The 55,666-nt window shown below is 45.0% G+C and overlaps 1 protein-coding gene across 1 annotated transcript; it reads right to left on the bottom strand.

Moving 5' to 3' along the window:
* Positions 1–2,930: 2,930 nt before the first annotated feature.
* LOC140482571 (L-gulonolactone oxidase) lies at positions 2,931–55,374 on the bottom strand. The gene is made up of 13 exons (XM_072580100.1): positions 55,337–55,374; positions 50,836–50,997; positions 45,073–45,174; positions 43,655–43,780; positions 42,800–42,894; positions 35,462–35,552; positions 33,747–33,932; positions 14,098–14,205; positions 9,837–9,913; positions 7,515–7,664; positions 5,185–5,349; positions 3,407–3,497; positions 2,931–3,116 (listed from the first exon to the last, which is right to left on the bottom strand). Exons 2-13 carry the CDS (start codon positions 50,836–50,838, stop codon positions 2,988–2,990), a joined length of 1,323 nt encoding a protein of 440 aa, XP_072436201.1. The 5' UTR covers positions 50,839–50,997; positions 55,337–55,374; the 3' UTR covers positions 2,931–2,987.
* Between the last annotated feature and the right edge of the window lie 292 nt (positions 55,375–55,666).

Genomic DNA, 55,666 nt, shown 5'->3' with positions numbered 1-55,666 from the left:
AATGTTGCTCTGTTGCAACATGAGGAATGGCAGTTTACACACCGCACATTTCCACATGCAGAAATGAAATAAATAAGGGCTGCTGGTTATGGACAAATATCCTGTCTTGGATGTACCTGAGCTTCTTGCCTGTTGGAAGAACAAATGTGTTTTCTAGCACTGTCCTGACCTAAGTGAGGAGGGTTTGAGTGGTGAGGGATTGAGGCACAGTGAAAGGTCTCTGCCTTATCCTGCAGCCAAAGTACAGATGTGTCTGACCCATTTAAACTTCTGGTAATCATGATGGTTAAAAAAAAAACAACCTTCCCTATAAGCTGTTTGAGGCTGTGACTGTGCACTAGAAAAACAAGACCTGGCATGCTCACTGCTAAGACCCAGTCTAGAGTCACATCTGATCCAGCACTGACAGTCTGTCGGTGAAGGGCCAGTCTTGAGTCAAACCTGAGCCAGCACTTACACCCTGTCAGCGAAGGGTGAATCTAGAGATAGACCTGCTATGTAATGTACTGACACCTGATGGTCATTTACAGACAACCAATGAACCCCAGGATCCTCTGTTCAGCACAACAAAGCCTTGGCCTCTGGAACCTCGTATCTACCTGACCACACAACTGCTCCAGCTCCAGCTCCTGGCAAATGTTGAAACCTTCTATTCATTGAAGCAGGCTCAGGGACATCACACCCGATCAGGGACTGGAGTTGACTGCTGTAGGAACAGTCCTCGGAGGCCTCTAGAGCTCACTGTCCTGTCAGCAGTGACCAGGAACATCTGACGTGAGGTCCAGGAAACAGGTATAGGTGGAAGGAAATGCCTGCTGCATCATTCAGTGTGATCACGACTAATCATCCAACTCAGACCCTGTTCCTGCTTTCTGCCCATACCCTTTGATCTCTTTCGCTGTAAGAACTATTATCTATCTATCTATCTCCATTCTGAAAACATTCAATGTTTTGGCCTCAACTACTTTCTATGGCAGAGAATTCCACAGCCTCCCCACTCTCTCGGTGAAGACATTTCGCCTCATCTCTGTCGTCAACGGCCCACCCTGTATTTTTAAAGTATGAGGATTCCTGCAGGAAATATCATGTGATGCCAGTGGCAAGTTACAGTTTCCTTTCATATCTTATAACTTTGTTTTTTTTTGATAAGTTTAAAATATGTCCAAAATGTGGATAAATGTATGGTTATCCACTTTGGTGGCAAGAACAGGAAGGCAGATTACTACCTAAATGGAATCAATTTAGGTAAAGGGGCAATACAAAGAGATCTGGGTGTTCTTGGACACCAGTCAATGAAGGTAAGCATGCAGGTACAGCAGGTAGTGAAGAAGGCTAATAGCATGCTGGCCTTCATAACAAGAGGGATTGAGTATAGAAGCAAAGAGGTTCTTCTGCAGCTGCACAGGGCCCTGGTGAGACTACACCTGGAGTATTGTGTGCAGTTCTGGTCTCCAAATTTGAGGAAAGACATTCTGGCTATTGAGGGAGTGCAGCGTAGGTTCACGAGGTCAATTACTGGAATGGCAGGATTACCTTACACTGAAAGACTGGAGCGACTGGGCTTGTATACCCTTGAGTTTAGAAGACTGAGAGGGGATCTGATTGAGCCATATAAGATTATTAAAGGATTGGACACTCTGGAGGCAGGAAACATGTTTCCGCTGATGGGTGAGTGCCGACCCAGAGGACACAGCTTAAAAATACGGGGTAGACCATTTAGGACAGAGATGAGGAGAAACTTCTTCACCCAGAGAGTGGTGGCTGTGTGGAATGCTCTGCCCCAGATGGCAGTGGAGGCCCAGTCTCTGGATTCATTTAAGAAAGAGTTGGATAGAACTCTCAAGGATTGTGGAATCAAGGGTTATGGAGATAAGGCAGGAACAGGATACTGATTAAGGATGATCAGCCATGATCATATTGAATGGTGGTGCAGGCTCGAAGGGCAGATTGGCCGACTCCTGCACTTATTGTCTATTGTCTAAAAATCCCAATGAGTATTCAAGCACCTTCAAGAAATCCTGAAAAAGTAGGGTTTTTTGAAGTCTTCATAACTGAAACACCATACAAGAGATTCCACTTAACATAAGAAAGAATTGGTGGAATTTCAACTTTAACTTGATTCATTAGCATCATGGGCCATTCAAATATTTTCTTTTTGTTCATTTATACAATGTGGGAATCACTGGCTGGGCTAGCATTATTACCCATCCCTAATTTCCCAGAGAACTGTTAAGCTTCACCCATGTTACTGAGAATCTGGAGTCTCACACAGGCCAGAAATTGATTTCCCTAAATCCCACGGTCATCAAACATTCTTTAATTCCAGATTTTTATTGAATTCTAATTCATCTTCTGAGTAGGATTTGAACCCAGTTCCCAGAACATCACCTGGGTCTCTAGATTAACTGTCTAGCGATGATACCTCTTGGCCATTGCCTTCATTATGAAGGAAGATTAGCACAAATTAGGAGGCTGCTGTTCAGCTCATTGTAACTGTTCTGTTCCTCAAACAGCTTCCTCTGTCACAGCCCTCTGCTTTCTCCCCATTTGAAGGGAATAAGGTTATGATGCAGCAAGCACTGACTCGATGGGTGAAAGGCAGTGAGACTGCTCCAGCCTATTGCCAGTGACTGAGGTATATCCTGTGTTTGATGAATTAACTGTTGCTATTCAGTGGGAGACTCATTGAAAAATATATACCAGATTGTTGAATTAAGTGTAAAAGGGAAGTCTGAGCTAGTTTATATAAAATAGTTTTGAGTGGTGATATTTAGACTCAGTGCGGTCATTCAGTTTCTCAGAGCTGTGTGTTTAGCGAGAGATAAATGGGAAATGATTTGGCAATGTCACTCAATCGCTTCCCTTAGATCCTTTGTAACAAGTTCTAATACGTGTGTGCACGTATCAGTGAGGCAAGAGACAGTCAGGGCACAAGTTCAGCAACAACTTTATTTACTGTTGGAGAAATGAGTGAAGCATCAACACTCTTAGAAGAAGGTCTTTTCCAAGTAATTGTTAAGGAACATCCCGGAAGGATCCAGTTCCTCACGGATTGAACAGAACTTGTGGAATGCTGGGTACATCTTCTCAAAGTCCTGCCTAAGACAGCTGTGTGCCTGTTTCAGGGAGAGAGAAGAGTTAGGAATACGGCCTGGCAGGAAGTGTGAAGTGAAATGTAATGCAACTCCACAGAGGCTTAGAAAAGTGTGAAGTGATTTCGGAAAGTAAACAATTTTTCCAGGATTTGACAAAGTAGCCACTGTGAAAGTTTCCGCAGGAAGCTGATGATGCTCAGTTATTGAGGGGAATGTAAGACAGATTGAGAGAGAGAGAGAGAGAAAGTCTAATGTCAGCACTTGGTCCCATAGCCAAGTCTCCATTAAAAAGGCCAATTGTTCTTCCTCACCTTCGCCCAGTGTGGTCTTCCACCATTCCTCTTCATTATCTCCTCGTACATTGCCCAATACCGCTCCCGGGGCACCTCCTTCCCATAGGGTCTGAGAGTAAATGTTCTGGTTAATCACAGCCTGATAAAGGGGAGCAGGGGTATAACAGAAGGCACAAGGGTGGCAAGAGGCACTGGACGCTTCAATCAGCATCAATAAACATCAGTACCTCTTTCATGACACATTCTTGTTTTTTTTAAGATTCCCTACAGTATGGAAACAGGCCTTTCGACCCAACAAGTCTACACTAACCCTCTGAAGAGTAACCCACCCAGACCCATTCCCCGACCCTATATTTACCCCTGACTAATGCACCTAATACTATGGGCAATTTAGCATGGCCAATTCACCTGACCTGCACATCTTTGGACTGTGAGAGGAAACTGGAACACCCGGAGGAAACCCACGCAGACTTGGGGAGAACATGCAAACTCCACACAGACAGTCGCCTGAGGCTGGAATCGAACCTGGGTCCCTGGCACTAGGAGACAGCAGTGCTAACCACTGAGCCTGGGTCCCTGGCACTAGGAGACAGCAGTGCTAACCACTGAGCCACCGTGCCGCCCTTCTTCCTTTTTGAGCGGTCTATTAATATCCGAGACTTCCCTGAATTATGGAGTAACTAGCAAAAGTCAGCCAATCTCTAATATCCACTGTCAGTAACAGACCATTATGGGGAGACAGTAGCAAAGTAAACCAGAACCTTGTATTAATATTCCAAGGGCCATGGGTTCAAATCCTGTCATGGGTGAGGGGGGGGGAATGTTTAAATTTCATTTAAAAATCTGCAATAGAAATAAATTGTTGGAAAAGCTCAGCTGCTCTGGAACCAATTGTGGAGTGAAATCAGAGTTAATGTTGTTTCCGGTTAAGTGACCCTTCTTCAGAACTCAAAAATCTGGATTTAGTTTAACGGTTTGTGGGCGGCACGGTGGCACAGTGGTTAGCACTGCTGCCTCACAGCGCCAGAGACCCGGGTTCAATTCCCGCCTCAGGAGACTGACTGTGTGGAGTTTGCACGTTCTCCCCGTGTCTGCGTGGGTTTCCTCCGGGTGCTCCGGTTTCCCCCCACAGTCCAAAGATGTGCAGGTCAGGTGAATTGGCCATGCTAAATTGCCCGTAGTGTTAGGTAAGGGGTAGATGTAGGGGTATGGGTGGGTTATGCTTCGGCGGGGCGGTGTGGACTTGTTGGCCCGAAGGGCCTGTTTCCACACTGTAAGTAATCTAATCTAATCTACCAGTGTCAATTGTTGTGAAAACCCATTTGGTTCACTGATGCTCTTTAGGGAGGGAAATCTGTTGTTCTTACCTAATTGGTCACGAGGTCCACAGTGGAGCTTGTGATTGGTTCTTCAGTGCCGTCTGAATAATCAGGATTGGGTTGTCAATGTCGATGATCCCCACAATCCCATTTACAAATTTAAGATAAAAACTTACACTGTCAACGTCCAGGGGGTGACACTGAGTCACAAACAAGCTGAGCAATACGAGCTGAGAGTGAATCTTTGGGGCAGAGGAATAGAATTAATGTTTCTAACCTGAAATATTAGTCTTTCCCCCCCATTTCAACAAATGCTGCCTCATCTGCTCTGTAACTTTAGTATGTTCTGTATTTTTCTCTACATTTCAGTATTTGCAATAATCTGATTTTAGGGTATTTTAAATGATAGGACTGTGCTCTTTGGCCCCTCTTGCAGCTTTCCTGTTGTCAGTTACCCATGCCTTCACTCACTGTTACCTGTACATGATAATGTTTATGAAGCAGCTGTCTTGCTTGTAACAGGGACTGAGCAGGATGTCATCTGCTCGAGCAAACCGAACCTCGACAGGAAAATGAGCTTGCACATTTGGATTGCTGTCCAACCAGTTCTTCAGTTGCTCCAGAGCCGGCCTGATCTGCATGCTGTTTAGAGCAACAAAAGTCAAATCAGTCATGAAACAAGTTTTCTGACCCTGTTCTGTCAGTCCCCCACATTTCGCTTCATTGCAGCTACAGCTGTGTGTGTGTGGAGTCTCGATAAATTGGTTATCAAAGCTGAAGCAACCAGGCATGAAGGGAAAATTCATGCAGAAACGCAATTCATGACCAACTCCTCCTTGGAATTCACACAAGTACAAGAAGAGGACATTCAGTCCCCCAAGGCTGCTATACTATCCAATTAGCTTATCATTCATCTGTATCTTTGCTGCATTTAATCGGCCTCACAGATTAGCAGCACAAGACAGACACAAAGAGAAATATACGACCGAAATGGTGGGAAAGAAAGAGATGGACAATTGGCAGAGGCAGAGACTATGAACTTGGGAGTCTGAGAAATTAAAGAGACTGAGAGAATGATCGAGAGGAGATTTGCTTGCAAAGGAACGAAAAGGGAGGGAAGATTTTTTTAAAAAGAGGCTGAGAGGGAAGGAGGGAGTGTGTGAAATGCAGCCAGATACAAGTTATCTGTGGGTAGAGCTGGAGGTGATGGCCTCGTGGTAACACTAGACTGTTAATTCAGAGACCCAGGTAATGTTTGGGGGACGTAGGTCTGAATCTCACTGTAGCAGATCTGAAATTATGAGTCTAATGCTGACTATGAATCAATTGTCATATTAATCCAACTAATTCACTAGTGTCCTTTAGGGAAGGAAAATGCCATCCTTTCCTGGCCTGGCCTCAATGTGACTCCAGACCCCCAGCAATGTAGTTGATCCTAACTGTCAATAAATGCTGGCCTGGTCAGTGACGTCCCCATCCTGGTGGATGTTGCCACCAGCCCCCTTTCTGAGATTGGGTCTCACAGCCTGTTTGGGAAATGATAGGGAACAACCACTAGTGAGTCTTAACTAGAAGAGGCACTTGTCTGAACAGCCATTAGATACAAGTCACATTACCTGGTTAGACATCATAACTAGGAACGTTGGAAGGCATAGATGACACATGCTGGGGAGAGAGCGTCTGGAAGGAGCAGGCTGATGTTGGCACAGGGGTGGAGGAAGAGGGTCTACTGGGAAGGATAATGGCATGAGTCTGTAGGAGTAAGAGGAGGGATGGGTGAGGAAGCAGCCAGTTCACTGACTGAGTTGTGGGTGGGCAGAAAGGGGAAGGGAAGAATGAGGAGCATGGAAAGCCTGAAACCAAGGAATGCTGAACGAACCAGGATCCAAAATACTTGATTATACAGCTAATTAATTCCTTGCTATTAATATGCTCCTTAAGCAGTATTTGATTTGATTTGAGCTTTATTGTCATGTGTACTCAAGTACAGCAGTACAAGAGTACAATGAACAGTGCATGATGCCGCGACTCAGTGCTGTCTTCGGTGCAAAAGTACCTTAGATAACAAGTCGAGAGTGTGTAGCTGGAAAAGCACAGTGGGTCAGGCAGCATCCAAGGAGCAGTCCTCGGTAGCTGCCTGAACTCCTGCTCCTCGGGTGCTACCTGACCTGCTGTGCTTTTCCAGCACCACACTCTCGACTCTGATCTCCAGCATCTGCAGTCCGCACTTTCTCCTACCTTAGATACCAAACGTAGGAGAAGTAGCCACAGAGAAGCAAAGTTAAAAGTAAAGCATTACTGCTGTTCTTAGTATGACTAGAAAAATAAAGAAATCAAGATAAAAGTTAACATTACAGTTCTTGCTAGTTTTATGTGGAAAAAGGTAAAAGTTCAATAGTTTTTAAGTGTGCTCCCTGCAAGGGCTCAGTCTCCTCCACTTTGGCCTGCTCTACGGAGAACCTCAAATTTGTCAGTAATTGAAAAACAAAATCAGTTGCTAGCTTTGGCCTTGTTTTGAATTGCAGTGTGTGTTATCGGCTTTAGAGTGGTTTTCAGTTTAATGTTGGGTTGACAATTGTTGAAGATAGTGGTCAGTTCACATCCTGTTAGCCCAAATACCCTATAACACAGCAACGCAAATACACAAGGTGGTGTCACCACATGAATGCATCTCACCAGATGAAGGAGTCAGTGAGGATGAAGAAATAGCAATCAACAAGCAGCCCTCGAATGAAGACTGGTTTGAGCCCTGGTTGGAAGGCAGTGCTCAGCCCTGACAGCACAGAGTGTAAGGAGGTGCTACTTACATGGGGATAGACCAATCTGACACATGTTGCTTGAAGAGACAGTCAAAGTTGAAAGCCTTGTCACTGCGTTTGACCTGCTCGATCTTTGCTGAGTAAACCAGCCAAAAGTAGAAACGATTAATCCAGGGCACCAGGCAAGGGAAGAAGGTGCTGCAAGGATATTAGAGGGTTAATGGTTAGGAAGTTCACTCAGGAATGACACTGACAATTAGTTTGGCTTCGTTCAAGCCCAAATCCATAATCCATGAGGCATTCTTGATTCCTCATTGCACTCAAGGGGCCAGAAGTGAAGGAGTGCAGATTTGTCTGAGAATGGAGAGGCTGGAGAACATTACAGAGACAGGGAGGTGTGAGAGTGGAAGTTGAATAGTTGACATTGTGGTAATGTCACCGGACTCATCATCCAGAGTCCCAAGCTAATGTTATCAGGTTATAGTTTCAATTCTCATCTGATTTAAATTCCATAGCTAACCACTGCTGTAACAATCCCATCTGGTTCACTAATGCCCTTTAGGGAAGGCAAATGCAGTCCTATCCAGGTCTGGTCTACACATGACTCTAGACTCACAGCAATGTGATTGACTCTGAATTGGACAATAAAGGCTGGTCTAGTCAATGATGCGCACATCCTCTAAAATACAATGCCTGGCTGTCTCTGGAAAAGGAGCACACGGTATCCACCGACACTCTGGTGTTGTTCAGGGAGAGGTGGGCGCTGCAGGGAGTGGAGTGCATTATTTGCCCGTCCAACTCTATTTTGATTTAATCCCTGCCCCCCCCCCACCCTTCACTGTCTGATCACACAGCATTGCCCTTTGATATGAAGGGCACTGCTTGTCACTGGCCACTCGGGTGTTTCTTTTCTTCCTGGTGGTAGAAATTTGAATAAAGATTTGTGCACCTTTTGAGAAAAGAAGAAGAAAAAAAAGAGAAAGGAAAAAAAAAAATTAAAAAAAAGAGAAATAAAAGAAAAAAGAAAAAAATACAATAAATGTGGATGGATTGGAGTAGAGAGGGGTGTGATTCTCTGGATAGACCAGTGATTTTGTGCATAAGTAGATGTTGAGAATGACCCTCAGCTTGATCTGATCAACAGAGGACACAAAATTCAAAATTAAAGGAAACAGACAAAAATACAGAGTTGCTGAAGGACCCAGGGTTTGTTCCAGATCAGACTGAGGTCAGAAGCTCATCTGTGTGTGTGCATGAGTGAGCCTTAGAGTCAGGGTGGGTGAGTGTGTAAGGTTGGGGAATATTTGCGCATTGCTGTAAGAACAAGAGTGCGGAGGGAATGTTTCAGAGGGACAGAGTGTATGGATGTTGGATTAGATGGGTGTGATAGTCCACTCTGTCTCCAATCCAGATTTGTCAAAGCAGCTGCTATTTCATAGGAGTTTGGAACATTACTGATGGAAATGCAGTATAACAGTCCAGCAAAGAGTAGTGTGGTACCAGTATCAATGTCCTTACCCCAATATCGACTTTTCAGAAATTCTCACTGTGATGGCACAGTGTCGCTTCATAAACTATTTACAGCGTATGTGGACTCCTCTCAGCAGAAAGCAGCTTGGGAAGCTGTAAAACATGCCTTTCGCCCCAACGTTCATTTTGTTCCCAATCAACAATAATTTAACATTACATACAACTTGTAACATAAAGCATCCCAAGCTGTTTCACTGCAACAATTTCTATTTATCTAGCGCCTTTCAATAAACCACCCTAAAGTGTTTCTCACAAATGTAAATCAGAGTGAATGTTACACCAAGCTACTTAATGAGATATTTGGGCAGATAGCCTCATGTTTGGCTAAAGAGGAGCATCTTAAAACAGGAAAGTGAGGGGCAGATGTTTAGTGAGAGATTTGCAGAGCTTGGGGCCTCTGCAATTGGTGGCAGAGCGGCTAATGGTGGAGCCATTAGCAAACGAGCAGAAATAGCGATGCACATTTTGGAGAGTTCTGCAGGGATTCCAGAGACAAGGAGCAATGTGGTCTTGGAATCTGATGAAAACATGGATTTGGATTTTAAATCTGGGCCATTGCCAGGCTGGGAGTCTGAAAGCACAGCACTGATAGGTGAACTGGATTTTGGTGTAGTTTAGGAAATAAGCCATAGAGATTTGAATGGAGTCACATTCATGGAGGTTGGAATGGACGGTGTTGACCAGATTAATCAAGTCTCATTAACAAAGGCACCTCCTGTATAGGTTTTACATCGGCATGATTAACTCCTTGTTTCAGTTTACAGGTGCTGCCACGACTGTGATAGTTTTGGTGGGATGGATCAGTGACCTGGGATGTGGGATTGAGGGTTTGGCACTGACCTGATCCACAACAGGAACTCCAGCAGGTAATAGCCAATGGCATAGTTCCACAGCCAACTGGAAGTGGTTTTAACTGGCTGGAATAAAGCAAACAGTACAATCAAACCTACTCAAAAACAGGGATTTAAACACAATCCCTATCCCAACAAACATAGGATCGGCTGAGGGATCACACTCTGTCCTGGTCCCACTAATACTGTCTGGGCTGGCAGGTTCCTGAAACGGCACAGCAGTTCAGGCAGCATCCGAGGAGCAGTAAAATCGACGTTTCGGGCAAAAGCCCTTCATCAGGAATAAAGGCAGAGAGCCTGAAGCGTGGAAAGGTAAGCTAGAGGAGGGTGGGGCTGGGGAGAAAGTAGCATAGAGTACAATGGGTGAGTGGGGGAGGGGATGAAGGTGATAGGTCTGGGGCGAGGGTGGAGTGGAGGTGTGGGAGGGACCAGGTGGGGAGGGACATTAATGGAGATGGAGAGGTCCAGGAAGGTGAGGGTTTAACCCTACTGCGAATCCTTTTGCAAGGATGCCTGTCTTGAAGAAGTTTTCCTCCTCTCTCTACAAGAATCTCAGGGAGTCCCTCTCACACTGCAACTCCCAGGTCATTTCCTCTGCCCTGAAGCTCTTCAACCATGTCCTGAAACAAACTCGCTACCACAGCCACATTTGCTTCCTCACTGCCTGCCTCCATTACCAACTCATCCCACACCGACTCTGGACCACCTTTAAACCAGCAGAGTTCGGACCCGAACAGGACAAACTGTACAGACTACAGATTCAAAACACCAGCAACCGTTCTCTTTCAAGATCCTCCGCTCCACGCTTGCAGCAATGCGCCGTCACCTAACCTCTCTCCAGTCAGCCCTGCCTCAGCTGAGGGCCACACTCTCTCAGAATTGCAAAGGGCCCACTCTGTACTACATCCTCAGGAGAATTCATACTCTCAACAAACAATATTTCAACTCCATCTCAAACATCAAAAACTGTAAGTACAACAAACCTTTATCTACCTACCTCCATAACCAGCGCTCCTCAAACATTCCAGAAGATTCCCCCGGCCTCTGGGACTGCTTGGACACCATTAGCCATGTGGCTGGTGCAGCTGCCACCCCCCACGCTGATTGACGACGTCACTTCCGCCCCCATAATGGCCACTCCCACAACCACTTCCGCTCCTCACAATTCCTCATGCATCACATGTGACATCACTTCCGCCCCTCACATCATCGCTGATGTCACACGCTCAGTGACTTCCGCCACCCCTACTGCCGTGTCTGCCACCACTTCCGCCCCCACCAACGCTACTCACCTGCATTCTGCTGACACGCCCCCCACATATCCCACTGTCACCATTTCCGGCCGACAGAACCCTGAGGGGAACACCATCCCTGCTCTTGACTCCACTCCCATTCCCCCCACCATCACACCCACGCCAGTTACTGGCTCCGCCCCCACTCCCAGCTCCACACCCACACCAGATCCCAGCTCCCAGCCCTGCTGAGTTTTCACCATCCCCCCAGACCTCCCACTCACTGAGGACAAACGATCAGTCCTCAGCAAAGGACTCACCTTCATCCCCCTCCGTCCACGCATCAATGAATTTAATACACGCCGTGACGTCGAACACTTCCGTCGCTTCCGCCTCCGAGCTTACTTTCACAATCAGGACTCCCGCCCACCTTCCGAGGACCCCTTCGCCCACCTCCAACACACAGCATCCACCTGGACACCCCGCGCTGGCCAATTACCTGCCCTCGACCTCTTCATTTCCAACTGCCGCCGGGACATTAACCGCCTCAACCTGTCGTCCCCCCTCCCCCACTCCAACCTCTCACCCTCACAACGCGCAGCCCTCCAATCCCTCTGCTCCAATCCCAACCTCACCATATAGCTAGCAGATAAAGGGGGTGCAGTGGTAGTCTGGCACACTGACCTCTACACTGCTGAAGCCAAACGCCAACTCGAGGACACCTCTTCCTACCGCGCCCTCGACCTTGACCCCACCCCCCCATCACCAAACCATCATCTCCCAGACCATACAGAACCTCATCACCTCAGAAGATCTTCCACCCACAGCTTCCAACCTCATAGTCTGGGAACCCCACACTGCCCGGTTCTACCTCCTTCCCAAGATCCACAAGCCTGACCACCCTGGCCGACCCATTGTCTCAGCATGCTCCTGCCCCACTGAACTCACCTCTACCTACCTCAACACTGTCCTATTCCCCCTAGTCCAGGAACTCCCCACATACATTGGAGACACCACCCACGCCCTCCACCTCCTCCAAGACTTCCGTTTCCCCGGCCCCCAACGCCTCATCTTCACCATGGATATCTAATCCCTCTACACCTCCATCCGCCATGACCAGGGTCTCCAAGCCCTCCGTTTTTTTCCTCTCCCGATGTCCCCAACAATACCCTTCCACTGACACTCATTCGTTTGGCCGAACTGGTCCTCACCCTTAACAATTTCTCCTTTGAATCCTCCCACTTCCTCCAGTCTAAAGGGATAGCCATGGGCACATGTATGGGCCCCAGCTATGCCTGTCTGTTTGTTGGCTATGTAGAACAGTCGATCTTCCGGCACCACTCCCCACCTCTTCCTCCACTACATTGATGACTGCATTGGCACCACCTCATGCTCCTGCGATGAGGTTGAGCAACTCATCAATTTCACCAACACATTCCACCCTGTCCTAAAATTTACCTGGATCATCTCTGACACCTCCCTCCCCTTCCTGGACCTCTCCATCTCCATTAATGACAACTGACTTGACACTGACATTTATTACAAACCCATCGACTCCCACAGCTACCTGGATTACACCTCTTCCCATCCTACCTCTTGCAAAAATGCCATCCCGTATTCCCAAATCCTCCGCCTCCGCCGTATCTGCTCCCAGGAGGACCAGTACCACCATAGAACACACCAGATGGCCTCCTTCTTTGGAGACCGCAATTCCCCTTCCCACGTGGTTAAAGATGCCCTCCAACGCATCTCGTCCACATCCCGCACCTACGCCGTCAGACCTCACCCCTCCAACCGTAACAAGGACAGAACGCCCCTGGTGCTCACCGTCTACCCTACCAACCTTCGCATTAACCAAATCATCCGCTGACATTTCCGCCACCTCCAAAAAGACCTCACCACCAGGGATATATTTCCCTCCCCACCCCTTTCCGCCTTCCGCAAAGACCGTTCCCTCCGTGACTACCTGGTCAGGTCCATGCCCCCCTACGACCCACCCTCCCATTCTGGCACTTTCCCCTGCCACTGCAGGAACTCTAAAACCTGCGCCCACACCTCCTCCCTCACCTCTATCCAAGGCCCTAAAGGAGCCTTCCACATCCATCAAAGTTTTACTTGCACATCCACTAATATAATTTGTTGTATCCGTTGCTCCCAATGTGGTCTCCTCTACATTGGGGAGACTGGGCGCCTCCTAGCAGAGCGCTTTAGGGAACATCTCCGGGACACCTGCACCGCCCTGTGGCCCAACATTTCAACTCCCCCTCCCACTCTGCCGAGGACATGGAGGTCCTGGGCCTCCTTCACCGCCTCTCCCTCACCACCAGGCGCCTGGAGGAAGAACGCCTCAACTTCCGCCTCGGAACACTTCAACCCCAGGGCATCAATGTGGACTTCAACAGTTTCCTCATTTCCCCTCCCCCCACCTCACCCTAGTTCCAAACTTCCAGCTCAGCACTGTCCCCATGACTTGTCCTACCTGCCTATCTTCTTTTCCATCCATCCACTCCACCCTCCCCCGCCCCCGACCTATCACCTTCATCTCTTCCCCCACTCAACTATTGTACTCTGTGCTACTTTCTCCCCAACCCCACCCTTCTCTAGCTTATCTCTCCATGCTTCAGGCTCTCTGCCTTTATTCCTGATGAAGGGCTTTTGCCCAAAATGTCGATTTCGAAGCTCCTTGGATGCTGCCTGAACTGCTGTGCTCTTCCAGCACCACTAATCCAGAATCTGGTTTCCAGCATCTGCAGTCATTGTTTTTACCTAGGTTCCTGAAACAGATGTACCCTCTCTGTTTCTTCCACACAGCCGACATGAGCACATGAGACTATTTGGCTTGACCAGATATCACCCAAGTGTCTCTCCATATATAGCCTAGTCTCCAGTGTAGGGAGATGGCCAGGAGTGTTGCTGACTCTAAAGTAGGAGCACTGGTGGATTTGCACGGCTCAAACTCCTCACTTTGTATTCCCTCTGCCTCTATTCTAAGTAAATATGAATAAGCCATGACTTCACCTTGTCTGTAGGGTCTGCATAGCTAACTGTGACCTTATCAGTGTGAGGGAACCAAAACAGACGGAAATACTCCGACTGCTTCAGGTGAGTGTCGAGATCGTTCAGAACCTGCAGGAGAAAGGAGCAGAAATTCAGTTATGTTACTTCACTCGGTGCTTCATTATGTTACAGCACACAATTAAAATACAGCACTCTGTGCTCAGTTATATTCCCTGGCTGTTCAGGGAATTCCTAGAGGCATGGCATTCATCCATAGGTTCAATCAATAAGCACATTGACCTGGACCCAATATACCGACCACTGCAGCAGACAGCTGGAACTGACAACCGGAAGAGGCAGATACAAATCACTATAAATGCCGGAGGAAACATCACAGAAGCGCTTCACAGGAGGCTCCCAAGCACTGAGGATGTTACCTAGACGGGGGACGAAACGTCTGCAACACAAATTCTCAGCTCGGCGAACAGAACCACAACAACGAGCACCCAAGCTACAAATCTTCTCACAAACATTGAATTATTGGTCAGAGTATTGAGGGCAGGACTTGGGAGGTCATGTTGTGACTGTACAGGACATTGATTAGGCCAGTTTTGGAAATATTGCGTGCAATTTCTGTCTCCTTCCTATCGGAAAGATGTTGTGAAACTTGAAAGGGTTCAGAAAAGATTTACAAGGATGTTGCCAGGGTTGGAGGATTTGAGCTAAAGGGAGAGGTTGAATAGGCTGGGTCTGTTTTCCCTAGAATGTTGGAGGCTGAGGGGTGACCTTATAGAAGTTTATAAAATCATGAGGGGCATGGATAGGATAAATAGACAAAGTATCTTCCCTGACATGGGGTGTCCAGAACTAGACGGCATAGGGTTAGGGTGAGAGGGGAAAAATATAAAAGAGACTTGAGGGGCAACTTTTTCACGCAGAGTGTGGTATGTGTATGGAATTAGCTGCCAGAAGAAATGGAGGAGGCTACTACGATTGCAACATTTAAGAGGCATCTGGATGGGTATATGAATAGGAAGGGTTTGGAGGGATATGGGCCGGGTGCCGGCAGGTGGGAGTTGACTGGGTTGGGATATCTGACTGTGGGAAAAGATCTGCCACCCTGCCAACCCATAGTAGGCCCACACAGAACAGAGAAAAGCAAACTTGGCCAAACTATATCAAAAACACCCAGAATGCCTCAGCAGGGACCAAGCAGGCTGACAAGTGAAATCAGACAGCACTCGCAGACAAGGGAATGCACTTCCCGGCACCCACTAACAATGTCAGATCAACACAGCTCTCCCGAAGCTCTGAGGGCAGTCTCATAACCCAGCAATACCAAACCCACACAAAGAACAGGTCAGACAGTGAGGCACCACCAACAGCATTGCTCCCAGGACAGGACAATAGAAGCACCTTACTGTTTCAGAGGAGACATTAGCACCTGCCTGTGAAGAGGAATGGGAGCCCCGCACCCATTGATACTGTCAGCATGTTGCATTGTATCGAGAATCAGGACGTTCATCCAATAACTGTTTTCCGAGTAGATTACTCCATTTCCAGACACATTGTATTTTCTCCATTTTTGATTTGCCCTATTGTACAATATTGTTATAAAAACTGGCCTCTTCCTCAGCTCAAGGAATAGAATTCTCAGCTACCTGGACAGACTCTCTGTGCTGTTTCAGCATAGTCAATTCCTCTTCCACGATATCGCTGTACTAATAGACTGTTTGTCAATTTCACTTCGAGCTGTGCTTTGTGATCTCTAATTTATTGGGCTAATTTCTCCGATACTGGTCGCATGGACGGGTTGGACTGAAGGGTCTGTTTCCATGCTGCACATCTCTATGACTATGACTCTATTACAGCATACACTCAATCATATTACTGGTCACAATTAAATTACAACACAGAATCCTCGGTTATATTACAGCACATATAGAAATTGCAACATTCAGTGTACAGTATTAGCCAAGGACTTTTCCTATGCGTAGAGGAGACCAAAATTAGAGGGCATAGGTTTAAGGTGAGGGGGAAGACACAAAAGGGACCTGGGGGAACCTTTTCACACAGAGTGTGGTGCATGAATGGAATGAGCTGACAGAGGAAGTGGTGGAGGCTGGTCTGAATACAACACATTTGAAAGGGATCTTGATTGGTATTTGAATAGGAGGGGTGTAAGAGGGATATGGGCCAAATGCTGGCACATGGCGCTGGATTTATTTAGGATATCTGATTGGCATGGATGAGTTGGACTGAAGGGACTGTCTCTGTGCTGTACAGCTCTGTGACTCTATATTATTTCAAAGGGTTTTTGTGACAAGGCCAGGGGAGATAAGTTTGGACTGTTCTCTTGCAGTAAAGGAGATAGTGAGTAGGTTAGACCACGGTGGACAAGGTTATCACAGCTTCGGATAAGGTCAACCAGGGAAAGCTGTTTCAATTAACTGCTGGTATCAAGCCAAAGTTAAAAATCACACAACACTAGGGTTATAGACAGACACAGAAACAGACACAGACTATAACCTGGTGTTGTGTGATTTTTAACTTTGTACACCCCAATCCAACACCAGCATCTCCAAATCATGATGGTATCAAAACAGGGAGAGCCAGATTGGCCAAAAGATGCTCTCGGAATGTGAAGAAACGCTCCTTCACCCAGTTAACGTCTGAAACTGACTGAAAGGGTTGGGGGCTGTGAAAGTGAAGATGATGGATAATTATAAAGGAACCAGATGGAAATTTGAAAGAAATAAAGATAGAGCCCAGGGGTGGGACTAATCAGATCGCTATACTGAGAGCCTGCATGGAATTGATGGGCCAAGTGGCCATTTTGTGTGCTGTAATAACCCTTTATGAGGCAGGATACAGAGCACAAAAAACTAGGAAGTCAAGAAGAGTTTGCAGAAGCTGGCCGCTAATATTTTCCACAAAGCTCACAGACAATTAGAGCGGAAGGAATTTGATGGAAAATAATGGAAAGCTGTTCCAGCAGAATGTCGTCTCAAACTGAGCCCGGGGAACGCTGAGCTTCAACAGGTTTATATGGGTCACTATCCTCAGGGCAAACACAAAAATAGTGCAGACACTTAGACAATTAAATTAACAGAGCATGACTAATAGGGAGACAACAGCAGAATACAGCATCATTGAGCAGCGGTGAGTTAGAGACTGACACAATGTTTATTTCTGTTTCTCAGCACTGAGCTCAGGCACTGTGTTCATCATGGGAGATGTTCCTCGAAAGACAGGAATGCAGCTTGCAACTTTAACTCCTTTGCTCCTGATAAAACTCAGTTGGAAGGAATGGAGGTCCCACATGTATCATTACAGACACTGTCACCGTCTGTTCACAGGAATGATGTAGTTAATTAAACACAGACACCATACAGAAAATCACCAGTGAGTCTTAATTGAGCAGGGAGTCACAGAGTGACTGATGAGAGGAGAGAAGGACAGAGAGAGAGGGGGGGGGAGAGAGAGAGAGAGAATTAAATTACTCATGTGTCTTAATTTCAACTCTCGTACATGTTCAGAACACAGTGTGTAAGAGAGATGGTTTATCATTGACTGAAGGTATCAATGATTGATTGACAAGGTTTTTTTAAAAAAAATTCATTCACAGGTTGTCACTGGGTGGGCCAGCACTTATTGCCCATTCCTATTTATGCAGGGGGACAAATGAGTCAACCACATTGCTGTGGGTCTGGAGTTACAAGTAGGCCAGACCAGATAAGGATGGCAGCTTCCTTCCCTAAAGGACATGAGTGAACCAGGTGGGCTTTTCTGACAATGATTCACAGTCATTATTGGAGTCTTAATTCCAGATTTTTATAATTGAATTCTCATTCCACCATGGTGGGATTCAAACCCAGGTGCCCAGAACATAACCTGGGTCTCTGGATTAACAGTCCAGTGATAATACCACTAGGCTATTGCCTCCCCCTTAATGATTCGATGTAATCGATGATTGATGAGGGTATCAGTCATTGATCAATCGATTGATTGAAAGTAGTTATCCCCTTTCTGAAAAACACTGACCGAAGATGCAAAAAAGTTAATGTCACTTCTCAGGATGAGCTTGGCTGAGACCCCAGTCCAATCTCATTAGGCAGCAACCCTCTCCTACCAAAAAAAAGAGTCTGGGGGTGGGGGTGGAGGAGATAATCCAAGCAGTACAACCGAGGTAAGACCTGGGCAGGTATGGGATTGCCTTTGGAACTGGGGCTATTATCTTGGTTTGATCGCTGGGGTACAGGAAGGAGTGTCAGCTGCAGCTGTGTGCTGTTTGGAGAGAGGGACATGCTCAGTTCTCCCAGGAAACTTCCTGAAACGACCCAGGTAATTAGACCATCCCATTAATCAGTGACAATGAGGCAGCAGACAGCTCATTTAACATCATTCATCATTCAGACAAATTCCTGCACTAATTATGAGTCCTTCTCACTGCTGCACTTGGCATTGTCCCACTTGGCAAAAGGAGGTTAATGTAAAATGATGACGTGGGTAGCTCTATCACTCTGAGTCTGTGGGAGATGGGCTCAGCACATCAAGGGCATTTCATTTGCTTTTTCAGCACTCCTTTCAAGTTTGTTTAACTTGACTGGCAATGTTAGAACAGAAAATACTGGAAATTGCTGAAAAAATGCCCTGTTACTGAGGATTTTCATCTTGCACACATCAGGACAGTTTGCAAGAACAATAAAACTAATTGATATTGTATGACAGGATTGGTTGGCAAGTGGAGTAATTATCCTGAAGAAAGCAAGATGAAAACCTTCAGTGAAATATATCTTTTTCAGCAATACTCAGGTGCAGTAAGACTAAAGGATTAAACAAGAATTAGAGTTCAGAAACAGCAATTGCCTGAAAAGCTCAGCAGGTCTGGGAGCATCTGTGGAGAGAAATCAGAGTTAACATAATCAGATTAACATAATCAGAGTTAACATTTCAGTCGAATGACCCTTCCTCAGAACCTGACCTGAAAAGATAACTGATTTCTCTCCAAGGATGCTGCCAGATCTGCTGAGCTCTAGGTGTTTTTGTTTCTGATTTTATTGGTTTTTATTCAGAAACAAGGTTAAACATGGATGTGAAACACTGCTTGGGCCTGAGCAGTTTTGCATCCAATCCTGGGTGTCACACTCTAGGAAGGATGCAAAGCCATTAGAGAGAGTGCAGAAAAGATTCATGACAGTGTTCCCAGGGTTGAGGAGACGTGGATAGATTTGAGAAGTTGGAACACGTGAATCATTTTGCGATGTTTACTTCTACTGATTTGAGGAGTAATTTCTTTTTTAAAAAAGAAAACTTTGCTATCAATAGGATCCACAGCATAGGAGATCAAGGAGGAGGACACAGCAGGATCCACAGGTTACAGACAGTATCAAACATGGAGGTTTGGTGATGCAGATCAACAATCATTTGTAATGAAAGTAAATCTGAAGTTTGGATTGATTTCATCATCACTGGTCTGAGAGTCAAATTGTTTCTGGGTTCAGTAGAATGAAGAGGGAGTGAGGGAATGAATGGGAGGGAGGGAGGAATATTTTATCACCTTCCTGTTTTCAGGTCAGGACGCTAATGGCCTTGTCATTTCACAAAGCTGAAAGCCAGATTTTAGTTCCTTCCAGCCCAATAGAAATCTGCTCAGAACTGGGCAGATTTTAAAAATCATTCATTATTCAAAATACTCTTAATAAGTAGTGAGGTTCTACCATCTGTAAAACAGAAATTGAAAACTGCCCAAGGCAAACACTGCATGGGTTGTTATGGAGATGTGTGATATAAAGCCCTGTTCATCTTGCACTATGGGAATCTCAGAGAGTGACACTTCTAACATCTCTAACCTACTGTCAATGAAGGTCACCTCTTGTTTCCTCTTTGATTGTCTTTTCCGCAAGAACACATTCACCTTCTCAAGTCTCTCCTCAATAACTCAGTACATAGCTGTATCTTATACCATGTCCTTGCCTTTTAATGTCAGTCCATTTGTGCTTTTATTGACTCTTCAGTTTGTGAGTGAGAAACATGAGTTGGAAACAACTGTTAAACTTAAATAAGAGTAATTACCACGGAATGAGGGCTGAATTGACTGGAGTGGACTGGGAAGGGCAGAAAAAGACTGTTGGTGAACACAGTCAATGTAGATTTCCTTGAAAAGGGAAAGTACATCAAAAAATTCCAGATTACAGAGGAGGAAGTGCTGGAAGTTTTGACACGGTTAAAGGTGGATAAATCCCCAGGACCTGATCAGGTGTACCCGAGAACTCTGTGGGAAGCCAGGGAAGTGATTGCTGGGCCTCTTGCTGAGATATTTGTATCATCGATAGTCACAGGTGAGGTGCTGGAAGACTGGAGGTTGGCAAACGTGGTGCCACTGTTTAAGAAGGATGGTAAAAACAAGCCAGGGAACTATAGACCGGTGAGCCTGACCTCGATGGTGGGCACGTTGTTGGAGGGAATCCTGAGGGACAGGATCCCGCCGTACCAACCAGTACCCTTCCACTGACACCCTCCTTCGACTGACTGAACTGGTCCTCACTCTGCACAACTTCTCTTTCCAATCCTCCCACTTCCTCCAAACCAAAGGATTAGCCATGGGCACCCACATGGGCCCCAGCTATGCCTGTCTCTTCATCGGATATGTGGAACAGTCCATCTTCCGCAGCTACACTGGCACCACCCCCCACCTTTTCCTTCGCTACATCAATGACTGTATCGGCACTGCCTCGTGCTCCCACGAGGAGGTTGAACAGTCCATCCACTTTACCGACACCTTCCACCCCGACCTCAAATTTACCTGGACTGTCTCATCTTGGGCGACCGAATCAACATGGACATTTACAATAAACCGACCGACTCCCACAGCGACCTAGACTACACCTCCTCCCTCCCTGCCCCCTGTAAAAATGCCATCCCATATTCCCAATTCCTTCGTCTCCGCTGCATCTGCTCCCAGGAGGACCAGTTCCAATACTGTACCACCCAGATGGCCTCCTTCTTCAAAGACCGTAATTTCCCCTCAGACGTGATCGACGATGCTCTCCACCGCATCTCCTCGACTTCCCACTTCCCGCACCTCCGCCCTTGAGCCCCGCCCCTCCAATTGCCACCAGGACAGAACCCCACTGGTCCTCACCTACCACCCCACCACCAACCTCCATATACATCGTATCATCAGTCATTTCCGCCACCTCCAAACGGACCCCACCACCAGGGATATATTTCCCTCCCCTCCCCTATCAGCATTCCGAAAAGACCACTCCCTCCGTGACTCCCTCGTCAGGTCCACACCCCTCACCAACCCAACCTCCACTCCCGGCACCTTCCCCTGCAACCGCAAGAAATGCAAAACTTGCGCCCACACCTCCCTCCCTCACTTCCCTCCAAGGCCCCAAGGGGTCCTTCCATATCCGCCACAAATTCACCTGCACCTTCACACACATCATTTACTGCATCCGCTGCACAAGATGTGGCCTCCTCTATATTGGGGAGACAGGCCGCCTACTTGCGGAACATTTCAGAGAACACCTCTGGGACACCCGGACCAACCAACCCAACCACCCCGTGGCTCAACACTTCAACTCCCCCTCCCACTGCACCAAGGACATGCAGGTCCTTGGACTCCTTCATCGCCAGACCATAGCAACACAACGGCTGGAGGAAGAGCACCTCATCTTCTGCCTAGGAACCCTCCAACCACAAGCGATGAACTCAGATTTTTCCAGTTTCCTCATTTCCCCTCCCCCCACCTTGCCTCAGTCCCAACCCTCGGACTCAGCACCACCTTCCTAACCTGCAATCTTCTTCCTGACCTCTCCGCCCCCACCCCCACTCCGTCCTCTCACCCTCACCTTGACCTCTTTCCACCTATTGCATTTCCAACGCCCCTCCCCCAAGTCCCTCCTCCCTACCTTTTATCTTAGCCTGCTGGACACACTCTCCTCATTCCTGAAGAAGGGCTCATGCCCGAAATGTCGATTCTCCTGTTCCTTGGATGCTGCCTGACCTGCGCTTTTCCAGCAACACATTTTCAGCTCTGATCTCCAGCATCTGCAGTCCTCACTTTCTCCTATGTATTTGGAAAGACAAGGACTGATTTGGGATAGTCAACATGGCTTTGTGTGTGGGAGATCATGTCTCACAAACTTGATTGAGTTTTTTGAAGAAGTAACAAAGAAGATTGATGAGGGCAGAGCAATAGATGTGATCTATATGTGGACTTCAGTAAGGCGTTCAACAAGGTTTCCCATGGGAGACTGATTCGCAAGGTTCGATCTCACGGAATACAGCGAGAACTAGCCATTTGGATACAGAACTGGCTCAAAGGTAGAAGACAGAGAGAGGTGGTGAAGGATTGTTTTTCAGACTGGAGGCCTGTGACCAGTGGAGTGCCACAAGGATCAGTGCTGGGTCCTCTACTTTTTGACATTTACGTAAATGATTCGGATGCGAGCATAAGAGGTACAGTTAGTAAGTTTGCAGATGACACCAAAATTGGAGGTGTAGTGGACAGTGAAGAGGGTTACCTCAGATTACAACAGGATCTGGGCCAGATGGGCCAATGGACTGAGAAGTGGCAGATGGAGTTTAATTCAGATAAATGCGAGGTGCTGCATTATGGGAAAGCAAATCTAAGCAGGACCTATCCACTTAATGGTAAGGTCCTAGGGAGTGTTGCTGAACAAAGAGACCTTGGAGTGCAGGTTCATAGCTCCTTGAAAGTGGAGTCGCAGTTAGATAGGATAGTGAAGAAGGGGTTTGGTATGCTTTCCTTTATTGGTCAGAGTATTGAGTACAGGAGTTGGGAGGCCATGTTGCAACATGGTTAGGCCACTGTTGGAATATTGCATGCAATTCTGGTCTCCTTCCTATTGGAAAGAAGTCGTGAAACTTGCAAGGGTTCAGAAAAGATTTTGAAGGATGTTGCCAGGGTTTGGAGGATCTGAGCTACAGGGAGAGGCTGAATAGGCTGGGGCTGTTTTCCCTGGAGCGTTGGAGGCTGAGAGGTGACATTATAGAAATTTACAAAATTATGAGGGGCATGGATAGGATTAATAGACAAAATCTTTTCCCTGGAGTCAGGGAGTCCAGAACTAGAGGGCATAGGTTTAGGGTGAGAGGGGAAAGATATATAAGAGACCTAAGAGGCAAATTTTTCATGCAGAATGTGGTATGTGTGTGGAATGAGCTGCCAGAGGATGTGGTGGAGGCTGGTACAATTGCAACATTTAAGAGGCATTTGGATGGGTATATGAATAGGAAGGGTTTGGAGGGATATGGGCCGGGTACTGGCAGGTGGGACTAGATTGGGTTGGGATATCTGGTCGGCATGGACGGGTTGGACCGAAGAGTCTGTTTCCATGCTGTACATCTCTATGACTCTACGATGCTAACTCCCCGGATGAGAAAAGAAGCAGATGTGATAAAGAAGAAAAAGTGTTTCACAATGTCATGGTGTAGAATATAATTAAGAACCAAGCTGAATCTAAACAAGTGCAGAGAAGTGATGAGTGAGCAAATAAGAGAAGCAGAGAGAGGTTGGAAAAAGACTGGCAGCTCATATGAAAAGAAATTCCAAAGCCGTCTGTAGGCAATAAGTAAAAGGGCATTGTAAGGTGAGTGGGGCTGATTAAGGACTATAAATGAGATTAACATATGGAGGCAGAGGGCACAATTGAGATATTACATCTTTTTTTCCTTTATTCATTCATGGAATGAGGGTGTTGCTGACCAGGCCTATCCCTAGTTACAAGAGCCAATAGACAATAGGTGCAGGAGTAGGCCATTCTGCCCTTCGAGCCTGCACCACCATTCAATATGATCATGGCTGATCATCCTTAATCAGTATCCTGTCCCTGCCTTATATCCATAACCCTTGATTCCACTATTGTTGAGAGCTCTATCCAACTGTTTCTGAAATGAATCCAGAGACTGGGCCTCCACTGCCCTCTGGGGCAGAGCATTCCACACAGCCACCACTCTCTGGGTGAAGACGTTTCTCCTCATCTCTGTCCTAAATGGTCTACCCCGTATTTTTAAGCTGTGTCCTCTGGTTCGGCACTCACCCATCAGTGGAAACATGTTTCCTGCCTCTAGAGTGTCCAATCTTTAATAATCTTTTCTGTCTCAATCAGTCTTTTAAACTCAAGGGTATACAAGCCCAGTTGCTCCAGTCTTTCAGCGTAAGGTAGTCCCGCCATTCCAGGGATTGACCTTGTGAACCTACGCTACACTCCCTCAATAGCCAGAATATCTTTCCTCAAATTTGGAGACAAGAACTGCATATAATACTCCAGGTGTGGTCTCATCAGGGCCCTGTACAGCTGCAGAAGAACCTCTTTGCTTCTATACTCAATCTCTCTTGTTATGAAGGCCAGCATGCTATTAGCCTTCTTCACTACCTGCTGTACCTGCATGCTTACCTTCATTGACTGGTGTACAAGAATACCAAGATCTCTTTGTACTGCCCCTTTTCCTAAATTGATTCCATTTAGGTAGTAACCTGCCTTCCTGTTCTTGCCACCAAAGTGGATAACCATACATTTATCCACATTAAACTGCATCTGCCATGCATCTGACCACTCACCTAACCTGTCCAGGTCACCCTGTAATCTCCTAACATCCTCATCACATTTCACTCTGCCACCCAACTTATTATCATCAGCAAATTTGCTAATGTTATTACTAATACCATCTTCTATATCATTAACATATATTGTAAAAAGCTGCGGTCCCAGCACTGATCCCTGAGGTACCCCACTGGTCACTGCCTGCCATTCCAAAATGGAGCTGTTTATCACTACTCTTTGTTTCCTGTCAGCCAACCAACTTTCAATCCAAGTTAGTACTTTGCCCCCAATACCATGCACCCTAATTTTGCTCACTAACCTCTTATGTGGGACTTTATCAAAAGCTTTCTGAAAGTCCAGGTACACTACATCTACTGGATCTCCCTCATCCATTTTCAGAGTTACATCCTCAAAAAATTCCTGAAGGTTAGTCAAGCATGATTTCCCCTTCATAAATCCATGCTGACTCTGACCTATTCTGTTACTACTATCCAGATGTGTCGTAATTTCATCCTTTATAACAGACTCCAGCATCTTTCCCACCACTGAGGTCAGACTAACTGGTCTATAATTGCCTGCTTTCTTTCTCCCACCTTTCTTAAAAAGTGGTACAACATTAGCCACCCTCCAATCCGCAGGAACTGATCCCGAATCTACTGAACTCTGGAAAATAATCACCAATGCATCCATGATTTCTCAAGCCACCTCCTTCTTTACCCTGAGATGTAGACCATCAGGCCCCGGGGACTTATCAACCTTCTGACCTAACAGTCTCTCCAACACCAATTCCTGGCAAATATAAATTCCATTAAGTTCAGGTCCTTCAGCTACTGTTACCTCAGGGAGATTGCTTGTGTATTCCCCAGTGAACACAGATCTGAAGTACCAATTCAATTCTTCTGCCATTTCTTTGTTCCTCATAATATATTCCCCTGTTTCTGTCTTCAAGGGCCCAATTTTAGTCTTAAACATTTTTTTGCCTTTCACATAACTAAAAAAGCTTTTACTATCCTCCTTTATATTTTTGGCCAGTTTACCTTCATACCTCATTTTTTCTCTGCGTATTTCCTTCTTGGTAATCCTCTGTTGTTCTTTAAAAGCTTCCCAGTCCTCCATTTTCCCACTTATCTTTGCTATGTTATACTTTTTCTCTTTTAACTTTATATGTTTCTTAACTTCCCTCATCAGCCACGGCCATCCATGCCTCCTCCTGGGATCTTTCTTCCTTTTTGGAATGAACTGATCCTACAACTTCTGCATTATACACAGAAATATCTGCCATTGTTCCTCCACTGTCATCCCTGCTAAGGTATTGCACCATTGAACTTTGGCCAGCTCCTCCCTCATAGCTCCATAGTTCCCTCAGCAGTGGTTAGCACTGCTGCCTCACAGCGCCAGAAACCCGGGTTCAATTCCCGACTCAGGTGACTGACTGTGTGGAGTTTGCACATTCTCCTCGTGTCTGCGTGGGTTTCCTCTGGGTGCTCCGGTTTCCTCCCACAGTCCAAAGATGTGCAGGTCAGGTGAATTGGCCATGGGAAATTGCCTGTAGTGTTAGGTAAAGGGGTAAATGTACGGGAATGGGTGGGTTACGCTTCGGCGGGTTGGTGTGGACTTGTTGGGCCGAAGGGCCTGTTTCCACACTGTAAGTAATCTAATCTAATCAAATATTGTCACTTCCGATTGTACCCTCTCTCTCTCAAATTGCAGATTGAAGCTTATTGTATTATGGTCACTACTTCCCAATGGCTCCTTCACTTTGAGGTCCCTGATCAATTCTGGTTCGTTTCACCACACAAGATCCAAAATTGCCTTCTCCCTGGTAGGGTCCAGCACCAGCTATTCTAAGAATCCATCTCGGACGCACTCCACAAAGTCTCTTTCTTGAGGTCCAATACCATCCTGATTCTCCCAGTCTACCTGCATGTTGAAATCCCCCATTACAACTGTAGTAACATCTTTGCGACAGGCTAATTTCAGCTCCTGAGTCAACTTACATCCGACATCCAGACTACTGTTTGGGGGCCTGTAGATAACTCTCAAAAGAGTCTTTTTACCCTTAGAATTTCTCAGCTCTATCCATACTGACTCTACATCCCCTGATTCTAGGTCCCCCCGTGCAAGGGACTGAATATCATCCCTTACCAACATGGCCACCCCACCATCTCTGCCCGTCAGTCTGTCCTTACGATAGCACGTGTAGCCTTGAATATTCATTTCCCAGGCCCTGTCCACTTGAAGCCACGTCTCAGTTATCCCCACAATATCCTATCTGCCAATTTCCAAAAGAGCCTCAAGATCATCCATCTTATTTCTAATGCTTCGTGCATTCAATTTAATTTGTTCCTGCCCTCACCCTTCCCATCAACTCCTATTTCACTCAACCTTACAGGCAGTTAAGAGTCAACCACATTGCTGTGGGTCTGGAGTCACATATAGTCCAGACCAGGGAAAGAAACTGCCATCCTTACCTGAAGGACATAATCTTGCATCTGTCCATACTTATGATGTTACCTGGGCCATGGTGATGAGAAGAAAACACGAAGGGCTTAAACTTAATCAGAAGGAGGTATCAGATAGGCTGTCCTGAAAGCTGATAAGGCACTGGGACCAGATGGGATGTGTCAAAAGATATTGACTGAGTAGAAATCACAGAGACACTCGCAATAACCTTCCGTCTTCCTTAGCTTCATGAGTGTTGTCAGAGAACTGGAGAATTGTAAACATTACACCCTCATTCAAGAGAGGAGTAAAGACAAGCCAGCAACTATAGGCTAGTCAGCTTAAGTGGAGAAAACTCTCGAAATAATAGTTCAGGACAAAATTAATAGTCACCTAGGTAAATGTGAATTAATTAAGGAGACCCAACAGGGGTTTCTTAAGGAAGAAAAGTAATGTTTGTCGAAATTACTGGAATTTTTTGATGAGATAACCAAGAGGATTGGTCAGTACAACTCTGTTGATGTGGTAAACATCAACTTCCAGAAAGCATATGATATAGTGTCACACAACAGACTTGGTCAGAAGTCACACAATGCCAGATCATAGTCCAAGTTTCAAACAAGTATACTGTTTTGGAAAATGTAGGGGGTGATGGACACTCAGGGGTATGTTGCACAAACAGCCAAGCTTCTGCTATTGAGACTGGCTCGAGTGTAATGAGAGGTATGTTGGGTTCCAAGCGATTGAATGTGTTTGGGGACTCTCTAGCCCAAGGTAAAGACAGATGTTTCTGTGGCCAGCAGCTAAAAATCAGAATGGTGTGTTGCTTCCCTGGTGCCAGAATCAAGGATGTCTCAGAGAGGGTACAGAATGTTCTCAAGGGGGAGACGGACCAGCAGGAGGTCATTGTACGTATTGGACCAATGACAAAGGAAGGGAAAAGGTTGAGATTCTGAAGGGAGATTACAGAGAGTTAGGCAGGAATTTAAAAAGGAGGTCCTCGAGGGTAGTAATGTCTGGATTACTCCCAGTGGTATAAGCTAGTGAGGGCAGGAATAGGAGGATAGAGCAGACAAATGCATGGTTGAGGAGCTGGTGTATGGGAGAAGGATTCACATTTTTGGATCATTGGAAGCTGTTTTGGGGTAGAAATGACCTGTACAAGAAGGACGGATTGCACCTCATTTGGAAGGGGACTAATATACTGGCAGGGAGATTTGATCGAGCTGCTTGGGAGGATTTAAACTTGTAAGGTGGTTGGGGTGGGATCCAGGGAGATAGTGAGAAAAGATTTCAATCTGAGATTGGTACAGTTGAGAGCAAAGGCAAGTCAAACAGTCAGGGCAGGCAGGGACAAAGCAGAGAAGAAGGTAGGACTGATAAACTAAACTGCATTTATTTCAATACAAGAGGCCTAACAGGGAAGGCAGATGAACTCAGGGCATGGTTAGGAACATGGGACTGGGATAGCATAGCAATTACAGAAACATGGCTCAGGGATGGGCAGGACTGGTAGCCTAATGTTCCAGGATACAAATGCTGGATACAGGAAGGATAGAAAGGGAGGCAAGAGAGGAGGGGGAGTGGCATTTTCGATAAGGGATAGCATTACAGCTGTGCTGAGGGAGGATATTCCCAGAAATACATCCAGGGAAGTTATTTGGATGGAACTGAGAACTAAAAAAGGGATGATCACTGTATTGGGATTGTATTATAGACCCCCTAATAGTCAGAGGGAAATTGAGAAACAAATTTGTAAGGAGATCTCAGTTATCTGTAAGAATAATAGGGTGGTTATGGTAGGGGATTTTAACTTTCCAAACACAGACTGGGACTGCCATAGTGTTAAGGGTTTAGATGGAGAGGAATTTGTTAAGTGTGTATAAGAAAATTTTCTGATTCAGTGTGTGGGTGTACCTACTAGAGAAGGTGCAAAACTTGATCTACTCTTGAGAAATAAGGCAAGGCAGGTGACTGAGGTGTCAGTGGGGGAGCACTTTGGGGCCAGCGACCATAATTTGATTGGTTATAAAAGAATGATGAAAAAAGATAGACCAGATCTAAAAGTTGAAGTTCTGAATTGGAGGAAGGCTAATTTTGATGGTGTTAGGCAAGAACTTTCAAAAGCTGATTGGGGGTAGATGTTTGCAAGTAAAGGGACGGCTGGAAAATGGGAAGCCCTCAGAAATGAGATAACAAGAGTCCAGAGAAAGAATATATCCCTGTCAGGGTGAAAGGGAAGGCTGGTAGGTGTAGGGAATGCTGGATGACTAAAGAAATTGAAGGTTTGGTTAAGAAAAAGAAGGGAGCATATGTCAGGTATAGACAGGTTAGATTGAATGAATCCTTAGAAGAGAATAAAGACAGTAGGAGTATACTAAAGAGATAAATTAGAAGGGCAAAAAGGGGATATGAGATAGCTTTGGCAAATAGAATTAAGGAGGGTCCAAAGGGTTCTTACGAATACATTAAGGACAAAAGGGTAACTAGGGAGAGCATAGGGCCCTTCAAAGATCAACGAGGTAAAAACAATGACTGCAGATGCTGGAAACCAAATACTGGATTAGTGGTGCTGGAAGAGCACAGCAGTTCAGGCAGCATCCAACGAGCAGTGAAATCAACATTTCGGGCAAAAGCCCTTCATCAGGAATGGGCTTTTGCCCGAAACGTCGATTTTGCTGCTCGTTGGATGCTGCCTGAACTGCTGTGCTCTTCCAGCACCACTAATCCCCTTCAAAGATCAGCAAGGCGGCCTTTGTCTGGAGCCGCAGGAAATGGGGCAGATACTAAAAAGTATTTTGCATCAGTATTTACTATGGAAAAGGACATAGAAGATATAGAATATCAGGAAATAGATGGTGACATGTTGCAAAATGTCCAGTTTACAGAAGAGGAAGTGCTGGATGTCTTGAAATGGTTAAAAGTGGATAAATCCCCAGGACCTGATCAGGTGTACCCGAGAACTCTGTGGGAAGCTAGAGAAGTGATTGCTGGGCCTCTTACTGAGATAATTGGATCATCGATAGTCACAGGTGAGGTGCCGGAAGACTGGAGGTTGGCTAATGTGGTGCCACTGTTTAAGAAGGGTAGTAAGGACAAGGCAGGGAACTATAGGCCAGTGAGCCTGACGTTGGTGGTGGGCAAGTTGTTGGAAGGAATCCTGAAGGACCGGATGTACACTTATTTGGAAAGGCAAGAACTGATTAGGGATAGTCAACATGGCTTTGTGCATGGGAAATCAGGTCTCACAAACTTGATTGAGTTGTTTGAAGATGTAACAAAGAGGATGGATGAGGGTAGAGTGGTAGATGTGATTTATATGGACTTCAGTAAGGCGTTCTACAAGGTTCCCCATGGGAGACTGGTGAGCAAGGATAGATCTCATGGAATACAGGGAGAACTCATCATTTGCATACAAAACTGGCTCAAAGGTAGAAGACAAAGGATGGTGGTGGAGGGTTGTTTTTCAGACTGGAGGCCTGTGACCAGTGGAGTGCCACAAGGACCGGTGCTGGGTCCACTACTTTTCATCATTTATATAAATTATTTCGATGTGAGCATAAGAGGTATAGATAGTAAGTTTGCTGTTGACACCAAAATTGGAGGTATAGTGGACAGCAAAGAAGGTTACCTCAGATTACAATGGGATCTTGATCAGATGGGATCTTGAGAAGTGGCAGATGGAGTTTAATCTAGATAGACGTGAGGTGCTGCATTTTAGGAAAGTAAATCTTAGCAGGACTTATACACTTAATGGTAAGGTCCTAGGGAGTTTTGCAGAACAAAGAGACCTTGGAGAGCAGGTTCACAACTTCTTGAAAGTGGAGTCGCAGGTAGATAGGATAGCAAAGATGGCATTTGGTATGCTTTCCTTTATTGGTCAGAGTATTGAGTACAGGAGTTGGGAGGTCATGTTGTGGCTGTACAGGATATTGGTTAGGCCACTTTTGGAATATTGCGTGCAATTCTGGTCTCCTTCCTATTGGAAAGAAGTTGTGAAACTTGAAAGGGTTCAGAAAAGATTTACAAGGATGTTGCCAAGGTTGGAGGATTTGAGCTATAGGGAAGAGGTTGAATAGGCTAGGGCTGTTTTCCATGGAGTGTCGGCAGCTGAGGGGTGACCTTATAGAGGTTCACAAAATTATGAGGGGCATGGATAGGATAAATAGGCAAAGTCCTTTTTTGCAGGGGGGGGGGGTGTGGGTGGGAGCGGGTGTGTGGATGGGTGGCAGTAGGAGTCCAGAACTAGAGGGCACAGGTTTAGGGTGAGTGGGGAAACATATAAAAGAGACCTAAGAGGCAACTTTTTCACTCAGAGGGTGGTGCGTGGATGGAATGAGTTGCCAGAGGAAGTGGTGGAGGCTGGTACAATTGCGACATTTAAAGGCATTTGGATGGGTATATAAATAGGAAGGGATTGGAGGGATATGGGCTGGGTGCTGGCAGGTGGGACTAGATTGGGTTGGAATATCTGGTCGGCATGGATGGGTTGTCCTGAAGGGTCTGTTTCCATGCTGTACATCTCTATGAGTATGTCCCTAAGTTTTGGACTTTTGATTTCAAATTAACCTATTAGATTATAACCTGGTGTTGTGTGACTTCTGACCTTGTCCAATCCAGTCCAACACCTGCACCTCGACATCAACACAACAGACTTGTGAGCAAAGTTAGAACTCATGGAATGAAAGGGACAGTGGTAACATTGGCACAGAATTGGCTGAGTGATTAGAAACAGGGAGTAATGGTTAATGGAATGCTTTTTCAAAACAGGAGGATGGTTTGTGGTGGAGTAATGGGACCCTTATGCTTTTGGATACATATTAAGAATCTGGGCCTTGTTTCTCAGGGAACTGTTTCATATCTTACAGATAATATGAAATCTGGAAGTTTTTTAAATTGTGAGGAGGACAGTTTAGAACCTGAAAAGGACATTGCCTGCCACCTATCCCCAATTCACTAATTTGTCAAAGTTCAATGTGAAGAAATGTGAGGTGGTACATTTAGTGGGAAGAACACAGACAGAACAGAGGGTGGAGGAGCAGAGAGATCCGGGGGTATATGTGCATAAGCCATGAAAGGTGACAGGCAGGAGGAGAGAGCAGTTAATAAAACAGAATATTCTCATTATTTTAAGAAGGGCTTTGAGTATGAGAGTATAAGACACTGAAGCACTGTGTGTGGTTCTGGGTGGCCCACTTTCAGAAAGATGGAAAAGCATTGGGGACATGTTTGAGAATGTTATGTTATAAAGAGTTATAATTTTTTTACAGAGAGCCCTCAAACTGTTATGACATGGGGTAAACCCTCCTGCTTAATTTAAAACCAGCAACACGGAAAGATTTATCCCATGCAGTAACCTGTAAGACTTCAAGTGGCCAAGAACTATTTAAAGAAAAAACTAACAATTTTATTTCTTAAAGTGTAACAGAATAATTAACTCACAACTATTTACCATTCCTTACTCTAACCTATTACCTTCCCTTCTATAATACTAGTCCGATAAAACTCCCAAACAAGATTTCCAAAACCACCCTTCTTATCTCAAAACCAGGCAACTTGCCTTCTTCTATTCGGATCTTCCTGTGTCTTATTTTCTTTTTCTTAGGAATTGCTGGGTCACAGGTTACTGATCGAAAAGGTACTTTTTAAGAGAGCTATTTTTTCAAGCAATCTATTTGCATGCTGGTCTTGGCAGTTCTCCTCCCAACTGTTCAACTTTCCCCAATCTTATACCCCCTAAAGCATCAGATTGTGTCATTGGCTTTTAAGATTGTTAATATACTCAATTAAAATTTGATTGGAGTTTGATATTTTACGGGGTATAACTTAAACTGATTGGCTGAATTAGTTTTTGTGTTTTTATCGCATAGCAACTCGGCAAATGCTGTTTGTTCTTAATCAAAATGTTACTTTGTAAATTCTCCAGCACTCAGTGCACTTGCCAAGTCCTTCACTCTCTTAAAGGTACACCCATGTCTTTATGTTTTCATGAATGAGGAATGACAGTTCTGAAGAAAGATTGATGGGGTTGGACTATTTTGTTTAGAAGTGAAAGTTGAGAGGAGATCTGATAGAGATATTCCAAATCACGAGTGGCCAGAACGAAGTAAGTAGGCAGAAAATAGACTGCAGCGGTTCAAGAAAGCAGCTCACCGCCATCTTCTCAAGGAAAAGTAGGGACTAGCAACAAATGTCGGCCCAGCAAGTGATATCCACATCCCATGAGTGAAGGATAAAAGTTCCCACTTGTGAAAGGATTCGGGATATTGGGCATGGATTTAAAAGAATTAGTAAAAGAAGCAAAAAAGTGAGACGTGGCAAAAGATTATCAAGCAGCAAGTGGTTCCATCTGGAATGCAGTGCCTGAGGCAGGTTCAATTGAGGCATTATAAAGGAAATTATAGGTTATTTGAAAAAAGAACAATGAGCAGGGTTACCCAAGAGAAGGCAGCAAAATACTCAACAGGAATTAATCATTTGGAAATCCAGTGCAGACACAACAGACCGAATGCTCACTTCCATGCTGCAGCAGTTCCATGACTTTGTGAGGCCCAATGTTGGGAGTTTGACATTAATATTACCAAACAACACAAGCCTAATCACCTACACACACTCACAACTCCCTCCCAATGATACTGAAAACTAATGTACCTCTGTGAGGGTTTTTGGGAATTGTTGGAGATGAATTTTAAAGGCTGGCACACACTGGATGGTAACATTTAACACCACTCCCAGGGCACCAAGATGCAGACGGACTGCCTGGAATATCTCATGGTTTACGGTGTCAGAACATTCCAGCGTATCCCCTGCTGCTGTCAACAACGTTATTGCCACGACCTGAAAGAAGCAGAGCTAAGTTAGCAAGCTCTTTAGCTGTTGGTCACAAAGTTGTGAAGGTGTTACAATTGATACAAAAATTGGAAGAGTTTAAAGATTGAGGTGAAAATATCTGAACAAATGGGACTTGTGTTATGAAGCTAAGCATTGCTCACATCCTGGTGTTCAGGGACAGGAGCACCAAGAGGATCTCTGCATCAACGAGCATTTGCTCTTGAGTCAGAATTACTGTGTCAGAGTTGTTCAGTGGTAGAAAGTCAACTCCTTTCAAATTCACCATGAACTATTCTGTTGAACACATGATGCAATTAAACCAGAGTTATTACCCAATCATAGTGATTGATCTTGAGCATTGCATCATGGTTGTCTTACTGGACTAAAATCTGGAGACAGCAGTTCGAATCCTACTACATCAGCCGTGGAGATTCAGTTCATTCAATATATCTGTGAATTTGTTTATAAAAATACTCATCTTAGTAATTTGAGCATGTAAATACTGCATTGTCAAATTAAAAGCAGCTCTCTGGATCACTGAGGCCTTCAGGAAAGGAAATCTGTACTTACCTGGCCTAGTCTAGATGTGAGTCCAGACCCACATCAATGTATTTAACTCTTAACTGCCCTCTGAAAAGGTCAGTCTGCTTGTTCAGATATCAAGAACTCTGCCCAACACAATCTTAAGGGCAATTAGGGATGGGCAATAATGGCTGACCTTACCCAGAGATGCCCATATCCCTTGAACAAATAAAGAAAAGGTACGTCAATGAGGTGAGGAAATTCCCAGTCATTGAGAGTATCTGGAATCATGTTTCTCCCAAATTAAGGGAGGTGGTTGTGTTGGGATATTGTAACTGGATCAGTAATGTAGAATGCCAGGCTAATGTTCTGGGAAGGTGGGTTTGAATCCCACCATGGCATTTGGTGAAATTTATATTCAATTTCAATAAAATATATTAAAAATAGTCTCGTGACGAGGAGGTACCCATTGTCTATTGTTGTAAAATCCAATTGAATTGACTAATCCCCTTTAGAGAAGGAAATCTACCATTTTACCTTGTCTGGCCTACAGGTGACTTCACACCCACAGCAATGCGGCTCGCTGTTAGTATTTCAGGATGGGCAATAAATGCTGACCCAGTTGGTGACACCCACATCCCTGAATGAATGAGAAAACCTACCCTCACCACATGCTGAGTCTTCAATTACACCAGGCTGCATCCCAAAGTGTAATTTGCTGGAGGCAATCTGAATTACATTGAATGAATCAATACTGTATGGAACCAGTTCCACAAACCGGTCCTGATGAAAGCTCTTTGAACTGAAAGATTAACTGTTTCTCTCCACACAGACTTACTGTTTGTGGGTTTTTCTAAATTTATTTGAGTCAATTCTAAAGCAGACAGAGCCGAGAGTAAATTGCTTTCTGTCTGAACTGACAGTCACATGAGGCACACCCTGGTCTGATTGTTACAATTTAACAACAAACTTCATGTTAAAAAGCAATCTGATTGTTTGAAAGAAGCTGGTACCTGTGTAGCCAGAATGCCATGCTGAATGCCAGTATTGTGGGTGCCAGTTCCAATCACGCCACCAACAGTTACATCAGACACAGCACCGATACTGTAAGATCAAGACACATCATTAGTGTGACCACAATCTGATTAGATAACATTAGATCTAATTATAGCTAGAGGTCACATCAGGTTAGAGCCGAGCCTTGTGTTGCTTTGATCTTGCAATAGGCCGAGGGTTAGGAAGGATTCAAAGAGGATTAACATACGAAAATAAAATCAGGAAGTGCTGCAGATACTCAGCAACTCCGGCAGTGTCTGCCGTGACAGAAACACAGTTAACGTTTCGAATATGATATAATTCTTCTTTGAAGCTCTAAAGGTTAACTGTTTCTCTCTCTCTCTTTCCACAGATGCCGTCAGACCTGCTGAATTTCTCCAGCAATTTCTGTTTTTAAATTTCAGCATCCGCAGTAATGTACTTTTATTTAAAATGTTACAATTGTTTCCTCTGCTGGGAAAAATCAAGAACAAGGGGGAATCCATCTTGCAATCAGAGTCAGTCCAGGATTGAAAATTAGGAAACACTTCATCACACAGCAGGAAATGAAAACCGAGAACTCTCTTACAAAGACGTTGTAGATTCTGGAGATTTCCAGACTGAGAGCAATGGATTTATTTATTAGGTAAAAATATTCAGTGATTCCCACAAAGATAGGTCAATAGAGTTGAGGATCACTTCAGCAATGATCAGACTGAGCAGCTTCAGTGGGTTAATGGTCTTATTCTATCTTCTCTTGAGCAGTTTGTCTGGGTCAGTTTACAGTGCTGGAGGCATGTGCGTGCACACACTACACACATGCTTACGTGTACACTCACTTACATGCAATCACACACACATACATTCACTCAAACTCACACAAATGCACTTACGTTCACACTTCCCATAAAGCTATAGAAACATTATAGTAGAGAAAGAGCCCATTCAGCCCATCATGTCTGGCCAGCTGAGTAAATGAACAATACCGTAATCCCCTCATACCTGCGGGGGGATACATTCCCAGAACTACCACGGAAGCCTGAAACCTCAGATAGTAGCGAACCCATTCATCAGAATGGAAAATTTACCTCCCCAGCAGCCCCAGAATGTTCTGGAACGTTCTATGTAATATGTTTGGGCCGCAGTAAACCACAGGTAACTGAAATGGTGGAAACCGACTCCAGTCGTCCTGTACATTTCAATTTCACTTTCTAGTATCTGCTCTGTACCTTTGCAGGTTATACCATTTCTGGTACAGATCTAATCTCCTTTCAGACAAAAGGAGGATTTCCACTTGGACATCCAAAACTGGACAATGAATTCTAGGTACCCACTGCCCAGTGAGTGAGAAAGAGTTTTCCTCATGTCCCCTTTAACCCCTCCACCAATCACCTGTACCCCTACTAACTGGCCTGTACATTGGGGAAAACAGGTCTCCCCAATCCACCCCACCCAAGCTTCTCAATAGTTTGTAAACTTTGATTAAGTCTCTTCTGTTTAAGAAGTACATTCTCAGACACTCACCGCACACACCAACTGCCCCACTAGGAGAGACAGGGGTGTCATAGTAATGCTAGTGGACTTGTATTCCAAAGACTCAGCTTAATGGGTTCAAATCCAACCGCATCAGCTCAATATAATTCATGAAATTCATCATCAGTTGTTGTAAAGGTTCAGTGGATTCGTTGATGTTCTTTAGGAATAAGCAAAAAGAAAACGCTGGCATTGAGAGATGCTCGTATTCTATGGAAGAGTACAATGCACACGAGCCAGTGTTTTCATTCTCAAGGAAACAGGAAGATACCTGGCTCGGCCTGGCCACCTTGGGAGGAGCTGTAGGAAACCCTGGCGGGGGTGGGGGCTGGGCAAATTCACTTCAGCAATCAGGCTGACTAACCTGGGAAAACTTTCAGACAATATGGCAATGGTCTGTTTAAAAGCCCATTTTAATAAAACTAGAATGTGTCATTGTTGAGAGCTCAGGGGTCCATTACTGTGTTGAAACACCTGACCCTTGCTGGATTGACAGCTTGAACTGTCTGCTACCAGTTTCACAATGTTCATTTGTACAATTTATTTAGATGTTTCAGGTGCTTGCAATTTCAGCCATTGATAGTTGTAGGCATCTGGAATGATTGCTACTTTTATTAGGCTGCTGTAAAAAGAATTTTAAAAAAATGAATAACTGCTCATTCAGTTTTTGTTTGCATATGTTTTTAAGAGTATGATGTTGATTGTGTGATACAGTATATAACAGACAAATGGGCATGGAAAGAATATAAGCAAACATGAAAATGTAGGGGCATGAGGGTGGGTGAAGGACACAACCTGGAAGGGGGATTTGGGGTCATGAGAAGGACCTCTTGAAAATATCCTACAAAAGATTGCCTCATGCAGACTAAAGTAAATGACATTTCTGAGGTTCCACGATCCTTAACTCCTTAAAAGCCTGGCCTGACACAGCATGATTACAAGGGAATAGGCCTCTGCCGATCTCCGCAATGGACACAGTCAGGTTGGGGGTTCTAGGTGAGGATGTCTGACATGAACACATCTACGTCTTGAAGACGCACTGCAGAAAATGAGAAGACCCAGAATGAGGTCAGGATGTCTAGAATGTGGAATTTTTAAACAGCTCCTAAGTCTAGTGAAAAGTCAGATCATCCAGGGGATCACATATTGTTTCTTTACGCAGAATGAAGCAGCATTAAGCAACGCATTGTCAAATCATACAAACGTGTCTCAGACACTCAGCGCAATCCCACTCCCAGTCACCTCCCTCCAACTCCACTGCTGCTCAATCTGCTGAGTTACTGTTGGTGTAATCCTCTCAGCATTTATCGGGAAACATGATGTATCATGCAGTTACCAAGATTAATCAGGGCCCAGAGATTATTCTGAATCTATTAGTACGCAGCAATCGAAACCTATTACTTCTCGGATCAGATGATGTTGAAGCCCTTTGTGTTGTTTTATTAGCTGGGCATTTAAATGGATTGAGCACAGGCACTGCAGTTAGTGAGCTAACTGAGCAAGCTATCATTGAGACTCTTGCACCTTTGCTATCAGACACTGACATCCCTTACTTCCTTCTTCATCTCTCACACGTCCTGTTCTCCTGCCCTCACCCTCCAGAAATTATTCCGCAAGATAAAGGCAGGGGTTCTGCTCAGTATCTTACTGCAATATCTTTAGTCAGGATAAATGCATTTGGCTGTTCTACTGTGGGAGGCATTACAGAATAAAGTCATGTGTGCGCATTTGGACACTGTCATCAAGCGAGAACCTGACTGACCTCTCTCAGCTTACTCTCAGGCCCAGCTCTTGCAGGAAATAGCAGCAGGAGGCCGATCAGCCCTTTGTGTCTGCTATACCATTCGATATGATCATGGCTGATCATCCAACTCAGACCTTGTTCCTGCTTTCTCCCTACACTTTCTGATCCCTTCAGTCCCAGAGACACTAACTAACTCCTTCCTGAAAACTCTCAGTGTTTCAGCCTCAATCATTTTCCTGCAGCGGAGAGTTCCACAGGCTCCCCCCTCTCTGAGTGAAGCCATTTCTCCTCATCTCAGTCCAAATGGCACACCCTGTACCCTTAGACAGTGACCATCTGTGTTCCAGGAATCCCTCACTCTGTAACCAGGAAGGAGAGTACACCTCCCTCCCATTGAGGCTCAGGGCTGATTCTGTTCATTATGGGAAACGATGCTGTCGGCGTCTGTTTGACCCTGTCATCTGGGTGGGGTGGGGGTGGCTGCGAGTCTCACCTTCGGCGGGGAGAGAGTTCAAACTGCGAGATTTCTCTGACAGCAATGAAACTGTCACACATAAAATCCTCATGGGGATGGAAGCTTTAAAACCTTTTTCACCCTCACTCAGCCGTCTCGGTCTCCCAGCCTGTGGTCAAATCTAATTGGATAGATTTCTGGAGACGTCACATGACTTTGTGCCTCTTGTCCCTCACTCTGAGGGACAAGAGATTGAAATGAAAGTGACCCCACTTCCCCCCAACCCTGCACCCCACCTACACATCCACCACCCAGCTATTGATCACACATCTCCCCGGTGGAATAACCTTTGACTCTCTTGGAAGGTTGGCATCTGGATGTTTTTGTTGTGATGCCCCAGTGCCCAGGAGAGGGAGTGAGTGGTTGGACTCAAACTCATGGTGTGCTTCCTGCTCCCACCCTGCTGGGGCAGGGTCTGTTAACCTGGTTTACCCCTTCCTTGGGGGTGGGGTAGATGTTGGGCACACAGACCAGAGGTGACATCTGATAGGCTTCAAGTGGTGAGGGTGGAAGGAGGAGACTAGTGGCAATGGGCAGTGGGATTGATTGGCTTGGCACAGAGACTTTGGGCAAGTGATGGGGACGGGTAATCAGGTTGGTTGGCAGTTGCCCCCAGTATTGAATGTTGATCCAAGATTTCTGCATGTTAAGGTGGGGAATGCTGTCTGAACTCTCAGGCTCCTGTTAAGGACACCCAGTGCCAGATTGTCTATTGGTGTTGGGAGTGCAGGTAGCACAGAGTGCAATACACTTGGTTTAAACTGATTTTGCAGGAGGATCCTGCCTTATTGCCCTTTCTTCACATAATCAAAAAGACCTACCAATCAGATACAATCCCTGGCTGTTAACACCAGGCTTTGACAGAATATGGGGGATAGTACAGTCCCAGTGTACTATCAGCAATCACAAATCTCCCAACAAAGCACAGCATGTATAGTCAGGGAGTCCACTGAAATATTACCAACATAACCGCAGAGTAAATCACAGACTCCCACCCTCTTCACAAACTCCTGAGAAAAGCAGCACTCGGTTGTAAGGCGATTTGTTTTGCCAAAAGGAAATTTGCCAAAGTTTGTTGTTAAATAACTCATGATGTTGTTCAGCTCATGCAGCAAGCTGAGGATAAAATATTAACCATTATTTGCTGCTGTGATACATTGTTTGCTGCTGATGGAAGCATTTTGTTGCTGGCTGTGGTAATTAATTTGCAATATTTCACCGGGGCTGTCATTGAAGCATGTTAAACTGGGTTTTAATCATTCAGATCAGTGCGCAACACACATTGCTCAAATTCACTGAACCATACATTCCTGTTGTAGTCAGTCAATCAGTCAGTCAGCAAGATCTCAGTATAACAGTTCTACAAGTATTTTATATGTTACTAATCAGGGTAATGTGTAACGTTGAAGCTAGATGACACAGTTGTTTGCACACAGACCTCTCACCTCTGGAATGGGGGTCTAAACGTTCACTCCCACCTACCCCTCCCCCCCATACCCCATGTGAATGATTCATTCTGATAGTTAGAAATGTGAGTCCAAGTTTGACACTCTCTCAGATCCAGTTATTAAACTTACACCTTGCAAATGGACAAGCAACTCTCACTGGAGTTAGCAATGACTTTGATGAAGGCATACTGAGATAAAATATTTATAAAAATTAGTAATTGCAGATCAGAGATTGAGGACAAAAATTGAGACAGAGTTGTGCCAGACTTCAGCAACTTGACTACAATGCATAAGGTGCATGATCCTCTGCTTTGGATCTGAGTGAGAACCAAATTGCAGTCCTTGCTGACCACAAGCTGTGGGGTAGCAGCAAGCTCAAAGTGTACACAAGTTATAGGATCCTTACAGTGTGGGATCAGGCAGTTTAGCCCATCAGGTCTACACCAACCCTCTGAAGAACATCCCACCCAGACCCACCTCACACCTGCAACCCAGTATTTCCCATGGCTAATCTACCTAGCCTGCACATCGCTGGACACTACAAGGCAATTTAGCATGGCCAATCCACCTAATCTGCATGTTTTTGGAGTGTGGAAGGAAGCCAGAGCACCCGGAGGAAATCCACGCCGACCCAGGGAGAATGTGTGTGTAGAGTTTGCACAGTTGCCTGAAAATGGAATTGAACCCAGGTTCCTGAAGTGAGAGATAGCAGTGCTAACCACTGAGCCCACCGCGTCACCCAAACTTATTACATACTAGAAGGTGTGAAAAAGAGGTTAGCAAACACATTGCTGGGATGTTGGCCTTTATGTGAAGGGAGCTGGAATGGACGGATGAAATTTTGACATTCAACAAATTTGTGGCTAAATCTCTCTCCACTCACCCAGCCAGGGGAACTCCGGGCACCATCACTCAGGAAGGAAACGTCGACCTTGGGAAGGCTGCAGAACTGAGTGAGACTTGGAACTAAAAGGCTTGAATTGATGTATTGATTTATCGATTTTTACAGAATTTGCTGACTGGCACATCCCACGGTCCAGGATTACGTGCTGAGGGAGGCAGTGGGGAAAGACTACTGTCTGAGATCTTTCTGCTGAAAGTACATGGAGGGGCTGTTCACCTTCCCAGTGTCTCAAATGCATGTAAGATATGGTCTGATTCAAGTTAGAGATGCCTTTGGTTTCTGGCATACTGTCAAACTCCAATGTTGGTTTCCCTGATAAGCTACTGAACAGAACTAAACTGCATTTGTGACTATGTCTATATATGCACAAAGATATCTTTGATTAACTTATATTTTGAAATTTTAAAAAATGCAGAAGGAAGCCATTTGGCCTATTGTGTCTACACAAATCCCATTTTCCAGCTCTCTGTCCGATAGCCTTGGAGACAAGTGAATATCTAAATACTGCTAAACTATTGCAAGAGTTTCTAACTCAACCTTTTCTTTCAGATAATGAGTTCCCACCACAATCTGGGTGAAAACATTTCTACTCCATTCTTATCTTAGCCTTCCGCCTCTAACTTACAATCTCTACCCTCTGGTTACTGACACCACTTTTGGTTAAAAAAAAGTGCCTTCTATCCACCTTCTCCATGTCTCTCAATCTTACAAACCACTAACAGTTACCCTCACAAGCTTTGCTGCTCCAAGGAACCCAGCCCCAGCTTGTCCGATCTTTCCTCATTGTTCAGACATGAATTCCAAGGACAGGATTCAGGCATCTTGGCTGGCAGTGTCTGGCCTTTCTAAGGCTGGGGACTGGTGTGATTCCAGATGAAGGGCTTCTGCCCGAAACGTTGATTCTTTTGTTCCTCTGATACTGCCTGACCTGCTGTGCTTTTCAAACACCACTCTGATCTTGATTCTTTATTCAGAATCTGCAGTCCTCCCTTTCACCTGATCCAGAGTAAATGCCCAAGTTAAATTCAACCTTCACAAAGCTCTTAGTCTCTCTGCTATAATCTCCTCCCAGTCAGAGACGGCAGGTACAGCTGTGAGATGGCGGGGGTTGGGGGGGTTTAGTGGCAGGGCGATCCTCTGTGTGGGAAACAACTCCCCAGTTCAGTCACTCACTTGGACAGAGCCAATCCCAGCTTGGCTAATTCTTCATTCAAATCAGCCAACACCATCCCTGCCTCGACCGTCACCTGCTTTTTCTTTGTATCCACCTGTGGAAGAAGAATATAGAAAGAACATTCTAGGACCAGAGGTCACTGTTTTAAAATATTTAAAACAAAGAGGGGGTGAAATTTCTTCTCTCGGATGGGTCATGCGACTTTGGAACTTGGTTTGTAAACAGGGGTCCTTGAATCTTTTTAAGGTAAGATTAAAAGATACTTGTTCTGCAAGGGGTGGAAAGATTGACTCTTCACTGCCCTTTCCATGACCAAGAAATTCACTCAGTGCAGGGGCAATTATGGATGGACAGTAAATCCTGGTCTTGCCAGTGATTCCCACATCCCAAGGAATAGCAAGTAAAATAAAGTGGTAACCTCTTCTCCATGTCTATCTAATTGAACTCTTCCATAACCCTAAAGATCTCGAACACATCTCGTAGCTTTTTAATCTACTTCCATTGTAACTACTCATTTTTGTTGTCTGTATCTATTGTACTGAATCTAATTTCACCTTCTCCAGTGCCTGTTTCCTCAATGGAAGGATAGAGCAGTGGACTAATCTCCAAGTGTCAAATGGGCAATAGTGGTCGTGTTTGATGCTTTTAGCTGGCACGGTGAGGTTCCATGTTTGGACTGTGTAACATTGAGGTGTGAGTTAGTTCCCAGCACAGAGTTCCTCCTCAATCACAGTGAATTCATCAGAGCTCTCTAACCTGAATGGACACTGGGAGAAACTCTCCTGGGGTAACCCAGGACAAACCAGCTGGGGAAAGCAATGGATTTTGTTTCAAACATGTAGCGTGAATGTTACCTGGAGAAGCCGGTTAAGCTTGTTGAGCCTGATGAGGTAATCATCAGTGCACGCAATGTCAGAGGGTGAATGTCCACAGCCCACGATCTTCACTCGCTTGTTGCGCTGTTTGGCAAGCTCTAGAACCTACAGAATGAGGAACACTTAATAACAAATCTGAGAGTATCTGCTTTCAGCCAATTTGTGAAACTTACTGCCATTTTTTAGCATTTGGATTTTAAACTAGTGGCATATGGGTGTTGATCTATTTTTGTGAAAAGGTTAATTTTTCCGGAACTTAGGTTTGAAACCAATATGCAACTCTGGGGTGTTCATGGAAGTTTGGTTATGTCATGGAAGTTTATAACAGGAGAAAGAAAACATTGAAAGACACTATCTTGCTTTTGGTTTTAGAATCTTCAAAGATTGCTTTTCAAAAAACTCAGAGATTTGAAAGCTTTTTGAACAATTTGAAGACAATATGACTGGAGTCAGTCACAAATATAACCTCTGAGAAAAAGGAGATTATTCAAAGCAGTTAAGGGACTAAGTTACCTCAGTGAAAGTGTGTAGTTTGTGTATCTTTCAATCCAGGATTGGTTGGGTAGTCATCTGCAAATTACTAAATAAACTAAGGATGTCTAAGCAGTTGGTTCTGTGATGATTCAAGGTAAAAAAAAGAGTTACAGTTCATGACAGGAACTGAGCAGCAGTGAAATTCAACCCATAGATCCAACAGTGAAAATTCCTCTGGATTTTGATTAATGAGAATGTGATGAATTTGGAAATAGATAAGATTTGGTTTTGTTGTATGTTTTGCAAGTTCCAATTCTTTTTTAAGATAGCTTCATTTGGTTTATTTTATTTTTGTTCTTTTTGTTAACAAACCCTGTTTTATTATTAAAACCAAAACTGTAGTCTTAGTTCGTGTTTTAACAAAAGATCACAATGCTAAATTATTTAAAAAATCTATTAATCTAGATTTAATTTTAGATCTGACTTGTCCAACAGTAACTTCAGCTGGAATCATAACCCTAATTTCCAAGATATCCTTTATATCTCTGTTCTTGCATGCATATCTCCTTCATCTTGCTGTGTTCCAGTGTGAAAATCCTGCACCTCTCATTTCCTCAGTGTGTATACTGTACTCAGTATCTTCTGTTCTCCTGGATTGTGAAGTACTTTAAAACATTCTGAGAACCTGACAGGTGTTAAATAAACTCGGAACCCTATCTCTAATGACTCACTGTTCTTAGTTGTGTATCCATGAGCTAATAGTGACAGTTCTGCATCCTCTCACTGCAGCCTTGCAGAATGTGGGTTGGCTTTTGGTCTGACTGCAGGTTAAAGAACTCCCTGGCCCATCATGATGTATCTGGAGGTCAGCAGGCGATGGGCTGGAGTGGGGGCTGAATGAGTGAGTGGATTCTGTTCCTCACCTGTCGGACTTCCTCCACGGAGGCTGGTTCAAAGTAGAACTCTGGCTTGCAGCTGTAGGTGTTGGCCCAGTTTTGGAACTGATATCCCACAGTCCCTTGAATCTGAATGAATGAGAAACAGAGGGAGAGTTAGAGAACTGGGAAGGTGGGGATTGGTGGGGGGGGGGGTTGCAGTTGGAGGTGAGAGTTAGAGACCTATATTAAATGGGTGCCATGATTTTTAAACAACTTTAGACTTTCACCCAACATAGAATGCTTTCTATGATGTATCAGTATCTCTGGATGCATCAGAAACAATTATAGAAGTTGCTGGAAAGGCTCAGCAGGTCTGGCAGCATCTGTGAAGAGAAATCAAGGGTAACATTTCAGGGCCGGTGACCCTTGCTCAGCATTCTGAAAGGTCAACAGACTCAAAACGTTAACCTTGATTTCTATTCACAGATGCTGCCCGACCTGCTGAGCTTTCCTGGCAACGTCTGGGATTGTTTCTGATTTACAGCACCCACAGTTGTTTTGGTTTCTATCTGGATGCAACATGTCTTGGTAAGGAAACCGCTCTGCCCAGGACTGTAAAAAAATAGTGTTGTGAATACAGCCCAGGTGATTATAGAAACCAACTTTTCATCCATTGCCACTATCTATACTCCTCACTGCCTCGGGAAGGCAGTCAACATCAAAGACCCCTCCCACCGCAGTTATAATCTCTACCATCAGGCAGAAGACACAAAAGCTTAAACACACGTACCAACAGATTCAAGAACAGCTTCTTCCCCACTGGTATTAGACTGCTGAATCAACGTCAAATTTCAAACCTAATGTTGATCTTGTACCTTTTTTTGTACCTTCTCTGCATCTGTAACATTGAATTCCTCGCTCTGTTCTATCACCCTATGATCTTTGTATGGTCTGCTTGTACTGCAGACAAAACATCTTTTCACTGTACTTACATACATGTGACAATAATTAGTCAAATCGAACCCTGACCCCGCATTCTAGATTTTCCCACAAGAGGAACATCCTTTACACATCCACCCAATCAAGTCCACTCAGGATCTTATATGCTTCAATCAAGCATATGCTCTTGATCTTATATGCTTTTTAATGTGGAATATGCTTTTTAAAAGATTGCTGTCAGATCTTTACATGTAAAGGGAGATCTTCTACAAAAGATAAGCAGCTCTAGCAGTGCAGTGACCCCTCAGTATTGTGTGGGAGACTGGTCAGCTGCAGTGAGATGTGCCTTTGTAAGGAAGGGCTGGAGAGCTTTGATGTGGTTTCTGTTCAGATTTGTTCTGAGCATCTCAATGTGTGGGACTGTGGATCCCCGGTACGCAAACACCAAGTGTCACTACGTACTGAGGTTCTACCTGTCCCCGGTGTTGCGAAGGATGGGCCTGGCCTCGCTGCCGCGGAACGCTCCGAGTAGTTGGACCGTTCCGTATCACCTGTCCTTCGTGGAGATATTTATGAGGAAAAACACCTTTGACCACAAGTCCATCAGGAAGTGGTCAGCACGTAGCGTCCTTGAGACCCTTCGGGAAAAGGAGAGGGCGGATCCTGTCGAGCGGTTCCCTGAGCAGACTGTCAAAGCCATTTGGCAGAATGCCTCATCGCCAGAAATTTCCAACAAGCACCAAGACGTGGCTTGGCTGGTGGTGAGAAGGGCTCTGCCTGTGAGATCCTTTATGCACGCCCGGACTCTCTGCCGCACCGCACGCTGCCCTCGAAGTGGCTGCGGGGGGGACGAGACTGTCACACACCTCCTTCTGGAATGTGCCTATGCAGAGGAAGTCTGGAGAGGAATGCAGTGGTGCTTGTCGAGGTTCGTCCCGAGCAGCGCTGTGACGCGGGACTCCGTGCTCTACGGCCTTTTCCCCGGGACTCACACCGAGACGAACATTAACTGCGCCTGGAGGATCATCAACTCGGTGAAGGACGCTCTCTGGGCGGTCCGAAACCTGTTGATCTTCCAGCTGAAGGAGTTGACCCCGACCGAGTGTTGCAGACTGGCACATTCCAAGGTCCAAGACTACGTGTTGAGGGACGCGCTGAAGCTTGGGGCAGCTGCCGCCAAGGCGCGGTGGGGAAAGACCACTGTGTAAGATCGGCCTGCCGAAAGAAGAACAGGGGGCCCATACAGACGTTTTTTTGGGCTCTGCTGATGCCTCAGCCAAATATATGTATATATACAAGATTGAAAAAATGCACAGGATTGTAAAGGACAAGAATAAAGTCGAATCTGTGTTTGTAAATATGGACATATGTATGGCATGATCCAATGTACAGACCATCAAATCATTTATGAATAAAGTATATTTTTGAAAAAAAAATCTCAATGTGTGGGACTGTGTACGCTGGGGGCTGTGCCCTGGGTTGGACACACGCGCACACACACACACACACACACACGCGCGCGCGCGCACGCACGCACGCACACACACACACTCTCTCTCTCTCTCTCTCTCTCTTTTTCTTCCCTGCCTGCCTGCTTGGGGGGGCTCTCAGTGGTAGGATAGACCCTTTTTGGTCTACCTAAACTTAGCTGCTCTTTCAGTCCTCCCTGCTTCAGTGTTGCAGACTGGCACACCCTCCATGTCAAGAACCCAGGGGCATCCTCAACCTGGGAGCAGCTGCAATGGAGGTAGGCAGTGTGGTTAAGTGCTATCATTAAGGGGCACAGTGAGGGGCTAGGAACTGCAGAACCCTTGGGCTGTGTACTTTTTAAAGAAGGGACATTGTGATCAAGACTACTCCAAATGTACTGAGGCACCTCACACGAAGAAAAGACACTTACTGCACTTTCTGCAAGTTCCAACTTGAAAAATTTTACCCTCTGACTGTTTACTTGATAAGGAATGAATTTTGTAAATATTACAGTTGTATTGAATGGAATATGCTGCATGGGGACAGGTTGAGTTTTATTACAAATCCAGCAATATTCAAATTGAAAATATTTTGTAACTCTTCTTTCCACAAATTTTATGAATAAAGCACATTTTCTGAAAAAAAATGTCATTGTTTGGCTCAGGGTGGGATTTAAATCTGTTTTTGAATTTTGCTCACTTAGCCACAGCTACCTTCTGGAAAACACCAGTCCTGGTTAAAAACTGAACCACGGATTCTGAGGGCCAGAAATCTTCTTCATAATTAAGCACAGAGCAAAACCAGGAAGCACACTCAGTTCCTCAGACAGTCAGCCCTCTGTAGGAATCAGTCTGAAGGTTAGATGGCTGTGATCGAAAGAATTCACAGTCTCAGTGGGAGGAAGAAGCAGACCAGAAGCAGGTAACTTACTCTATAAATCAGACTGTGGGAATAAATGAAGCTTGGGATGAGTAATTAAACAATGGAGGGTTTCCACTGAGAGAGCTGCTCATTTTACTGTGGCAACTTCAGATTTCTTCATCCAGATTGATAAAGGAAGACAGCACCCAGAGGCTGCTACACATGTGAGAGGAAGCAACTTCATTTCATGAAGTAACTGAGTTCAGTTTAAACATTCAAACCCACACTGTGCACATAATGTGAAGGACAGTAGAATCTTTCAAACAGGAGATTAGGAGGTTAATTTTTAATATTGTCCTTCACAACATGAAGGATTTTAACCTTTGGGAAAAATTCACAGACACACCCAGAATAGGGACAGAATAGGATTAGATACAGAGTAAAGCTTCCTCTACACTGTCTCCATTAAGTCCTCCCAGGACAGGGACAGCATGGGGTTAGATACAGGGTAAAATGCCTCTGTATTGTCCCCTTTAAGCCCTCCAGGACAGATATAGCAAAACAAACTATTGAGCCATTATAGTGATGCTGCCGTCCTCTGTACAAATTGGAGACTTAAGACACGAAGTGAATATATTTCAATGTAACCTGTGATAGAGGGTGTCATTCTCTCAATGATTATAAATTCATTCTTTCTAATCATTTGATCACTGTTAAAACCACAAGCAATGAGTGATAAATTGATCTGATATAATATCGCAATCATAGTCTGGACTAAATGACTGAGAGAGTGATTCATCCATTCCTATCTCTACTTTCAAACTAATTGTTTCAAACAGTCCTGCAGAAGGGTTTGTGGTGCTCCGGAGCCGAACAGACTGTGAGAAAGGGGCATTTTTCACTCTGATCCTAGGTCATTGAAACCTGAGGTTTACACAATCAGCCTTGAATAGAACTAATTCAGTGAGTCACACTGGACAGGCAACAGTGGACCTTCAGGGCATTTGAGAATGTTTCAAGGTTTGTCAATTAGCTCAGCAACGCTGATGCTGTTACTGTCAGCAAGAGACTGAGTGAAATCTGACAAGAGATCTCTCCCAGGGATCAGTACGGGGACGCAGGGCAAGCTGCTTTCTTTCAAAACATCGTTTTCTTTCTGACAAGGAGGAACTTCAAATGGTTTGCCCTTGTGTTGCAGTGAGCACGGACTGAGTTGAACAGAATACACTGGTATTCATTGGAGTTTAGAACAACGAAAGGTGATGGCCTTGAAATATATAAAATTCTTCAAGGGCTCGACAGGAGGGTCCAAAATAGGCTCGGGACCAGGATATGAGGCTGGTTGTTTAGGACAGAGGTGAGGAGAAAATCTTCTCTCTCAGGAATCTTTGGAATTCTGTGTCCCAGTGAACCTCCCATAGTCAGTAGGATCCCCACGGTGACCATTGAGAGAATGAAGGGGTAATAGAGATGGAGTCGAAGCTGGGGTGGAACTGGAGACAACCGTATTCCCACTGACAACTGGAATCACCTCCTCCAGCCCCTTTTTCAACTTTTCAGATTTACGCCTCAATTAAACACACCCAACACCTTCTAAAAGGGAACTATCATAACTTCTCCACAGAATGAACTCTGAAATGATCCAACTCCCTAATAAAAACCGAAAGAATTGCGGATGCTGGAAATCAGTAACAAAAACAGAAATTGCTGGAAAAGCTCAGCAGCAGCTGGGGAGAGAAATCAGAGTTAACGTTTCCGGTTGAGTGACCATTCCTGAATTAGATTGCACTGCTTGTCGTTCCCATCCACAAACTCCCTGTCTATTCTCTCTCTCTCTCTCTCTGTAACATCTCCCTGTCTATTCTCTCTCTCTTTAACATCCCCCTGTCTGTTCTCTCTCTCTCTGTAACATCTCCCTGTCTATTCTCTCTTTCTGTAACATCTCCCTGTCTATTCTCTCTCTCTGTAACATCCCCTGTCTGTTCTCTCTCTCTCTGTAACATCTCCCTGTCTATTCTCTCTCTCTCTCTGTAACATCCTCCTGTGTATTCTCTCTCTCTCTCTCTCTCTCTCTCTGTAACATCTCCCTGCCTATTCTCTCTCTCTGTAACATCCCCCGTCTATTCTCTCTCTCTCTGTAACATCCCCCGTCTATTCTCTCTCTCTCTGTAACATCTCCTTGTCTATTCTCTCTCTTTCTGTAACATCCTCCTGTATATTCTCTCTTTCTCTCTGTAACATCTCCCTGTCTATTCTCTCTCTGTAATATCCCCCTGTCTATTCTCTCTCTCTCTCTGTAACAACTCCCTGTCTATTCTCTCTCTCTCTCTCTCTGTAACATCTCCCTGTCTATTCTCTCTCTCTCTCTCTCTGTAACATCTCCCTGTCTATTGTCTCTCTCCCTCTCAGTAACATCTCCCTGTCTATTCTCTCTCTCTCTCTCTCTCTCTCAATAACATCTCCCTATCTATTCTTTCTCTCACTCTCTCAGTAACATCTCCCTGTCTCTGAGCTGTACATAAGATTGACGATCCTTACCATGGTCAGTGGAGAGTGCAGCAGGAAGCCGGCAATGAATGGCAATGGAAACTCACAGCGAGTGGGACACAGAACCTGGCAAATGGCAGGATTGTCACCCAAATGAGAGGAGCTGTGTCCCAGCCCAGTGAGATAGCCATGATTGGAATGTTAATGAGATCCCTGTGGGTGATAAGGAAGACAATAATTAACCTGCTGATAGGCCAGTGATCCTCAACCAGTCTCAGGTTTACAGCTCAAAGTAGAGGCTCCCTGAGAAACTCATGTGATTAGACCGAACGCGGGCCGAGCAGAGCTCAGTGAGTCAGGAGCAAAGTCCCATCTCCCACTGATACTCCAACAGTTCCCTTATCAATGGACCTGCTCTGTTTCTGGTGTTACAATCCCCAAGTCAGGAACGAAGTGCCAGATACAGCTCTGAATTATCCTTTAAGTAATGTCAGGAAATGATCAGATGTCATTCAGTCCAGGGAAGACTTTGTGGTATTATGCTGTAGAGCCATAAAGAGATACACATGGAAACTGACCCTTTGGTCCAACCCATCCATGCCCATCAGATATCCTAAATTCATCTAGTCCTGTTTGCCAGCATTTTGCCTATATCCCTGTAAACCCTTCCAATGCCTGATCACATAATTTTAGACATTTGGACAATTTATTCACTAGCTCCACATACACTAGGACTCCATATACACTATCTTCACCTCCACGCACTCCATGCTTCAGGCTCACTGCCTTTATTCCTGATGAAGGGCTTTTGCCCGAAACATCGATTTCAAAGCTTCTTAGATGCTGCCTGAACTGCTGTGCTCTTCCAGCACCACTAATCCAGAATCTGGTTTCCAGCATCTGCAGTCATTGTTTTTACCACAGAAACAGACCCTTCAGTCCAACTTGTCCATGTTGACCAAGTTTCTCAAACTAAACTAGTCCCATTTGCCTCTGTTTGGTCCAAATCCCTCTAAACCTTTCCTATCCATTGTACCTCTCCAAATATCTTTTGAATGTTATAATTGTACCAGCTTCTACCACTTCCTCTGGCAGCTCATTCCATATATACACCACCCTCTGTGTGAAAAAGTTGCCAATTAAGTCCCTTTTAAATCTTTCCCCGCTCACCTGAAACCTATGCCCTCTAGTTTTGAACTCCCCAAACTATGGAAAGGACCTTTGTTACTCATATTATCTACCTCCCTCATGATTTTATAAAACTATATAAAACCTTCTATGCTCCAGGGAAAAAAGTTCCGGCCTATCCAGCCTCTCCTTATAACTCTAAACTTCCAGTCCCAGTAACATTCTTGTAATTCTTTTCTACTCCCTTTCCAATTTAATAATACCTTTCCGGCAGCAGGGTGACCAGATCTCCACATGGTACTCCTGAAGAGGTATCACCAACATCCTGTATAACCTTAACTCCTATACTCAATGCACTGATTAATGAAGGCAAATGTGCCAAATGTCTTCTTCGCGACCCTATCTATCTGCAACACCACTTTCAAGGAACTAAGCACTTGCACCCCAAGATCTCTTTTATGACAACACTCCTCAGCGATCCACCACTAATTGTGTAAGTCCTGTCCTGGTTTGTCTTACCAAAATGTAACACTTCACATTTATCTAAACTAAACTCCATCTTCCTTTCCTCAGCTGATCAAGATCTCATTATACTCTTAGTTAACATTCTTCACAGTCCACTATACCATCAATTTTGGTGTCATCCACAAAATTACTAACCAGGCCTCTGATATTCTCATCCAGATTGTGTATATAAAAGACAAACAACAGTGGATCCCGGCCCGATCCCTGTGGCACACCCCTGGTCACAGGTGTTCAGTCTGAAAAACACTATCACCACCCTCTGTCTCCCACCTTCAAGCTAATTTGAATTGAATTGGCTTTATTGTCACATGTACTCAAATGGGTACCATGAGCAGTGTATAAGTTACCACTTACAGTGCCAACTGAGGTACAGAGTATGTCGGTACAATCCATAGATACAAAATATGAAGAAAAAGAGAATTACATTCCAGCGATACACAATATAACCATAGGTCAGGAAGACACGAAGTAAAGTTGAAAAGGCTAACATCACAGTCTCTCCCAAAGGGCTCTCCACAGCAGACCCATGCAGACCGGCCTTCATGTGGTTTGGCTGCTGGCTGTTTCCACGCTCTGCATTGGGCCACTACCACCATGTTCTGCTCTGGTCGCTGGTGTCCCTGCTCTGGGCCACTGATTACTGACCCCACTTCAAAGGCTGGGAGTTGGAGGCTGAGGGAAGGAAGGAGAGGGGAAGAAAAAATGAAAAAGAACAGGCAGAGCAGAGGAGCTCTGGCTGAGGCGTCCTACTCCACTGCCATCTTGCTGGAATTAATTTTGTATCAATTTGGCAAGCTCTCCCTGGATCCCATGTGATCGAACCTTACTAACCAGTCTACCACATGGAACCTTGTTGAAGGCCTTGCTAAAGTCCATATACACAATGCATATCGCTCTGCCCTCATCTAGCTTCCTAGTCACATCCTGAAAAAAAACTCAATCAAGTTAGTGAGACATGATTTACCATGCACAAAGCCATGCTGACTATCCCTAATCAGTCCTTGCGTTTCCAAATGTATACCAATCCTATCTCAGATACATTCACTTCATTGAACTCACACAAAATAAACTCACTCGATGGACACTCACTCGATAAATGCTCATTTGGTTTGGACCCAGTTAAGTTCATTGAACCCGTTAGGATCCAGTGGCTGACCCACACTCTGTTTCAGTGCGTGTTCAGTCAATCTGCAGAAAAGGCTCTCAGGGGACATGAATGAAGAAGATTACACTGATTAACTCAATTAGACAATACTCCTTTCTGATAATTATACTGTTTGTGTAATCTCAGAGCTAGCAAAAGATTCTGATGGTAACATATGAACTAAACCTGTCACACAGTTGAGGTACTGGAATAAGGTACTGAGCTCTGAGATGTGGGGTTGGTTCCCACTCCTGTCAAAAATGTCTTGGCTTCTCTTTAAGTCAACAGCAGAATACACCCTACTTATCTGGATGGGGGCTGCTCTAACAGCACTCAAGAAACTCAACACCACCCAGGACAAAGTAGCCCACTTGATTAGCACCACATCCACAAACATCCACTCCCTCCATAACCAACACTGAGTAGCAGCAGTATGTACTATCTACAAGATGCACTGCAGAAATTCACCAAAGATCCTCAGACAGCACCTTCAAAACCCATGATCACTTCCGTCTCAAAGGACAAGAGCAGCAGATGCATGGAAACACCACCCCCTACAAGTTGCCCTCCAAGCCTCTCCCCATCCTGACTTGGAAATATATCACTGCTCCTTCAGTGTCACTGGGTAAAAATCCTGGAATTCCCTCCCTACGGGCATTGTGGTTCAACCTACAGCACACAAACTGCAGTGGTTCAAGAAAGCAGCTCACCCCCACCTTCTCAAGGGCAACTAGGAATGGTCCAGACAGCAATGCCCACGTCCCATAAGCAAAGCAAGAGAAAACAGGAGGGAATGTGAGGAATGGAGAATTTTGCATTTTCTTTGAGTTGGGGGTGGGCAGGAATCCTTAAAATGGTTCACTCTGCACTAAGTCTCTTCGTGATATATGGTATGTGGTATTTGCTGTGTAGTGTAAAGGGACTCATTAACTAAAGTGACCTGGCAGCTAATCTCTGAGTTAAGGTTAATATCCCAATCACATTGAAAAGAGTCAATCATTAACCTGGATACCGAGCTCCATCAAACTGAGTAAACTCACCACATCAGATCAGGTTCCTTGTCGCTTCCTTTATTGATCATCAGCATAAACCCGACTGCAGGAAGAGGTGGACTTGATCCAAGCAATTAATTGGTGCAGGATTTGTACCAAGGCTGCCCTGCTATTGTTCATTGGACTTCAATCCTCTACCCCTCTCTCCATCCATCCCTTCAATCCTCAATCCCTCCAGTCTCTGATACCATGGGTTTGGAAGGTGCTGGATAAGGATCCTTGGTGAATTTCTGCAGTGCATCTTGTAGATAGTACACACTGAGTGTCACTGGTGGAGGGAGTGGATGTTGAAGGTGGTAAATGAGGTACCAATGAAGTAGGTTGCTTTGTCATAGTAGTTGTAGTAACTGCTCTCATCCAGACAAGTGGGGAGTATTCCATCACGTTCCTGACTTCTGCCTTGTAGATGGTGGACAGGCTTTGGGGAGTTAGGAGGTGAGCTACCTACTGCAGTATTCCTAGCCTCTGACCTGCTCTTGAAGCCACTGTGGTTACATGGCAAGTCCAGTTGAGTTTCTGATCAACTGTAACCCCGCGGATGCTGACAGTAGGGGATTCAGCGATGTTAATACCACTGAACGCCAGTGGTTAGCAGTGGTTAGATTGTCTCTCAGCACGGCGTGGGAATCCTTCAGGGACCCTCGTTGATCTCCAGGCCCGGCAAGTGAGGGGGCGGGTGGTGACAGCAGGGTGCAGCACGTACCTGGCAATCGGGTCCCAGGGAATGTTCCGGAAGCAGCAGGAGGAGATCAGAGGTGGCAGCTTCAGTAGCAGCAGTAGCGATGGCAGGTACTGGAATAAGTACTAGAGGACTCATCAAAGACTGTTGAACTTTTAACTTTATTGCTTTATATTTCTAGTTTAAATTAAAAAAGACTTTATTATTAACTATTACCTTATTTATTTTTCCACTTGTTCTACGAAGGTAATCCTTAACTTTTTAACTTGGTTTCTTTTACTACTTTTTGTACCTAGATACCTTTGTTCCTGAGATGGTGCAGTGTGTGGTGACATTGTGCACTTTTCACTGTAC

The sequence above is a fragment of the Chiloscyllium punctatum genome, chromosome 11 (genome assembly GCF_047496795.1).
Source record: "Chiloscyllium punctatum isolate Juve2018m chromosome 11, sChiPun1.3, whole genome shotgun sequence".
Classification (NCBI taxonomy): domain Eukaryota; kingdom Metazoa; phylum Chordata; class Chondrichthyes; order Orectolobiformes; family Hemiscylliidae; genus Chiloscyllium; species Chiloscyllium punctatum.
Note: the sequence above shows the minus strand (reverse complement) of the source record. Positions and strands in the feature narration are given on the sequence as shown.

Excerpts from the sequence above, each read along its gene's own strand:
- LOC140482571 (XM_072580100.1), bottom strand. Across the intron at positions 14,206-33,746 it reads TCCCAAAAACCCTCACAGAG|GTTCTGAACGATCTCGACAC; the intron begins GTACATTAGTTT and ends TTTCTCCTGCAG. Across the intron at positions 9,914-14,097 it reads ATGCAGACCCTACAGACAAG|CCAGTTAAAACCACTTCCAG; the intron begins GTGAAGTCATGG and ends GCTTTATTCCAG.